Here is a 72,089-nt window from a genome sequence, read left to right on the forward strand (position 1 = left end):
ATGTACCAAGACTACATACATCTTCTTCCTCTACAAGTTGAAGTTGCCTTCGCCATCAAATCTCTTTATATCAATTTTGGTTTGACCCATTACTATATGTTGACAAATCTTTTTAATCTTTCACAAACAAAATCATCAATACCAACAAAGAACACAGATAATAAGAAAGGGTTACAAATCACATACATAGATTAAGAACAAAATATTATGTACAAACCCTAATTAACTCTGATACCACTTCTTATTGTTCAAGACCTTGCTATACTGAATATTTACCAAAGATTCAAATTATATATCCACCAAGATTAATCAAGATAAGTGCATAAAGGCAAAATCAAAGAAAGAGAACAATAGAGAATTACTTGGTTGGGTTTTCAAAATCCAAAACCTTACATCCAAGGTGAAGATAAGACTCTAATTGAATTTATTATAAATCATATGAAAAATACAACTCATAGTACAAAACTTCTGATTGAATCATATAGATGACAATATGCCTTGAAATCAAGTTTAATACACAAGCCTAATATGCAGACTCACAAACTCACACACTTGATCAAAGAAATCCAAAAAATTTCCTTCTAATTAAATAAACACTAGCAGAGACTCTTTTAAATAGAGGCGTAGTCAAAAGAGAGAAGCTAGGATTCTAATGAATCACACAAACCTTAGGTTTTTATACCTAGGTTAAATAGTGTCTGAAATGATCGAATAACCCTTAGATGTTAAAAGACACTAATAGCCCTCTTTAGTTCATACCGTTACAAAGTTGCCCTCATAGGTTTTATGCCACAAATAAACAAGACTTTTTATAGGTTTTGATACTCCATAAATTTGATAGGCAAGGAGGGTGTTTTGAGCACTGAGGAGTCCGATTAAGCTATAAGCTGGAGTGTATGTTCAAAGGCAAACACATATAGCCATAAGTTGCAAGTATGGTACTGATAGTGCAATTTTGACCAAGGAAGAGCAAAACATTCTCCCTCATTATTATTCATTTGGGTTTGGAGCAGAAGGATGACTTTTCATCTCAAGCAAATGAGAGGAAGCCAAGGAAGAGAGGGAGAAAGCCTAGGAATGGGAGAAAAGAACCATTGAATCACGTAGAAGCTGAGTGGTAGAGATGTGAGAAGCTTAACCAACATATTTGATTTTGATTTGGAAAGGCATTAGATTTGGTCAGTAAGTTGGTATAAGATTTGATTTTGATTGGGCTTTAGAAATAATAAAGTAAAACTTTAAATTTTGCAAACTAGAGAGATTTGTATTATAATAATATATATCAAAAATTAGATTTTTTTATTGCAATATAAACGGTTTATTTGACCCTCATTTTTGACATAAATTATTAAGTCTTTTGGCCTATAATTAAAAGTTAACCTTGAAGTTTAACCTGGCAAAACCGAATAGAGATAAGAATGATAAGCCAAGCCATTTGCATTTATTAGGCCATTAATTTCTAAATAATAATGATATATGTATTTATTATGAGTATTAATTTGAATGTTAATAATAATATATTATTATATGATTATATATCACTTTAATCTAAATTTAAAATTATTAGTCACACACAGTATCATTAATATATAAATTAATACTCTTGTTGTGGATAGAGTATATTTCAAATATTGAGATTTGATTGTCTATTTGATTAGTTGTTTGTCTATTTGATTAGTTGTTGATAAGTAAATAGTGATCATAAAAAAGTTCATCCTTGTAAATTAACAATCTTTTTTTATTTTAAATTGGTATCACAACTGCTTTCCTTTGAAATGTTATAGGCAAAATTTTCAAAGACAAAAAAGGTATGTATAATTCAATCCAAACAATAAAATCAGATCAAATTACTAAAAAATTATGATTTGAGTGATTTTTAATTTGAATCAAATCGCAAACTCTATATTATATATATATATGACATAATTTTTCAATAACCAAATAGTTGTACAACTTATTTTTTTATATTTATTTTATCATTATATATATATTTTTATATTTAATTTAGATATTTATATTATCTTTTTAAAATTATAATTTTATTAAATTTTATATATATATATATATATATATATATATATATATATATATATATATATATATATATATATATATATATATATATATATAAGTGAATAATTTTAATAAATTTAAATTATAATTCAAGCCATTTTTTCAATTTGGTTTAAAATATTAAGTGGTTTGGTTGGGTTTGAATATTACCTTTTTTTTTTTTTTTTAGTTTGATTTAAAAGAACTAGTAAATCACATTAAACCGGACCGTACATACCTCCACACAAAATAAACTTTGTCATTATTTAATTTGAAAATGTTGTACAATAAAATTATATATATACATTTTTTAGTATATAATTTAATATATAAAAATGTATTATCATATGATTGAATATTTTTTAATTAAATAAAATGAAAATTCTTCACTAGAAAGGACTTAAATAGGTTGGTGAATCTGCTCAAACAAAATGAGGAAGAAGCTAGTGCCGAAAAGGAAGAAGAAGATTAGCTAAGGGAAGGCCTTAAAGAGGTTGAAGCTGAGGTGATTTATCTGCAGGAAGCTCTTGGGCAAGCTAAGGCCGAGAGCATGAAACTGAAGAAGAGTTTCTTGGACAAAGAAACCGAGTTGCAGAGTGTCATTCAAGAAAACGAGGAACTCCGAGCTACAGAAGCTGCGTCTCTTAAGAAGGCTGAGGAATTGTCTAAGTAGCTTGATGAAGAAGCATTGACCAAAAAGCAAACTGAGCTAAATGGTCAGCTTACAGAAAGTGAGAAAGACTATGATTTCCTTCCAGAGGTTGTTGAGTTCTCTGAAGAGAATGGACATGCTAGTGAAGACAAGTCTAAAATGGACCTTCCGCCACATCCAATCAAGGAAGAGAAAAAAGAAGATCCTAAAGAAAAAAATAATGGCTTCAATGATGAGAACGTTGCCAAAGTTGAGAATGCCAATGGAAAACCAAAAGAAGATGAGAGCAAAGAGAAAGAAGATGATTCAGTCGAAGTTGAGTTCAAGATGTGGGAGAGCTGCAAAATTGAAAAGGAGTTATCTCCCGACTGAGAACTGGAGAATGAGGGGGAAGTGAATTCAAAGCTGGATGGCAGTGAAATCGATCAGATAAATGGACTATCGTCCACAGAACAGGTTGAGGATTGCGCAACCTTACCAACAAAGCAGCTACAGCAGAAGAAGAAGAAACCTTTTTATGAGGAAGTTTGGAAGCGTACTCAAGAAGAAGCCGACTGGCAACCAGAAGTAGAGGAAGTAACCACTTAGCCTGACTTGCAGGCACGTATATTGAGTACTATCTTGCACTTAATTGTGTTTGCTTTATTGTTCTTGTGTCTAATTTTCAGATAGTTTAAAAATGAAAAGGCTTGTATTTCCTTTCTCTTACCAAATTTGTTTCTCCTTCCTCTTCTCCTTTTCCTCTTTTTCTCCTTTTTTCTCTTTTTCTACTCTTTTCTTCTCTCTCCTCCTCCTCTTTCTCTTCCTTGTCTTTCCTTCTCATTCTCCCGCTCTATGCGCCACCTTTTGATGGCTCAATTCAGCCAAGTGGTAACTACATCATTGTTGCCCAATCCAGCCAAGCAGTGGCCTGATTGTGATTGACCAATTTGTAGTAATTGGGGTTCAAACTGATTGTTTTCCTTGATTGATGGTTAATATGTTTTTTCCGCCATTATGTTATTGAGGAATTGAGTTACGGTGGTGTGGCCGAAGAAAGGTGTATTCTACAATAAAATTGCATTTAAAAATGTGCACTTTGATTGAATTTAGAAAATATCGCACCTATGTTGGTGTGAAAGATCACATCTTTTCAACGTGTTTCTATTGTCAGATTTAACTAGACCATTGAATGCCCTTTTTAGTTATAATGCAATATTTTTATAGAAGGCCAAATATCTTTTGTCTACCCAAGATTTAGTTCATTTTCAAACTCATATTTACGAAAATTCAAAAACTCAAACACCCACTCGTATTTTAATTTTTGTTTAACTTTTGTGTTAGTTATAAGAGTAATTGTTATTTTATCAGTAACATTAAAATAAAAAAAATTTATCTCATTTCCCTACATTCCCCTTATTCTAAGTTTTAAAAAGTTACATTTTTCTCTTAAGGTTTATTTTTCAAAACCCAACTTTTCCAACCACCGAAACCACTTCTAGCCATGTCCTTCAACCCACCAGACTCTCCCTCTCGATGCGCTCTCACTCTGAGTAGAGCCCACCTGGTGTGGCTTTGTTGTGCATGAAAATGAAGAATCGATTTATCTTGGTGGACGATTCATCATCAATTTGTCCCAAATTCTTACCAATTCTAGTTGACTCTTCGTGTGTCATTGGCTCACAATGATAGATCAAAGATGAAGAGTTGTCATTTTGTCAATTCTAAATGATAAAGATGAATCAATGCCTTTGTTGATTCCTCTTCGTTTAAACAAAGACTCGTCTTCTCTTGTGAAGACATGTCTGAAAGAAGGGAGAGAGAGGGCCGGAGGATATCAGTTGTTGAAGAGAGAGAGATTTTGCCAGAAAATTGAAATCCTAGGAGGAAAATGTAACTTTTCAAAACTTAATCCTATGAGAAAATTATTAGTTTTTCAAACCAAGGAGAGAAATGAGATAAATTTTTATATACTTTTAATATCATTAGTTAAATGACTTTTTTACCTCTTATAACTAATGAATTTTGTTAAGTTTAACAACCTATAGGTGGAAGTTTGAGTTTTTAAAACTCTCCAAATATGTGTTTCGAAATAGACTAAACTTTGGGTGGGAATAAGTCTTTTGCCCTTTATAAAATAAAATAGTCAAGAGTGATAAGATAATTTACTTTACCTTTATGACACTGTCTTATTTTTTTCGTTCATGATGTTAGGTTTTGGATAAAACTATGCTAGATTTCCATTCGATGGGTGGAAACATGTGACCTCCTAGAACCTACAGTATGAACATGTATTTTACTCATTATATAATTACTACTTAGAAGAAGTTGCCAATTTAAAAAAAAAAAAAATCATTGGAAGGCCATTGGATCATTTTCATAGATGGATAAGTTTACTTTTTCATTTACTTTTTTAACCAAACCTTCCCAGTAGAATTTCTTTCTTTTTTTAACTACTATTTATGGCTATTTATGTATGTTAATTTATATTTGTGGCATTTCTTTTTTCCATCCCTTAAAAAATATAAAACACGTTTTTTTTTAAAATCTAAAATCTGATTTCGTTAATGAAAAGTGGGCTCTAATATAAATACAAAGATTAAATTTATTATACTATCCTTATTTATTTGATTTGTGTTATTGATTATTTAAAAACATATAAAATGATTAAAATATCACTATTAATTAATCATTTTTTGATTTTATCTCTAAATCATTTGATAAATAAGAAGGGAAAAGATGGTTTGAAAGGGAGAAGAAACTGAGAATTTGTTTTTTAAACTAATAACAATACATAGAAATTAGGACAAATGGGTGTCTTTGATAAAGTTTCTAAACTTTCAATATCCATAAGGTAAAATAGTTATATGTGATACATTTTTCAAACTTTAGGAGACAACTTTATTATTTTTTAATGTGAAATTGTCAGTTCCCTATTATATTTGGAAACTTTAAAGATATGTTTAATAATAAAATATTATCTCTTATATTATTTATCATATCATTATTCGTAATAAAATGTTATTATAATTTTTTATTATCTATCAATCAAACAAAAAAATCTTAGTAATATAAAATAGATTATCAAAATAATTTATCTTTCCATTTAACCTTTAACCAATAGCAACTAAGGATAATCTATCAAAGAATCCCACTTTTCCTTTTTTGTGTGTGGGTTGATAAATACTTAGTGAGTTGAAGATGAATAATGCTAAATTGGAGATCTCTTGAAACTCATGAAATTGACACTACACGAAACTATTAAAGGCATTCTCTATTGTTATTTTGGAATTAAATTTAAAAAAAAAACATATATTTTCATTTAGAACAATATCATGCGTATTAATTTTGAATATATAAATATATATATTTAAAATCATATGATTGAGTATTATTTTATATTTAATTTAAAATCAGATAATCATATGATAATTCATGTAAATATATATATATATATATATATATATATATTTATTTATTTATATACCCAATATATATATATATATATATATATATATATATATATATATATATATATATAATTTTATTGTTTCAATAAATTGAATAACATAAATTTCTCATTGTAATATTTCATTTATGAATATAGATAACTATAATATATATTAATTATTCCTACTTTAATACTAATTAAATAACTAATTTTGAAATAATATAATTAAAACAACATTCAATGTTAAAAAGTCAAAAAACGTGTAGTTTGAAAATTAAACTCAAGCGTAGGCCCAATAGCCAATACCTAACCTTTAACTCCATTTCTGTTTTTGGCACAATGCCCTGTTGCTCATTAAAATTCATTCTAATGTAAATCTAACGAGTCACAAATTGTATATTATATAAAATGTTTGAACCTATATCTTATTTGATATATTATATTTTACATTAAACAATATTATACGTATCTATTTTAAGTATATAAATATATACATATTTTTATATGTTATTATATGATTGAATATTATTTTATCTTTAATTCAAAATCATTCAAATATTTAATAATTACATTAAATATATATTTATTTATATACTTAAAATGAATATATATAATTATATTTGACAAATTTTTATTTTCTCTTTGGGGGCTTTTTTCTATGCTACACCTCTAACCCTTCCCCTACTAACAAATAATTTTTTTTTTTTTAAGAAAATTAGATTAATCTTTTGGATGGAAAACACCCTTATACATTTAAAGTCAAATAAATTCATTTATTCGCTTAAAAAGGAAAAAATTAATAATTTAAACAAATATTTTTAGCTAAATTTTTTCCCCTGTGTGTGTGGATACTTACTCTATCAATTAATATTTTGTATAAAAATTATTTAATTTTGTAAGTTTTTCTTAATTCAAATATTATCTTCTTTGTTTTTTATTTGGTGTTTGAAGTTTTATTTGGGAGAATGATATTTTTAACTTGAACCTGTAATAAATTTTAAGAATTTTAGGATTTATTAATAAAATAATATAAATAAGATCTTGAATTTTTTAAATTTTACTAATATAATTTTGAAATTACATCAAAACTTGAGTGGGAAATGACCCTTTGGCCATAGAAAATTCATATTAAACCAACCAAAAAGTGGATGACACATGAAATGAAAGTAATAGTCAGTCTACTTCACTCGATTGACACATGAAAGAATTTTGAAACTACATAAATTTTCCGGGAAAATTCACTACCTTTCATTTTCGGGAAACCAAACATAGCCGATTCCGGCCACCATGTGGGTGCAGATTCTTTGCGGTCTCCTAATTTACAAACCGTTCAAGCGAATCTTCGACGGCGACGACGTTTTGGACATCGAAACCTCCGATTCTAATGCGATTTTTTCAGTTGCAAATAGGTTAAATTTTTTACTTCTTTTTTTAGTATTTTCTTAAAAATTCTACTAATTTAAGCTTAATTATGTTAATATTTTGGCTTGTGTGGTATCTTATTAGAAAGCTAATTTTTTATTTATTAATTTTACTAAATTTGTAGATTAGTAAGGCACTCGTGGGGCTCTGAATTCCGGATCCGGATACGGGTTCGTGACAGAATATAGATACTGTTCTTGTTACTAAAGGGTAAAGTTTTCATTTTTATCATTTATATTGTTGTGTAATTCATTTTTATATGTAGAATTACTAAATTTTTAATGCTAAAACTTATAGTGAGATCTCAGGTGGGGACCTAAAATCTTGCACTTTAATATCCATTACTTTGGCACATTAATGCTTGAATTAATTTGGTGTCATAAGTTAACGAAGGGCACAGAATTTACTGTCAACTGAATTTTCTGTAAGAAAAGATTTCGTGAACTCCATAATTCCATGCCACTTTTTAAAACTTATGTACTTATATGAGTTGATTTGGAAAATAAAAATGCAGATGTCCAGAGGAATTGAGTGTTTAGCAAAATAGACTTGAAAATGTCTAGTTTGACATTTCACGTAATGAAATTGCACGTATATGTTACCCCTGTTATGGTAGCATACTCCTAGTTTTATTCTTTATTTCTTTTATCAACATTCATGGCAATATAATTAATGCTTTCTTTCAGGGAGGCCGGGGTGGTTTCTGTGAAGAATTTTTCAGGATTTGTATCAATCAATGGAGATGGCAGCTGGGCTTGTGAAGGCTAGCATGGGCACAGATGACAGCATTACCTGTAAGTCATAGTTATATATGTCTGTTCTATAGTGACTTAATTAGGCATGCTTATTGTATTGATGGTGCAACCTGGCTATTCTTAAAAATCAATCACTGTTATCTATGATGAATTTAAGACTATAAATTTTTTTAATCCTTTCTTGTTGCAGTTGCTGTGTCTGTATTAACTGCATAGCATTCTATATCTTAATCATTTCTGAACTTCATATTTTGTGGGAACTCTAATTTGTAACAACATTGTAATTATGTGAATGATCTAAAGTATTGCGATGGTGTATTTCTTTATTTAAAACTCGTTGCCTTATATTGTGAGTTTAGTAGTATTTCATTGTGTACAGCTCCTTTATGGAACACTTGTTCTCCATTATTTCAGAAGATGTTTTGATTAGATTTTGAAATATTTCTTTTCATTTGGTTTTCTTCACCAGTCCTTAAGTATCTGATATCTATAGCTTCACAGAGGAAAATACACTACACATATATTTTTATTAATAATTTATTTTTTCTTTTGTAATTTCTATGTCTCAGGTGGAGGAAGTTAAAAAACAAGCTGCAGTTCTTCAATCATATCTTGAACAAAGGGGAGTTGCCCTGTCAGAAGGATATTTCTTGTACAAAGTTGTACTTCCTAATCCAAAATTTTGGTATGTGTTTAAATCTCCATAATGGTTTGCCCAGGATTGCAGTTTAGTATATTCTGCTGTAACTGGGGAGCTTTGATTTACTTTTCAGTTGCTTTAACTGATGAATGCATATCGCATTATGACAGAATTACTGATTTTATATTGTCCTGTATCCATTACTGTAATTTTGATGAAATTTCTTAAACAATAAATTTATGCCTGTGCTATTGGTGATAAATGTAATGTGTCATCTGTATGTTTGAAGCAGCCGAAGACAGACTAATTTTTGGGTGGAAAAATTTCTTAGCTATGAACTTGACCTAGTTGATTATAGTGCTGAAACTCAACATAAATATTTTGAGTCACAGAGCTTTTTATTGCTCATAAATAGTAGTTGCACTTGGAGAAAGATGAATGATTTTGATTATGACATTGAAAATATTTCAGAAAAGGAAGTTGCATAATTTGGATTCCATTTCGGTAGTTATGCCCTTAACTTTGTTTATATTCTGAGTGTGAAGTACTGATTGTGTTACACTTGGTTGTTAAAATATTTTAGGATTATCAGTGATTAACTTATGAAATTTGGTTTTATATTTCTAGCTCCATTTATTCAAACAATTTTCCACCCGAGGTTATCACCTTTGAGCAGTGGACACTATTGAAACCAGAACAAAAAAATATGCTGTCTGGCTGGCTTAAGGGTGCCTTTAGTGGTGGAAAAAAAAGAGACGCAGGAATCTATTAATCAGCAACTCAATTTTATTCTCAGCACAGCTCCAATCTGGGACCGGTTTTGCTTTTTTTGCTTTTGATTTTTCTGTACCTTAATATTCTGTGTTTTTTTTTTTTTTTTGCATATTGTCGTATGGAATTTATGTCAATCAACTGTTTGGTAGATAATATAGATACCAATCAAGAAAATCCTAGTTCATAGATAGTAAAACCTGCAATCCAATCTTCTGCATCATATGTATGTTACTCTTGTATTTAAAGATGATCCTGAATTGTAGAGACTAAAGCACTTACAAAAATAGTGATGAAAACATGTTTACATATTAGTCATATGTATGTTACTCTTGTATGTAAAGATGACCCTGAACAGTAGAGATTAAAGCACTTATGTAAACAGTGACGAAAACAAGTTTGTTGTGACTACTTGTTAAAGTTATGACGTTTAATTTTTTTTCCAAGGATTTCTGGTCCATCTCCCTGAATTTCCTGATTGCTGTAAAATTAAAACAAAACTAGCAATAATTAACTGTTTTACATGGACCTATCATCCTTGCTTCAGTTCTCATAGTGGAAAAAGATTGTGATCTGATAAAATGGCCATAGTTTATGGTATAAAATGGTGCTTAGCTGGTGCTAGATATTATCTCATAGATATCCAGACTGATGATTTAGTCTAAGTTTTTGGGTTGTAGATTTATGGTCCATCTTTTTCCAAAGAATATGAAAAATCGATGTTTGTACCGAAATTGCATGCTAGCACATAGCTTTCGCATGGTAGGCTGCCACCAGCTGATTTTAGGTTTTTAAAATGCATAACTTGTTTATAATTCAATTTATATTAGGATTCAAATTCAATGGATAAATTTAATTCTGAGTTGTTCTCTGAAAATATCTGCTTAGAGTCTTTCACTCTTGCTTGACTTAGGCAAGATCCTGTTTGGCATTGATACCCTGAGCAACATTAGAATCTAGAACATTGAGGGTGCCCTTAACCCTTAATTATTTTTGTTCATTGACTCTAATTTAAGTATATATTTGTTGGTTTGAATAGCCTTAGAATTAGGTTTGACTTGTGTCAAACATGTTGCATCCCACCAAGTTTATGGAACAGATAGTATAATGTTCTCATATGTTAGGTTATTCTTTGATTGAATTTTTTTCCATCATAAATTTGATATGTTTTGTACATTGTAGCCACTTGAGGGAAAATGATAAAAACCTCTCTATTTATTGGCAGGTTGGAAGTTAAAGGTAATAAATATGACCTAGGGGAATTTCTCAAATTTAAAGGGAAGCAAGAAGATACATAGATTTTGAGATCTATCAAAAGATCTAAAGTGAGTTGTCTAGTCATCCAAAAGACGAGTATGTTTGGATTAGGTATTCTCTCAAGTATTTATGACTCTTTTCTTTTTTCTAGTACTTATTGTATAAGAAATATGAACTTATACACTATATTGTAGACTAGAGAGGGTTGGGTACTTTAAACCTTAGGTTTCATCCATCAACCACTAGTACTTTGACTTGGTATAGAATTATTACTTCTATTAATGTTTTTCGATGTAATTTAATCCAGTTCTTTTTATGCAAACTAAAATAAATTTCCTATTTGTTGATGAGATCAAAATTTGTTCGGTGTCTAGGGACAAAATTAGGTAAGTCACATGATCTTAGAATGCAAATTGCAAGTCATACCGTTGCTGCAGACAAAAGCCTAATATGATTAACATTTTGAATACCAATCAAGTATAAATGGATTGAAGCTAGATCATTGTTTTTTTCCTTGACATGTAAGATCAGAGGAAAAATGGTGATATTTATCATGTAAGGTTACCATATTAGTTGCATTGCTCATAGAAGGCTTTAGGAAATGATATAATGGCAACAAATGTCAATGCCATTAACTATTGATGATCCAATTATTGTGCTTGAAAATGGACGAGGTATGAGCATTATAAGTTTGTGGTGACGCCCTTCGGATTGACTAATGCACCTACAGTCTTCATGGATTTAATGCACAGAGTGTTCCAAGACTGCCTTAATAAATTTATTGTGGTGTTTATTGATGATATCTTGGTAAACTCTAAGACTCGTGAGGAGTGCGAGTAGCATCTAAGGTTTGTATTATAGAGACTACGTGAGAAGTAGTTATATGTCAAGTTCTCGGCATATGAGTTCTGGTGGGACCACATGACTTTTCTAGGACATGTGGTATCTGTTGATGATATCTCTATAGATCTGAGTAAGATTGAAGCTATGTTAGAGTGGTAGATACCCAAGATAGCTAAGGAGGTGCATAGTTTTCTGGGATTGACAAGTTATTATAAACGGTTCGTAGAGGGCTTTGCTAAGTTAGCTTGACCATTGATTGAGTTGACCTAAACCAATGTTCCTTTCAAATGGTCAGATGCTTGTAAGAGGAGCTTCTTGGAATTAAAGGAAAGATTGACTTCGACACTGGTTTTGGCATTGTCAACTGAGGGTAAGAAGTATGATTTGTATACAAATATCTCTCACTAGAGTTTGGGAGTTGTGTTGATGTAAGAAGGGAAAGTGATTGCTTATGCTTCCTGACAGTTCAAGGATTATTAGATTTGATACCCAACCTACGATTTGGAATTAGTTGCAGTTGTCTTTGCATTAAAAATTTGTCGGTATTAGTTGTATAGGTTTAAGTGTAACATCTACACGAATCACAAGAGTCTAGTATTTCTTCACTTAGAAAGAGTTAAATATGAGATAGGGGAGGTAGTTAGAACTGATAAAAGATTATGAGTGCTTTGGTGATTGAGTTATGAATGTGATGGGGATTCATTGAGTTTGGATTGTATTTAAATATGATTGAATAAGTTTACAGGTGAATAGGGTAACATTTAGCTTATTACATTAATTTTTAGGCAAGATAGGGCTGTAACTATAGACTTTATACGCGAACAAGGTAAATTCCTTAAGTGAAAAATCAAATTGGGATGTAAGTGAAAACTTTATGCTATAAAGGGGGTTAACAAAATTTTATCCTGATAGTTTTATGAAAAATTCACTATTTAAATCTCATATGATATATTTGAGTTGCTGTTAATACTTGAATTATTTGCATTGGTCTATTGTTATATAGCCAAGACACTATATGGTGATGATGATGATGAAGAAGATGCTCTGCAAAAGAACACTAACATTGATGAGCCAAAATTAATTGGTCTTCATCCAGTTTCAAATGAAAAGGTTTGCTTCAAATTTTACTCTTCCTTGTCTATGGGACTGGTGACTTGTTATCTCGCTTTGAATGAGTTGCATAATTTAATGAACTGAAGATGGAAATAATTTCTTTCAGGTTCTTTTGAAGGAGGGTCCTTACAGCTTGGTGAAGATAGGACGGGTTATTTGCCCAAAAGGGCCACCGCTTCCCATGTAAGGCTGTTTCTTTTAGTACTGCAAATACTTGTATTGCCACTTTGTTGATTGTAATTCATTAAACAAACGTAAAACTGGATGGGATATATCTTGTTTTTAGATTAAGGATGTGGACTCTATTACACTTGAAGACGCGCTGGAGCTGCTGCGTTACCCTTTGACATTAGTAAGTTCATCCCTGTGCGATTGTTTCTGTTGTCTTTATTAGTAATATTCTTTTTGTTTCCAATAAAAAAAAAAAAACTGGTATCGGTTGTTAATCTCTATATTGATTAATGTTTATGTATGTGTTATCATTTGTTAGGGAAACCATCCAAAGGATGGACATCCAGTTATATTAAAGCATGCAAAGGCTGGATTTTCTGTTAGACATCGACGCACCATAGCTTCTGTTCCAAAGGTACAGAATTGAAAATAAAAAAGTTACCTTTATGATTCTCTGTAACTACCCAAACCTTCACCTTCACGTTCACCTTCATCAATTTTGGAATGTGTTGTTCAAAGCATTGCTACCAAATTATAATGTGATTAATGGAAAAAAAAACTGATGGATTTTCCCTTCAATAATTTTGGTGTCTTTTTTTTTTCATTTTTGAATTATGAGTGCAGAATATGAAAGCGAAGGACATCACTCTAGAGAGGGCATTGGAACTTTTGTCGAGTAAAGATGTAAGAGTGTTTAAAAATTCACAAATTAATCTCTAAAAAGTTTCAAACTCCTATATATTTTAAAATTACTATATGGCCTTAGCAACTGTAATATGATATTTATGTTTATAATTTGTTATATTGTGTTCAACTTTTGGAGGGTGTAATGTAACTGTCATTTTTTAAACTATATGGATAGGAAAATATTTTAAAATTTTCTAAAAGATCCCAAACTTTTTTGAGTTACTAATAAGTCCTTAAAAGTTTTCAAAAAGACCTCAAACTACTATATGACCTCAAACATTTGAAAAAATTACATTTTACTCCCATGATATAAAATTTTATGACAAAGATACTCATATTTATAGGAAGAGAGGAAGACAAAGTGAGAGTGTAAAGAAATAGAGATAAGAGGTTTGCTATATAATTTGAATATTTAAAAGTTATTTTTAATTTTTGTTTATTTAGTGTTAGATAATAATTTTGAAAAATGAGATAATAGAGATAAAATGGTAATTTCACTTTATAATATTACTATTTCATTAACAGAATTTAATTTTGGGTGGGAGATGTTCAATATGCTTGATTTTGGGTGGAAAAGTGTTATTTATGCCAACTTGGGGTGAAAAAGTGTTTCAAGACCAAACCTTGGGTGGGACAATGAAAATTTCTCTAAAAAGTGTCTTTTCTATTTATTTTAAATAAATTTTCTGGGTGGAAGAACAATGCTTACATCAAGTCAACAATCAATCCTTGAGTTGAGTATTTGCAACTTTGCAACAACTGAATGCATCTGTGCTTGTATTTATTGGATCTAATAAACAACTCAATAAAATTATGTATATATTTATTTTGAATATATAAATAAGTATACATTTTATATGCGTAATTATATGATTGGTTGATTACTTATCGCGTGATAATAAACATAAGTGTGTATTCATTTATATATTTAAAATAGATATACATAATTTTATCATAAACAAATAGGGATAATTTTTTATTATTAAGACATTTGAGGTGTAGCATTTGTGTTTTGACTCTGTGGGCTTGTTAAAAGCCATTTCATGGAACATGTTTGATGGAATTCACACAAGCATATAATTGAATCTATTTACTGTAAATTTCAACAACTTTGATTACTTACATACAGAATGTGATTTGAAGGGTCAATCCACCATTTACAAAGTATTGTCATTGGTTATATTAATTTGATAATAAATACAAATTAATATAATTTAATAATTAATTAAAAATTAATTTATTAAAAAAATTGAGCACAAAATACAATTGAAAAAAATAAAATATTAAACAAATAGAAACTAAATTATTAGATAAAATTAAATTTTAATTGAGATTTGAAACAGTTTGAGAATGAAATTGAATTAAAAAAAAATGTAAAGAGATTAAAAAATTATGTTTTGAATGTGGTTTGGAGAGTGGAGGGGAGGGCGGCTTTCATTGACAATAACAAAAAATTAAAAAACAAAATCCAAGCCAACAACTACTGCCTTGGAGCCCAACCGTTATTGGTTTGGCTTGGCTTGGCTTGGCCTGGCCTGGCCTATGAGGGTGCAGAGGCATCCATTTTATTTAAAAATATTTTTATATTTTAAATGGACTGTTAAAGTAGCAGGTCACACTCCCACCGAAAGGACAGAGAATAAGGGGACCCCCAATTATGTCTAATCTTAAACAGTAACTAAGGTGTTATCTAACAAAAGTATTATCGTTTTAATGAAAATAAAAAAAATATATAAAAAATTATTTAAAAATAATAATCTGTCATCAATGACATCATTTTATATGATCAATTATACCGAATTAATTCAAGGGTTTGACATTGTGATGTATATTGTATAGTTATAATAATATTAATATTATTTTATTTTTAATTTAAAATTATATAATTATACAGTAATATATAATTTATATAATCAATTATGTATTCAAAATTATATACATATAATTTAATTGATATTTATTTATCCATTAAAAAATTCTATTAAATTCCTAAATATAACAGTGGAATAAAACTGTATTATTGAATTTTATTTGGTCGTTTTATTTTACATATATTGGAATTTGAATAATTTGATAATAATTAGTAACTTGTCAGCAAATTATTTGTTCTCACATTTTAATTTTAAGTTAAAAAGATTAATGTTAACATTATTTTATTATTACTTGAGAAAGTTTAAGGACTTGTTTCATATAGATTTTCTTCTTTTTTTTTATTTTTCTTTTCTATTAAAAGAAAAAAAGAAATCACTTTTGTTGCCATTTTTAAAAATTAGGATTTAAAAAAAAATTAGAAACAATTTATTTGCCCCTACTATTTTCCTCTATAATCATCCACATATGTTTTAAATAAGTAAATATTCACAGTCAAATGACTATTCTCCATCCAAAATTTTGAAAACTAAACTTTAACCCTTCATTTGCTTTTGATAGTAAATTCTATTTAGTTTTTATAAAAATGATAATTTTACTTATAAAATTTTTATTAATATTTAATATAAATATCAAAATAATAAAATATTTTTATCAATTAAAAAATTTATCAAGAATTTTAAAGCTTTAACTAATTTTAAAATATCGCATTTTATTAAATTTTTTAAGGATATAATAGTTATTTTTAAACAATCAAAAAATATTTAAAAAGATTTAAAAAATTTTTAAAACACCCTTAATTTTTTTAAAATTTCAAAAACACTCTAAAATTTTATTAATACTCCTAACCTTTGTTCAAAAATGATAGTTCACTTTTAAATATTCCTCATTTTGAAAAAAGAAAACTGAATAAAAAATATATAAAATGACATTTTTGCCTTTTCACTCAACAAAATTTACTAATAGAATTAGATATTGATAAAAATCTGATTTTTAATAACTTAATAGCAATAAATTTATCGTTTCAACAAACTTTGGGTGAGAATATTTTAGTTTATAATTAGGACAAAAAGTTTTATTAAATAAATTAGAATTACCCATTATTCTAATACTTAATCATCCAATTAAGATAATATGACAATTGATATTTATAGTAAGATGCAAAGAGATTCAAAGGAAAGAAACATGAAACAAGCGAGCAATTTCTTTGACTAACTTTTAAAGAGTTTTGATAAATGGTCAAAAGCCAAGGATTTGTTACAAATTAACAACAAATTTATTAAAGCTCCCTTTTAAACTAGTGATTTTTCTATCAATTTATTTTTATTTTTTTAGTATGAATGAAGAAGAATACTCTTTTTTATATTCAACAAAACAGTTTCATCCTCACTAAAAAATTTAAAGTTGGGTTATAGAGAAATACTGAGAGATACAAATCATTTTCCATTATTCTTGGGTAAAGACCAGAATGTGCAACAAGTAAACTAAATTTATAAAACTGTATAAAACACAAAGCTACAACAAACAAGTACAAATACAAAAATTACCAAAATATTTGGTTACAGATTTTTGAATGCACAATCAAATGGCTCTTGTAGATATATATACATGAATAGAAAAGAATTTCAAGAAATCCAGCAGTATTCCCAAGAAGAAACTTGGATTATAAATTTATAATCAGTATATACAACAGTAACAACAAACAAGAAGAAACAAGCATAATTGCTGCACCTGGAAAAAAAAACTAGAACTGCAAGGATGAGGTGACCAATGCTGCTATTCCTGGGCAGCTTGGGCATTGGCAGGATTTCACCCAAATGGCTGCAATGCTGCACAATCCGGAAAGGCAAAGTAGCAGGCAGACTGGTGGTGCCTGCTTCTTCCAAGAACTGCACAGACAGCTTTCTTGTGGAGACTTCAGCTTCAGTAAAAAACGGCTCAAGAGGAACACAGCAAAAATAAATCCCCATAGTAGAACCCAGCAAGCAGTAGAAGGAAGCCAGTAGAAGAATAAATTCAGTCAAACAGACTGTAGCACTGGAGAAGAATAAAATCTGGACCAGACCGCATTAGAAGGAAGGCAGGATTCTATTGCAGTGAAAACCAGGAAGCAGAAACGTCGAGCTGCTACAGTCGACCAGAGAAAGCAGGAGAGTAGGACAGAAAATCTGGGGCAGAGAAGTACAGAAAATCTGGGTTTGGATCCTGCAGAAGAAACCTACAGCAGCCGTAATCCCATAACAAGCACAGCAGGTAAGCAATTGCAGAGGTTGGTTCTGGAAAGACAGGACAATACAGGGAACGAAGGAAGCAGAGGATCTACAATCTATTCTGGAGCAGAACACCTGGAACCAGAAGCTGCACAAGAAAAACAAAAATATCAATTGAAATTGATTTAGAACTTGGCTCTGTTATTTGACCTTGGGCAGAAATGCCTTTGCAAGTTCCAATAAATCAACGCAAGGAAACTTGCTGTATTTTTGCAGGAGAGAGCTTTGCGACAGAAAGGATGATTCCAGAATTGCTTCATAAATAAAACAAAAGCAAGAAATAAATTCGATACCAGATATATGTTACCAATTTTTGAAGAAGAACAATCAAAAGACTTAAAGAGGACCCAAGATTCAACAAGGTGATCTCAGGCTCTTTTGTACCCATTACCACACCCTTCTAAATCTGAGAGTGGGACAGAAAATCTGGGCAGAGAAGTAGAGAAAATCTGGGATCAAGATCCTGCAGAAGAAACTTACAGCAGCACTAATCCCATGACAAGCACAGTAGGTAAGCAATTGCAGAGGTTGGTTCCCGAAAGACAGGACGATACAGGGAACCAAGGAAGCAGAGGATCCACAATCTATTCTGGAGCAGAACACCTGGAACCAGAAGCTGGACAAGATAAACAAAAATATCAATTGAAATTGATTTAGAACTTGGCTCTGATATTTGACCTTGGACTGAAATGCCTTTGCAAGTTCCAATAAATCAACGCAAGGAAACCTGCACTATGCAAGCATGAACTTCCCATTTTGATAGCTTGCCAAGAAACGAAAAGCTGCGTGGCCAGGAGAGAGCTTTGCGACAAAGGATGATTCCAGAATTGCTTCATAAATAAAACAAAAGCAAGAAATAAGTTCAATACCAGATATATGTTACCAATTTTTGCAGAAGAACAATCACTTAAAGAGAACCCAAGATTCAACAAGGTGAACTCAGGCTCTTTTGTACCCATTACCACACCCTTCTAAATCTGAGCTTGCAATAGGGAAAGGTTTTATGAAACAAGTTGAAGTTTACATCTAGTCTGTTGTTAACAACTATGACAAAGACAATATCACCAAATAGAATCATCATACACCAAAAATTCATTAAATATAGACATTCATTCATGTAGACAAATAATTCATATTACATTATAAATGCAAGAACCACAATAGGCAAAACGAAAAAGCAGAAGCAGAACAATAAAGATGGAAACAAAAGGCCTCCCGTCTCTGACCTCAACACAGGAAACTTGGGCCGCAATAATGCCTCACAAACCACAAACAAAAGAGCTCTATTCCAGAGATTTCATTGAAGTTTGCTCTGTATCCTTCCAGAACTCCGAATATTCTGTAAAAATATAGCACAACACAATGATAGTGAACAAACGAAGTGCAGGGAAATGTCATTTTACATTTTAAAATGATGATCTATAGTTTGGTAAAGAGAAAAAAATGTGATGATAAAAAAACAAAAATACGTGTCCATAATCATGATGTTTTATGGTTGTACTAGTATTAGTGTATATATATATATATATGTATATCAAGGTTGCAGGTTGCAGGTTGCCTCGAATGACCTTCAGGCTACTATTAAATTCAATAATTTTTTTTGTATCTTTTGTCTACAGAGTTATTGACTACTTCCAAGATAATGTTAATATAAAGGAAAATTAATAATAAGGTCATGAGGACGCAAGATCTTATCCTTAAGAAACAATGGTTAGAAGTAAGGGGAATGAGATAACACAAAGATAAGTAACTGTTAAATGAATATGTACCACTTTTTGCTGTGTAGAAATTGAATAGTAGTATTAAGGTCACCCTCCCAGCATCCTAAGTCGTCATCCTCTTCTTGTTTTACTCTTCGTAAACTTGGTACACTTATGACTCCTTCAAAGAAAGTCTTCATATTGTGGCATTCACAAACTATCAATTCTTCCAAAGCTGGAAATTTGAAGACATAATTACCAGCACAGAAGCTTGTGAGATTTTTTAAATTATCAAATGCCAACAGCTTTAATTTGTCAAAAACAATTTCCTCGGTTTTTGTACCCCCCTCACTTGATACTACTTCTGCCATCATTTTACATTGTGACAATATCATTTGTTCGAGTCGCACCAAACTTTTGGCTGTTGAAGATGATACTAAGTTTATCAATCCATCACAATACCATACTTCTAGAGTAATGAGATTTTCAAAAATTGCTGAAGACGGCACTATACTAATCAAATTGTGGCAAAAATTTACATCTAACATTTCAAGATTTTGAAGAATTGAGCCCAGATGAGATTTTTCTTTCCACGTGTACTCCAAATTGAAAAGCCCCCATAGCTCTAGTTCCTTTATTTGTGCAAGCATGCTTACATGTTTCTCATCTTTTTCACATGAGAATATCTCTTCATATGAACTCGATATTAGTACAAGTTTTTTGAGATTGTTAAATCTTTGAAGGATTCCAATTGGAATGTTAGATGATTCATCTTTAATGATCTCAAGAATTTTCACTTTGGAAAACTGATGTTCTGGAAGCTGGTCTTGCCATAAAAGTGTGACGTCTTTTCCACTTAGTGTCAATTCCATTGACTTAGAGTTAACCTGATGATTGATCAAATAAATTATAAAAAAGTTAATGTTTTTTCCAACATTTCTAGCATTACCTTTTTTAACAAAAAGTAAGGAGAAAAAATTTTGAATTTAGACAACTAATATGTCATCCTAATATCAGTTGAATTATTTAGCTTTAATTTGTATGTTGAATATAAAAGAGAATCTATTTTTAGTGTGTGTAAAATTAAAATTTTGTAACTTAATATTTTTTCTATAAAAAAAAAAATTTAATTAATTTGTACGCCAAGAATTCAAAGAAAAACAATCTTAAATTAAATGCATACCTCTTTTTCATACAGTTGCTGTATGGTTGTATTTAGGTGACCATTCCAACTCCATTTGCCTTTATCCCGCCAATGTTGTTGAACTTTCTGTAAACTTGGTGTGTTTAAGTTTCCTGCAGAGAAAGTCTTCATCTTAGGACAACCAACCACAACCAATTCTTCCAAAGACGGGAATTTCAACGCAAAATTCCCAGAGCAGAAGCATGTGAGACTATCCAAGAATTCAAGTGACAACAACTTCAGTTTGCCAAAAACAATTTCATCTTCTGCTGCTACATCTTCTGTCTTATTTGATACTATTTCTGTCATCATTTTGCAAAATTCAATTTTCATTTCTCTCAACTGCACCAAATTTTTTGCTATTGAAGGTGTGAGTAAGTTCATCAATCCATCACACGAATGTACATTCAAAACTGTTAGATTCTCAAAAGATGCTGAGGATGGCAGAACATTTATCATTCTATAACAATATCTTACTTCTAGAACTTCAAGATTTTGAAGAAGAGAGTCTAGTTTGGAGCTTTTTCCCCAAAGGTACTTCGCATCATAAAGATTACTCAACTCCAAACTTTTTATGCGTATCAATGTCTGTGTATGTTTCTCATCCTCTCCACATGCAAATATCTCCTCATATGAGCAGTCACTGAGAATGAGTTTTTCCAGCTTAACCGATCTCTGAAGGATGCCAACCGAAATATTGGCAGATTTATCCTGTTCGATCTCAATTGTACATCTACAAAAGTTTTCTGGAAACTGATGCAGCAATGTTATCATGTCATCCACTCTGCTTAGGGTTAATTTCTCCAAATTGAGGTTAATCTGCAAACAAATTAGACAAAATAAAGCTAAAGTTGAAGTTCTCAAACAATTTGACACAAAAATATTGTATTTTATTTAAGCAGAAATGGAATATGAAAATATTTTGAATCAATGCACAGGTAAAGTGACCCGTACTTAAAAGCAAACAACATTGGCAATTAATGTTCAAACTTGAAAACAAAAAATAATAAGTTAAATTAGCAATTTGATCAGAGGACAAACCCCGTTACACATAATGTATTTTAAGGGGAAAAAGGTAATTTTTTAAATTTTTGAGAGAAGAAAATTATTAAAATTTTAAATTAAGTAAAAAATATGATAAATTTTTTATTTTTTAAAAAATTTTATTTAAATGACGGTTAGGCAAAGATGCACGTGGATATCAAGATATCATCTCAACAAAGTCTATAACAAAAAAAACTCGTACCTCATATTCTGAAGTAAATATGTCTAGTTTGCTACAATCACGTATCTCCAACTCCTTTAACATTGGCCAATTTGAGTTGTATTTTCCATGGTGTAAAGTTGTAAGCTTTGGCAATTTTTCCAGTTTCAAAAACGCTAACCTTGGAAAGATAAATGTAGTAATACCCTCTATTTCTTCTTTGGCAACAATCTCCTTTAATTCCTTGCAAAAACTTATCTCAAGGTGTTGAAGCTGCTCAAAGCTTTTGATTATAGATGATGGAAATACAAATTTTAGTTTTTGACAGCCATCCACAATCAATTTTTTCAAATTCTGATAGCGACAAGAGGTTGTTGGAAGTTTGTTGTCCCAAATCTTCTCAAAATTAGTTGCTCGAAGCTTTAATTCTTCCAAACAAGGAAAAACAGCCTGCCCAAAATTTAATGCCATTAAAAAAAAAAAAGCATAAAACCTAAAATGATGTCCATTTAGAGATATTCAAATCTAAAAATATAGTAAATTAGGATAAGACTATCATAAATTAAACCTTTTGGTTAAAAAATGGTATGACAGTATCAATTTTCTCATCCTCCGAATTGAAATCACTGGACTCCAAATAAAGCTAAAGTTGAAGTTCTCAAACAATTTGACACAAAAATATTGTATTTTATTTAAGCAGAAATAGAATATGAAAATATTTTGAATCAATGCACAAGTAAATATTTTTCATGTTACTTTTATTTTTTGAAAAGTAAAAGTAAAAATGAAAAGCACTTACATTTTCGGCCAAGAAGAGGGATTGTTTCTCCCAAATATCATGTTGACCCTCATTATTATCATGGAAGCTCATATATTCTGAAGTGAATATTTTTATTTTGTCACAATTACACAACTCCAACTCCTTTAACACTGGCCATTTAGAAGTGTGTACTCCAGGATAGAAAGTTGCAAGTTCGGGCAAATTCTCCAATTTTAGAGAGGTTACTCGTGGAAATACAAATGTCTTGTTTGCTTCCACTCCTTTTGAAATAATCTCCTTCAAAACACTACAATTGCGTATCTCAATGTGTTCAAGCCGCTCAAAGCTTTTCACCATGGATGATAAAAATACATATTGGAGTTTTCCACAACCATTCAGGATCAAGCTTGTCAAGTTTTGATAGCAAGAAGAAGTTGCCACAAGTTGACTATCCCAGAGTATTTCACAATTGGATGAACGTAGTTTTAAGACCTCCAAATTGGGGACAACAACCTGCACTCAGATTTTTTTTGTTGTAAAATATTAGTAAAAACATTCAAGAATCTTAGAAATACCAAGTTTTTTATTTTATTCATTTTCAAAAAGAAATTCAAATAGTTTATCTAATAGATTTTAATTTTCTTGGACTAGGTATTATATATCTCTCTTAGATATATAATGTTATAAAACTCTCAGAATTAATTGTTGTCTGAAATCTTCTCAGAATTAATTACTCCAAGCTTTAAGGCTTCCAAACTAGAGAAAACATCCTGCCCAGAATTTAATGTTATTTCAATGTTTTCTTAGATTAAGTAGAGAAACAAAAGCTGTATTTCATTCATTTATATATTATGACATGCCATACTAAATGTTATATTAATGTTATAAAACTCTCTCTTGCCACAACGCTTATAAATATATTCTTAGGTATCTTTCTCCCTATCTAACAAACATATGCAAAATTTATAGTACCTGTCCATGTACTAAAATTCTAATTTCAAACCATTTTTAAACCCAAGAGGAAATGCAAAAGATAGGAAAAATTGTTAATTTTTAAATATAAAAAAAATGATGAATTTATAATTTTTTTAAATATTTTTATTAAATAATAATTTTATCCTAATAATAATAATAAAATTTAATATACAAATAATTATTTAAGTTTTAAAAAATTAGTGAATATGAATTTGAATTTATACTAAACTTTGTGTGGAAATAAGTTTTTTGATTTAAAAAAAAACCAAAAAACTTGTTTCCACCCAATATTTAATGAATTCTTAAACTTTTATTTGTAAAATTTTAAAAACCTAAATTCTATTAAATTTCTATGTTAGTATTTAAGCATAACAGCTGTTTAAATAAAAATATTAAAAAAATTTTCTCGACTTGGTAGCACCGGAATCCATCCGCCGGCCACTCCTGTCAGGTTCTGGACGCCCGCCGCCAGCCACCGGCGATCCTGTTCAGTCCATCTCTTTGCCGCCCTTCACCACCGTTTTCAAGCTTTTCATCTTAAAGTTTCCACTGTCTTTGCATATTTTTGAAACCAGATTTCGCCTCAAGCCACTGCCACCTCATCATCCGCCACTGCCGGCGCTCCAGCCCTCCTCCATCATCACCGCCCGCCACCGTCAATCATCCACCACTGGTCTATTCATCCCGTCACGTCAACATCTTCCCTCTGTGCAATTGGGTTTCCTTTCCTTATTGTGGTGACTAATTTGGTTTAACTTAAGGCTTTAATTGTGTTAATTTTGGTGTTGTGAATTAATTATTGAAGTTGGGAATTTGCATTGTGGAGTTTGTTGTGATTTGGAAGTTGCCCTAGTGATTTTTTGGGTCCATACTAGTTGGTGCCCAGTAGGTGTTTGACAAAAGGCCACTGTTCGTAACCCTATTTAGTTTTCGTTCTCTCAATTTTCTAATTCATATTCTTGTTGATTTTGATTTTTCTAATGATTTTACTGATATATCATTCAATGGAAGAACACGTCCTTCTTGTGATTTGGGGAGATTGTGTGTTATTGGTATGAATTACTTCATTTTGGTTGGTTTCATAATTTGTTCTGTTAAGTTGTTGAAAGATTGGTTTTTGGTGCCATCTGCTTCATTTGCTTAATGCTTTAGGAAATTAATCAATAAAAAATTCAATAAAGAGGACCATTAATGTTCAAACTTGAAAACAAAAAATAATAAGTTAAATTAGCAATTTGATGAGAGGACAAACCCCATTACAAATAATGTATTTTAAGGGGGAAAAAGGTAATTTTTTAAATTTTTGAGTGAAGAAAATTATTAAAATTTTAAATTAGGAAAAAAGTAAGATAAAATTTTTATTTTTTAAAAAATTTTATTTAAATAGTAGTTCGGTAAATACACACATGGATATCAAGATGTTGTCTCAATAAACTCTATAACAAAAAAGAAAAAAGACTCGTACCTTATTTTCTGAAGTAAATATGTCTACTTTGCTACAATCACGCATCTCCAACTCCTTTAACATTGGCCAATTTAAGTTGTATTTTCCATTGTATAAAGTTGTAAGCTCTGGCAATTCTTTGAATTTCAGAAAAGTTACCCTTGGAAAGATAAATGTAGTAGTACCCTCTGTTTCTTCTCTGACAATAATCTCCTTTAATTCCTTGCAACAACTTATCTCAAGGTGTTGAAGCTGCTCAAAGCTTTTGATTATAGATGATGGAAATACAAATTTTAGTTTTTGATAGCCATCCACAATCAATTTTTTCAAATTCTGATAGCAATAAGAGGTTGTTGGAAGTTTGTTGTCCCAAATCTTCTTAGAATTACTTGCTCCAAGCGTTAATTCTTCCAAACAAGGAAAAACAACCTGTCCAAAATTTAATGCCATTAAAAAAGAAGGCATAAAACTTAAAATAAAGTCCATTTAGAGATATTCAAATATAGAAATATAGTAAATTAGGATAAGACTATCATAAATCAAACCTTTTGGTTAAAAAATGGTATGACAGTATCAATTTTCTCATCCTCCGAATTGATATCACTGGACTCCAAATTAATTGTCAATTCTTTCTGTGTCTTTTGCGATGTTGAAACTGTATTTGCATTTGAGTAGAAGCTCGCAATCCTTGGAAGATTAATCAAAGTCAAGAAGCGTAATTGACAAAATTCAATCTTATCAATTACCTCATTCTTGTTTGCTTTATTTTTACTTTCAACAGCAAAAATCTCAGTCAAATTCTTGCAATCTTCCACCTTAATTAATTGAAGTTGTGGAAGGCTTTTGCTAGCATTGGAGAATGAGAAGATATTTTCCAACTTATCACAACTTTTCACTTCTATAAATTTGAGGTGGAAGAAAGACTTTGTTGAGGGTAGACCATAACATATCTTTTCCAAGTTCGTCAAGTTGAAAAAAACCAAAGACTCCAAGTGTGGAAAGGCATCATGAGATTTGCACTTTGTTGAGTCAACAATGCATAAGATGTTGGGATTATTATGGACATGAAGATATTTTAATTGAGAAAAACCCTTCTTGTCTAATTCAGAGAGATCATTCTTCATACCCTGCAATTTCTCTAAGCATAAGAATTCAACATTCAGTAACAACTGCAATTCCCCGTGCCAAATGAAAGAATTAAGATTCAGTTTCAGTGTTGTTAAAGTAGGCTTATTAAACCAACAACTTTCAACATTCATGAACTTCCCATCACCAAGATGTATGGAGGACCCACCAAACTTAGTAGCCGCATTTCCAATTGATATTTTGTACCTTTCCAACTTTTTGGAGAAGAAGTCTTTTGGTAAAATTTGATCATCTGAAATATCTATTTCCAAAGTTGTCAATTTGGATAAATGCCTCAACTTCTCAAGTATTTCAACCTTCCACAAAATAGAGCATCCGCTCATATACAATTCTTCCAATTGAGATAAGCTTGATATAACATTCGGTACTATAACTTTCAGTTTCCAACAATTACTTAAATCTAATAACCTCAATTGAGTCAATTTACTTATTTCTTCAGCCAACTGTTCAATCTTACAATGTCGCAAGCTAAGAATCTTTAGTTTTCTCAACTCTCCAATGAATGTTATATCTGAAAATGTGCCATAATCCAAACATAACGTTTGAAGATTTGTGAGGAGACCAAGAGATGTTGGCAAGGACAATTCATCTAGGTGAAAGAAACTTAGAACCTTGAGGTTTTCCATCCCCACAAAAAAATCTTCAGGGATTTCAGAAGAACCTTTCATCCTTGTATTGAAAAATTCAAGTTTTGGACAATCCAAACCTTGAGCACCAATCTCACTAATCATATGACAATCAGCTAGTGAGATTACAGTGCATTTTTTCAATTGTTCTTCATTTGACAATTCCCTCTTAATGTCATTTCACTCTGTAAATACATCATGATCTTTATATGCAATTATTATGACAACTGAACGAACAACATCATGCATGGAAAACTGTTCACTGGTTGAACCATCAAGCAACAAACAAGAATCCTTGAGTTCATAGACAAGACTTGCCAGCCTATTTCGTGCTTGTTTCATAGAAAGGTTACCTCTTTCTAATATATCTAAACCCGTAATGAGTTTGAGCAAGTCTGAAATGGTAGTATTATTTTTCATTAGGCTACAAATTAGCAAAGTTTTCTTGAGCTCGTTGCCTTTTAGATAATTGTAACTCAACGCAATCCTTAAATATTCTTTTTCTAGCTTACCTGCAAACTTTGTTGGAAAAGGCTTTCTTAGTTCTAGCAGGGCATCTTCCCATTCAGGGACATGTCTCCTGTGACTTAATGCTCTCGCTATGGCAGTAATGACAACTGGCAAACCATGACATTCATTGCATACTTCATTCGGCAGAGAACCCAGCTTATTTGTTTGATCAACAATATCACCTGCAAGGAGACCCTAGATTGTAGATCAAGAGACAGAGATATGTATTCTATATGCTTCAAATATAATAAAATGGATCCCATTTGAACATCGGAATTTTATGAAGTATATATTGAACATCTTAAGAACTAAAAAAGAGATGTTTAATTAATTTACTAGCACACGAAATTCGTATTCAATTCTTAAAATTTATTTTTAAAACTGATATATAACAAGAGAAATTGAAGTTTGAAGTTTAATTAGCACAATTATTACAATTATTTTTTAATTTCTCAGAGTAAATTTGCTTTTTATTATTTCACGTAAATAGAAATTCATCTAAATGAATATAAATATTTTTCATAGATATGCAGAAGAAAAGACTATAATATGAAACAATTCTCTGATTACCTGCCATCTTCTTAAACAATCTCCAAGCTTCTTCTTCCTTTAAGACACCCATCGAGAAATCTTTCTTACAATCCATACTCCATAATACATTACGATATCTTGCTGTCAGCAATAATTTACATTCCCCACGGTCATCTCCACAAGGAATACCGAGAGCCTCCAAATCTAATCGTTCCCATATATTGTCTAAAATTACAAGCACTTTTTTACCATTCTTCAGTCTCGCATTCAACTTGCTCACTCGTTCAGCGTCCGTATCAAATTTCACGCCTAACTGAGTCGCAAGTTCATCTTGAATCTTTTGAGTATCTGGTTTATCAGATACCTCTACGAAAACCACCTCATCCAACTTCTTGTTTTTCTTGGCTTGATGACCAACTTCTTTGACCAGTGTGGTTTTACCAATTCCACCCATTCCATAAACCCCAATAATTCCAACCTCAGGATCATCTAATGACTTCAGCACATCGTTGAAAACTGACCTTCTTGATTCAAATTCCTCATAATCTTTGTTAGTGAGCCGAATGACTTCGTGAGTGGTAGGAAGAGAAACCTCAGCAAATGTTACTTTTTCCTGAAGAAGTTCAGTTATAGCGTTCAGCTTTTTCCATGCTTTCCTGCCATTTTTGTAGTAAGTGATCAAGTTGAAACAACTGCTGTTTGATTTCTCTTGAATCAGCTTCTTTGTTTCTTCGATGATGGAATCCACACCACTCTGCCAGTTCTTAACAGCCCGTCTGATCTCTTTCACATCATTTTTAGCAGCAACAACCTCAGCCTCCACCTCATCTCTTGCATCTTCCAGCCTTGCAGCTTCTTTTTCAAGATTGTGAAAGTTGGTTTTGTAGTTGTACAAGTACATAAACTGACGGCCAATCGGAGCACTTAAGCACTTTCCAACTTCTATAACAGCATTCCCAGCAGCTTCTTCCATTCTCAAGCACAAAGAAAGATTTGGTATCAGACAGAGTAGAAGGAAAAAACGGAAAGAAAAAGGAACTCACAGATCAAAACGACAGGGTCAAAGAGATACAGGACATTTGTATGTAGTATTGATTGGCGATTTTAATTAAATTATTCTTCTAAATGAGATAAAGATGAAAGACTAAAATGTTTGGTTAGTCAACAAGAAGACACAAAGAAAGCAACATGCCAACAACTTTATGCATTATTCAGCAGACATTATAATCTATAATATTTACAGTTATGAAAAGAAATTCAATTTAGGAGTAAATTTTACTTTTCTTCCTGATAGCAGGAAATAATTTCCACATCCTAATTTCTAATTAATTTATGTAAGTCTTTAACATACTTTATAGCAAAGGGGGAAACTTGAACATGCATTATTCACCATGGCAGTGCAGTGATTATAGATTTTAGTCATAGAGATTTTTAAATTTATGATTGATAATACTATAGATCAAATATTTAATATTGGAATGTATTATTGCTTCAATTTTTCTTTTTCAAAAGGAAAAAAGAGTTGGTAAATATCAAAAATTTAATCCACTTAACTTAAAAAACAAAACATTGAAGGCATTAAACTATTATCATAAACATTATGAAAAGAAAAAAGATGAAGAAGTTAATTCCACAATTAAAAAGAAAAAATGGGCTTGTCCAATTTCTTTAATAATCAATTAAAGTGGTACTCTTGTATTATATGATCAATAATTGTGGTAAGCAAATTTTCTAAGATGCTCACTTTTTCTGTATACAAATAAAAAAATATATATGAAAAATAAGTGTGAATTTATGTATTAATTATATTATATTATTATATAATTAAATATTATTTTATTTTAATATTAAATTATTTAATTATATAATTATTAATAGACAAATTAGTTGTGCATAATTTAATTGTATATGTTGGTAGAGTACAATTAGATTCTGGAGGAGAAGCATGACAATAATTTAGAGTGAGACAAACCTATCTATGTCCAAATAACCTTAATATCTTTTTCTTTATCAATTCCTTCATAATTCCAGCGTCTTCTTGTACCATTCTTCCTCAGGTAAACTCCCTACAGTTTTAGCAACAATGTTAATAACCACGGTTCAAGAAATCGGATCAAATTAAAAATTAATTTTAAATTCAAGCTAATTAGTATTAAAAGAAAATTTATTTATTAGTTTGATTAAATTTAATAAATCAAACAAAATTAACAAAATTAAATTTGATCAAAATTTAAAATATTTTTAAAAAATTTAATTATTTTTAAATAATTTGATTATTTTAAATTATACTGAATAAATTTTTAGAAATATATAAAAAAATATAAGTTAAAAATAAAATAAAAAAAGTATCTCATCATCATAAAATATTTTATATAAATAATAATTTATAAAATTATATTTTTTTTATAAAATAATAATTTTTTAATCTAATTATTTTTTTAAATCAGATAAATAATCATTATTTTAAAATAATTAATAATTTTAAATTAAAAATAAAATAATATTTAATTATAAATTAATAAATATTAAATATTTATTTATTTATCAATTTAAATACATAAACATAATATTTTTAATTCGCTTCAATTTTACATTAAAGTTGAGGAGGACAACTATGAAAAAATCAAAAATAAAGTAACTTTGAAAAATAATTTCATGATTAAAACTAGATTATGAAAGAGATGCAGTCTGCAGTGAAATAATTTAGAATGAGAAATAGCTACCTAGGTCCACCAATTTATATTTAAAATTGGGTAAGACGACAATGAGCAAAAACAAAATTAAAGTAATCACAAAAAAAATGTACGATTTCAGCTAGATTCTGAAAGCGATACAGCCTGTGTCAAGACAATAATTCAGAGGCCAAAAAAACCTAAATTTTCATCAGTGATTATTAAAAATCTAAATTTTATTAATAAATTATTAAAAATAATAATTCTAAAAATAAAATTATTATTTAATTAATAATAATTTCAAATAATAAAATATTTTTATTTTATTTTTAATTTTAAAAATTAATTTTGTTTTTCGTAATTAAACTTCCAAATCTAAATTGGCTCTAGATAGCTCTTTCTCATTCTAAATTATTGTTCTAAATTGGTGGACCTAGATAGCTATTTCTCACTCTAAATTATTGTGCTGCAGACTGCATGTCTTATCACTTTAACTCACAGTCGTTGGCTCCACGCTTCAGTGTCCGGCGTGATTGTCACGCCTCTTTTCACTCATCCACAAAAACTTCGTTAACTAGCGCCCACTCCCTGCTAAAATACGCCGCATCATCCCTTAGCTCTACTCCACGCCGTTGTTAAAACAGCCGAGTTCCAACACACCGACAACACCTCCAATTCAGTAAAAATAAAATAAATTAATAAATAAATAAAATTACCAAAAAAAATGGATGAAAATTTGTTTGAGGCTGCAGACATGTTAACATGAATACTCCGGAGACATTATAATATCACTAAATCTATAGTAATAACAGTAATGTAAAGAAATTCATCATAAAATATTTCAACGGTTCAATTTAGGAGTAAGGGTTTCTTTTAACTTTAGTGTTGGACATGAATCAAGTTGGTCCATACTTAAAAATTAACTTAATTTAGTTAAAATTCATTTAGTTTGAATTTAAATCGAGTTTAAGTAAAAAAGTTCAATTCGTTTTTTAAACTAAACCAAATTTGAGATAGATATAGTTTGACTCGTAAGTTAAAAATCTGACTCAATTCAGTTTGAATTTGACTTATGACTTAATTCAAATATATTAAATACTATCATTTTGTGAATAAGTAATGAATTTGAATCATGAATAAGAGCTACATACATATTCAAGTCATAAATTTAAATTATAAATTTAAATCAAAATTGAATCAAATTCAAACTACCTTTAATGTTGACTTGATAAACTCAAATTAAATTATTTTTATTTTGAATTAAACTTAAATTAGAGAATGTTTAAATTCAATTTGATTCATATCTACTCTAATTCATGATGGTAGAAATATTTTTCACATCCCACTTTCTAATTATTACATATAAGATGGTTTAGCAATAAATGTAAGGGTGGGTAATTGAATGTGAACACAAAACAAGGTGGGTCAAGAATCTCAGACAATTGACTTTGAAGGAAGAATTTATTTCCTTGCAGGAAAATTTGTCTATGTGTAAAGAAGCTCCACCACCCACCTATTCATGGTCGTTGGAAATAATTTCCACGACCCACTTTCCAACCGCTTCGTATAAGATGATTTTTCACCAAATAGGAAAGCAATAAATATAAGGGTGGATAATTGAATGTGAACACATTTAAACAAGGTGGGCTAAGAATCTTGGAAAATTGACTTTGGAGGAAACATTCATTGTCTTGCAGGAAAATTTGACTATTATTTTGTAACCAAAAGTTACAAAATTATGAATATGGATTTGAAATAGTAAATATCATTAAAAATTTATTTATATTATAACAATAGTATTTGATTTTTAACCTAAATTTTATAAAATTATGAGAATATATATAGGTTTAAAGTCTCAAATTTCATCAAAATATTTATTTTTTTATTAACTATATTACATTTATAACTTGAAGTTTACATAAATTGTAAAAAATATGAACTCGAAGTTAGAAATGCAATCATAATTAAAGTTTTACATACTATAATATTTTGAATATTAATTACAAACTCATAAGTTTGGTAAATATGAAATAATATCTTAACCTAAAGTTTCAAAAATTAATCCTAATATATCTTCTACAAAACTAGTTGTTTTGTAAATATGAGATGAGATTTGAACATAAATTTTTAAAGATTAATTCTAATATATTTTCTACAAAACCAGAAGTTTTGTGAATATGACAATATTTGAACTTGAAATTTCTAAAATTAGATGGATAATATTAATGAGTTTTTACACTATTCTCTGCCTAGAATTTATGAGTCTTGAGAAAGTGATTAAATAAAATACCCAATAAAAATAAATCCAAGACTACTATTTTTCTGGCATCACATCCCCAAAGATTGTAAGTCGAATATTTAAATATAATAATATATCTATTAAATTCGTGAAGAAATTTGACAAATAAAATTTGAATAGCAAATTCAATAATACTCGCAGTGGCTTTTTAATTTAGTACAATTATGCAATTTTCAGAAATTTTCCTTGATTGAGATAATGTGGAAGGGAAAATATTTTCCACCCTTCATTTTTTTAACAATAAAACTATGTGTATTTATTTTTGGTATACAATTTGTATACACAGATGAGGTGGCATCATGTGATTGGATTTTTTTTATCATATGATGACATATGTTTTAAAATCACCTAATTACATGATGACATATCTTTGTGTATATGAATTATGTACAAAAAATAGGTACAAATAACATTGCTCTTTTTTTAATATGCTCTAGTACTACCAATTTTGGGAAAAAATTATAAATTAATATTTTTGCGTTAATGAAGAACTATCAAACTAGCCCACAAACATTACATCGTTCCCTGAAATGAACACAACTACTAGTAGTAGTTATCATGGGTATGAGTAAGGTCATTGATGAAATAATTTTTGATCTAAAGATAATTATAATAGAAAATCTTAATCATACCACTATAAGTGAACTAAGATTTGACAATTAAAAAATAATGCAAAGTAAACCACAAAACAATATATGTGATTGTAAATGTCATTAGTTGTATACTCGTAGACTATATATTAGGTGAATCTATATTAAACATCCATAAAAATTAAATTTATTAATGATTTAGATCTTGTTAATATAATTGAAGGATCAAATGGCCTAAGAGGGGGGGTGAATTAGGGAATTTAAAACAATCTTTACCTAACTATAGAATTCGAACAATTTATTCAAATCAAATAATATTGCCTATTCTTAATCCAATTTGTGAGAATAACTAAAAATATTTCAAATAACCAACACAATCAAAATAGCATAACATAAAGTATGAGTTTAAGGGAAGAGAAAAACAAACACGCAATGTATAGTGGTTCGGCTCAACCCGGCCTACGTCCACTCCTCCAAGCTTTCTCCCTTGGAGTATTCCACTAATCCTTGGTTGACCAAAACCTCAACCAAGCTTTTCTTCACAACCAAAATAGCTTCCAAGGTGCTATTAACCTTTACAAATGGTAATATTCAATTTCTCTCACAAGAAATTTTGTAATCTCTCCAAGAGTGAACCTCACTCTTTTGTAGCACGAATTTTAGTATGAAATTGAAATATAACCTCTCTCAACAGTGTATATGAAAGTTAGAGCTTAGTACAACCCAATACAAATGAAATTACAAAGTGTATGAGCAAGGGTTTTGATTAGAGAGAAGAATTTGCAAGTCAAATAGCTCAAAACTAATTTGCTCTCAAATATATGAAAGTTTTTGGTGGCAAAAGTTTTTTTCGAACGAAATTCATTGGGTTTATATAGGGGAAAATGAGGAAAGTTACCGTTGTGCACAAAGATAGCCATTTTAGTTTTCCAGAAAATGCACAATTCGGTCGATCGGATGGAATTCGGTCAACCGGATGTGACGTGGCACTTCCGTGGAGCTTACGTGGCACTAGCTGTTAGAAAAATTTAAACCAAAATTCGGTCGACCGAATTTAATTCGGTTGACCGAATTTCTGAAGCCAAAATTCATGGCTTCTGGACAATTCGGAAGCTGATTCAATCGGTCAAATTCAGTCGACCGAATTTTATTACATTTTACCCCCTAAATTTTCAAAAATCACAATTTGACCCCTAAAACTTTGAAAAGTGACAATTTAACCCATTTTTGAAAATTCTTTCAAAACCAACTTTAAGATATGAAAATGTAGTTCACAAAACTTCATCATTTTAAAAGAATTAATAAACTTTGGTGAAAGAATTGACTTAACCTAATAAGTTTGAAAAACGACATTTTAACCCAAAATGTGAAAGATATGAAAATGAGTTTTCAAGTGAGCTATCTCATGCAAATAAATATTCTAATCAAAACGAATGCTCTAAATTACAAATATATCTACCTAACACTTGAGTTTTTCTTCAAATCTTCAATTATTCTTCAATTGACTCTTCTCTTTCATTTCCATCTTGAAACTCCTTCAAGTGCATTAGATAAATCCTTGCAATCTAAACTTACACTCAAGTAAAATCATTAGTCAATATATTTAGGGATATATTAGTTTGTTATCATCAAAATAAGAGTATAAAGACTCATTGAGTCAACAATCTCTCCCTTTTTGATGATGACAAACACATATGCACTTCAAGGAATTATATAAAATATATCAATGGATATATTTCCTTGAAGTTAAGAAACACTTGATTTTTAAAAAAAATTTTGCAAGAGTTCGCCTTAAAAAATCAAGTTTCCTCCCCCTGAATATATGCAAATAATAATATGTTCAACATTAATCTCATCAATCGCATATATCCTCATCAAATTATCCACAACATATATTTTTATCAAAATATCCACAATATCAAAGAAATGAAAGTATCAATCATCAATCAAGCTTTTCTCCCCCTTTGTCATTATCAAAAAGAATAAGACAATGTGTAAAATGACATAATCAAGGAGACAAAATGATGTAAAAGCAAATGCCCACCAAGATGGCCCAAAAATAATCAGCAAGATAATCTCTAAATATGTATGAGCATCAAAATAAGAGCATTAACAATTCAAACAAGATAAAACATCAAAGCATGTGGAAAATCCATAAACATTAAATATCACATCCATAATCATAATCAAATGTATCCGTAATCAAATATAGAATATAACATGTATAACTTCTCCCCCTTTGTCATTATAAAAAGGAAAATAAGCAAGATATATATCCACAAGGCAAAGAAAGACTAAAATACTTTAACACATACATAGAAGATATGATTATGAAGGCTAAACCAATAAAAAAAAATTCAAACAATCATAATCATCCAAGTAAGAGTACTAATGCTTAGACAATGTAAAGTGTAAGTTCATGTAAAATACACGAATATATCACATAAACTAACAAGTGCTTAACTATGCACAAACTAATCACATAAGTATCAACTTAAATAAAATGAAGCACAAGAGTAAGTTTTCAAATGGAAAATAGAGAAGAAGTATAAATGCCATATTGAGTGCAATAAAAAGAGATGAAATGCACCATGGCTTCAAATGTATGTACAAGGGCAAAAATGTAAATGAACATTCACACATTTGAAATTTGAATACACACCCAAGTTAAAAATGGTGAGAGAAATCCAATGGTATAGTTGAAATCCAAAAAGAATAACAAAAAAAAAAGGTATTTTAAGACAAAAACCGAATTTTGGATGAATTGGAGCAAAATTCAAATTTTGATGGTCTAAAACTTTAGAGATTTTATTGAAAATTTACGTGAACTATGATGTTTTTGAAAGATAATTTTGTTTAGAAAGTGTAGAAAAAATGTTGGGAACCAATTTGATAAAAAAAAATTGAAGAAACATGATGTAAAAAGGTGGAGAAACATTTTGCCCTTATACATTGCAGAATCACTGTAGCAAACGGTCGACTGAATTTTCCAATTCGTCAACCGAATTCTGCAAAATTCTGGTGTATATTTTATGCACTTTGTTGTCCCATATTGAGTATAAACAACCCAAAATGATCCAACTATGCAATTTTGACTCAATAACATAAAATACAACGAAATTTGATGCTAAATATGAGGAAAAATTAAATCAAACACATCAAAAATCAATACAAGAATAATTGGTACAAGGAAACTATCAAATACGGTCAAACATGAAATGATACACAAGGCATATTTGACACTTTCAATTCAACCAAAACACCACAACCACAATGATATTTAAGTGTAAATGCTAATGTGGTGATTCCATGATCCCAAGTTCACCTCTAATTTTGTAAAAACGTTCTTCTCCAAGAGGTTTTGTAAAAATGTCCGCAAGTTGATTTTCGGTGGATACAAAGTCAAGACAAATATCACCCTTTTGAACATGGTCTCGAATAAAATGATATCTAATTTCTATATGCTTGGTTCGAGAGTGTTAAATGAGATGTTTGGATAAGCTAATAGCACTTGTGTTATCACACAAGATTGGAGTTTTAGATAGGCTAACTCCATAATCCCTAAGGGTTTGTTGCATCCACAAGGCTTGAGCACAACAACTACCGGCGGCAATATATTCCGCTTCCGCGGTTGATAAAGCTACGGAGTTTTGTTTCCTTGAAAACCATGAAACTAATGCATGACCTAGAAAATGACAAGTACCACTAGTACTTTTTCTATCGACTTGGCTTCCGGCAAAGTCGGCATCCGAATAACTCACTAGGTCAAAAAACGTTTCTCTAGGATACCACAACCCTAAAAATCTAGTACCATGTAAATATTTGAAGATTCTTTTAAGGGCTTTTAAATGAGATTCCTTGGGACATGATTGGAATCGAGCACATAAGCACACACTAAACATAATATCGGGTCTACTAGCGGTTAAATATAAAAGAGAGCCAATCATACCTCTATACATTTTAACATCAACATTTGGCCCACTCTCATCTTTGGTGAGCTTGATAGTTGAACTCATTGGTGTGCTTGAAGCTTTTAGTCCTTCCATGCCAAACTTCTTTAATAAGTCCTTGATGTATGAAGATTGGTTGATGAAGATACCCTCTTTGTTTTGCTTGATATTAAGTCCGAGAAAATACTTGAGTTCTCCCATCATGCTCATTTCAAATTCTTTGCTCATGAGGTTAGAAAATTCTTCACACAAGGAGACATTAGTAGATCCAAAAATGATATCATCAACATAAATTTGAACTAAAAGAATATCATTTTCTTTTCTCTTAATAAACAATGTAGTATCTACTTTTCTAATGCAAAAGTCTTTTTCAAGCAAGAATTTACTCAAACGTTCATACCATGCTCGAGGTGCTTGTTTTAAACCATAAAGAGCTTTTTGAAGTTTAAAAACATGGTTTGGGAAATCATGACTTTCAAACCCGGGAGGTTGTTCAACATAAACTTCTTCCATGATAAATTCATTCAAGAAAGCACTTTTGACATCCATTTGATATAAAATAAAATTTTTAGAACTTGCAAATGCCAAAAGCATCCTAATGGATTCTACCCTAGCTACCGGTGCAAAAGTTTATTCAAAATCTATTCCCTCTTCTTGATTGTAGCCTTGAGCCACTAATCTAGCTTTATTTCTAACAACCACTCCGGACTCATCCATTTTGTTTCTAAAAACCCATTTTGTGCCAATAATCGATTGATGGTCTGGACGAGGGACTAGTTCCCAAACATTATTTCTTTCAAATTGATTTAGTTCCTCTTGCATGGCTAAAATCCAAAATTCATCATTTAATGCATCATGAAATGTTTTTGGTTCAAATTGTGAAAGAAATGCTAAATTATTACAAAGATTAAAAGATGATCTAGTTTTAACACCTTGATTTTTCTCACCAATAATTAATTCTTTAGGATGAGCATTTGCATACCTCCAAGCCTTAGGAAGATCTTTATCTTTATCTTCTTCGTGTTTTAGCTCTTGGTTTGCTTCATCCTTATCGTCATGTGGTGAATCATGAATTTTCGTTTGGTCTCCATTTTTAACTTGATCATCATCAATATCAACTTGCACACTAGTTAAAGGATTAGATTCATCAAAAATAACATGCATGGATTCCTCGACTACTAGTGTCCTTTTGTTAAACACTCTATATGCCTTGCTAGATGATGAATATCCAAGAAAAATGCCAATGTCCAATTTTGAATTAAATTTTCCTAAGTTTTCTTTTGTGTTCAAGATAAAACATTTACATCCAAAAACTTTAAAATAACCAATATTTGGTTTTTTGTTTTTCCAAAGTTCATATGGAGTTAAATCTAAAGATGGTCTTATTAAAACACGATTTAAAACATAGCATGCGGTGTTTACGGCTTCTACCCAAAAATATTGAGGTAAAGTTTTTTCATTTAACATGGTTCTAGCCATCTCTTGAATTGTCCTATTCTTTCTTTCAACAACACCATTTTGTTGGGGAGTTCTAGGACAAGAGAATTGATGTTCAATACCATGCTCATCACAAAAGTTTTCAAATAAATGATTTTCAAATTCTCCCCCATGATCACTTCTTATGCAAGAAATATGCATTTCTTTTTCTTTTTGTATTTTCTTGACAAATTTTGAAAATGCATGGAGAGCTTCATCTTTTGATGCAAGAAAAAGTACCCAAGTGAATCTTGAAAAATCATCAACAATAACAAAAGCATAATGTTTTCCACTTAGGCTTGCGGTTTTTGAAGGACCAAAAAGATCAATATGAAGAAGTTGTAAAGGTCTAGATGTAGAAATATGAGTTTTATTTTTAAAAAAATTTTTTGTTTGTTTACCAAATTGACATGCATCACAAATTTTATCTTTACTAAAATCTATTTTCGGAAGACCTTTTACAAGCTCCTTCTTGGAGATTTTTGAAATCAAGTCCATGCTAGCATGACCTAATCTTCTATGCCACAACCAACTATTTTCATGCAATGCGGAGAAACATATATTTTCATGAGATGCAATTTCTACATCTATAGTGTAAACATTTCCATCTCTATTTCCTACACAACTTGTTTTTCCATCATTCATATTTTCTATAGTGCAACTATTTGGCTCAAAAATGACTTTAAATCCTTTATCACATAGTTGACTAATGCTAAGAAGATTATGCTTAAGACTATCTACCAAAAGAACATTTTCAATGATAATATGAGAGTTGTTACCAATATCTCCAATGCCAATAATTTTACCCTTCGCATTGTCTCGAAAGGTGACATGACCTTCGTCTTTCTTGCTTATTGTCGAGAAAAGTGAGATATCTCTGGTCATGTGTCTTGAGCAAGCACTATCAAGGAACCATTTGCTTTTCTTCCTTTTATTTTTCGGTTCCTAAACACAATGGAAGATTCAAGAATTTGACTTAGGTACCCAAATCATGTTGGGTCCTTGGTGGTTAGTTTTTGTTCCCTTAGGAACCCACACTTTCTTAGTGCCCATATGATGTTTCTTTTGAATTGGGCAAGATGGTGAGATATGACCTTTATTTCCACAATAATTGCAAGTTATATTTGATTCACTTGAAGTTGAAGCTTTAACAAAATAATTTTTCAAGTATTTTGCTTTAATAAAAGGTTTATAACCAAGTCCTCTTTTGTTTAAGACTCCCCTTTGTACACTAAGCATTTTATCAAGAATGTCTTTTCCATTTTTAAATTTTAAAACTATTTCACTTAAATCCTTTGCTCCCCTTTTTAAAACTTCAATTTCATTTTCTATAATTTCTTTTTCCCTTTTAGCTATGCAAAGATCATTTTCAAACTTTTGTTTTTCTTTTTCAAAAACGGAATACTTGTTTTCTTCATTTTCTTTTCCTTTAAGCTTAAGGATTTTTTGGTTAAGATTTTCATTTTCTTTCTTTAAGGACTCATTTTCCTTTTCCAAGTTAAAATTTTTTTTTTTAAGGGTTGCATTTTTAGACATGCAAAGAGCAAGTTTTTCATTCATCTCTTCAAGTGTATCATATAACTCTTCATATGAGGGGTTTTCATCTATCTCATCATCTATGTCATCTAAATCATCAAAAGTATTAGATGAGTTAGAGTTAGTTACCTCATTATTTGTAGTTGCCATGAAACACATGTTGGCCACTTCATTATCCTCCTTTTCGGATTCACTTTCATCGTTATCGTCCCACGTAGCTTTCATTGCTTTCTTTATCGATCTACCAATTTTGAGGAGAAGGCAATCATATTTGATATGTCCCGGCTTCTTGCATTCATAGCACACAATTTGTTCTCTCCTTTGTCTTTCTCCCCTTTCACCTTTAGAGGCATCCCTTTTTATGAAGTTTCCATTTCTTCATAGCTTTCTATTCCTTAGAAGCTTTCCAATCTTTCTACTCAAGAGTGCAATGTCTTCATCTTCATCATTTGATGTCTCCTCTTCCTTTTCTAGAAACTTTTCATTTTCTTTGATGGATGATTTGAAGGCGATACTCTTTTTCTTCTTCTCCACTTCTTCAATTTGTCGTTGCTTCAAAGTGAGTTCATGAGTGAGAAGTGAACCTAAAAGTTCTTCAAGAGGTAGAGTCTTGACATCTTTTGCTTCTTCAATTGCCGTCACTTTGGGATCCCAAGAGGGAGGCAAACATCTAAGAAGTTTCTTGACATTTTCTTGGTTAGTATAAACTTTACTAAGAGTTTTCAATTCATTCACAATGGTAATAAATCTATCAAACATGTCACTAATAGTTTCATTTTCATTCATCCTAAACAACTCGTATGAGTGTGTGAGCATGCTAATTTTAGTCTCCTTAACTTGTGACGTCCCCTCATTTGACACCATCAATAATTCCCAAATTTCTTTAGCCGAGGTACAAGCTTGTACCTTGTTAAAGTTATATTCATTTAAAGCACAATATAACACATTCATAGCTCTAGCATTAATGGCAATATTTTTCTTATCTTGAGGGGTCATTTCTTCCCTAGTTTTGGGCACTTGTTTTCCATCTACTTCTTTCATAGGAACAAAAGGTCCATCTTGCACTACATCCCACAATTCATAATCACTTTGAAGGAAAATCGACATACGATTTTTCCAATGGGCATATCCGGTGCCATCAAACAATGGCGGTCTATTAGGGGCAAGCCCTTCACTAACGGTATGGGATTTTCCTAGGTTCATGGCCATTGCTCTAAACGGCTAAGTTTATGAGAATGAGCAACCAAGCTTTGATACCAATTAAAGGATCGAATGGCCTAAGAGCGGGGGTGAATTAGGGAATTTAAAACAATCTTTACCTAACTATAGAATTCGAACAATTTATTCAAATCAAATAATATTGCCTATTCTTAATCCAATTTGTGAGAATAACTAAAAATATTTCAAATAACCAACACAATCAAAATAGCATAACATAAAGTATGAGTTTAAGGGAAGAGAAAAACAAACACGCGATGTATAGTGGTTCGGCTCAACCCGGCCTACGTCCACTCCTCCAAGCTTTCTCCCTTGGAGTATTCCACTAATCCTTGGTTGACCAAAACCTCAACCAAGCTTTTCTTCACAACCAAAATAGCTTCTAAGGTGCTATTAACCTTTACAAATGGTAATATTCAATTTCTCTCACAAGAAATTTTGTAATCTCTCCAAGAGTGAACCTCACTCTTTTATAGCACGAATTTTAGTATGAAATTGAAATATAACCTCTCTCAACAGTGTATATGAAAGTTGAAGCTTAGTACAACCCAATGCAAATGAAATTACAAAGTGTATGAGCAAGGGTTTTGATTAGAGAGAAGAATTTGCAAGTTAAATAGCTCAAAACTAATTTGCTCTCAAATATATGAAAGTTTTTGGTGGCAAAAGTTCTTTTCGAACGAAATTCATTGGGTTTATATAGGGGAAAATGAGGAAAGTTACCGTTGTGCACAAAGATAGTCGTTTTAGTTTTTCAGAAAATGCACAATTCGGTCGATCGGATGGAATTCGATCAACCGAATGTGACGTGGCACTTCCGTGGAGCTTACGTGGCACTAGCCGTTGGAAAAATTTAAACCAAAATTCGGTCGACCGAATTTAATTCGGTTGACCGAATTTCTGAAGCCAAAATTCATGGCTTCTGGACAATTCGGAAGCTGATTCGATCGGTCAAATTCGGTCGACCGAATTTTATTACGTTTTACCCCCTAAATTTTCAAAAATCACAATTTGACCCCTAAAACTTTGAAAAGTGACAATTTAACCCATTTTTGAAAATTCTTTCAAAACCAACTTTAAGATATGAAAATGTAGTTCACAAAACTTCATCATTTTAAAAGAATTAATAAACTTTGGTGAAAGAATTGACTTAACCTAATAAGTTTGAAAAACGACATTTTAACCCAAAATGTGAAAGATATGAAAATGAGTTTTCAAGTGAGCTATCTCATGCAAATAAATATTCTAATCAAAACGAATGCTCTAAATTACAAATATATCTACCTAACACTTGAGTTTTTCTTCAAATCTTCAATTATTCTTCAATTGACTCTTCTCTTTCATTTCCATCTTGAAACTCCTTCAAGTGCATTAGATAAATCCTTGCAATCTAAACTTACACTCAAGTAAAATCATTAGTCAATATGTTTAGGGATATATTAGTTTGTTATCATCAAAATAAGAGTATAAAGACTCATTGAGTCAACAATAATGAATCTTGATGTTTCAAGACTTATTTCAAGAATAAAATATGAGTCACTTGATTAATAATGTGAATGCTCAAGATTTTTGTAATTAGAATTCATCATATATAATTATTTTGGAGTCACAAATGTTATTTGTGTTTTATCATATTTTCCCTCCTTTCACTATTATGTGTTTGTTATGAGTAATGTAAGTTTTAAATGAAAGGACATGGACTTACAAATTGAAGCCTTGACTTCAAAGACTGATGATGAAAACATGTATTTAGTGGATAGTACAACAACGCATACAATTTTTAAGAAAAACGAAAAATTTTCTTAACTTTAGCACCAATTGAAATGAAAGTAAATACTATATCAAGATCAATAAATCTAATTGAAGGCTTCGAACGAGTCACAATTTTTTTGAAAAACAGGATCAAATTAAACATCAATTATGTATTATATTCAAATAGATCTATAAAAAATCTACTTTGTTTTAAAGCTATAAAAAATAATGATTATCACATTGAAACCATGAGTGAAAATGGTATATAATTTATTTGTATAATTGGTAATACCTTCGAAACAAAGTTAATACTAAAAAAAGTATCCACTTTATCATTTAAATTGTATTATATAATCATAAAGGGAATTGAAACCTATGTAGTATTGAACTAGAAGTTCTCTTATCTAAAAGTCTTTATGTTTTGGCATGATCGTTTAGGTCACTCAAGATCTACAATGATGCGTAGAATTGTTAAAATTCATATGGACATGCATTAAATCACAAGAGTATATTGTGCAGTGAAAAATTTTTCACCGCCTGTTCTTAAAGAAAATTAGTAATAAGACCATCTCTTTCCAAAATTGGAGGTGAATTCTCATTATTCCTACAAAAGATTTAAAGGGACATATATGGACCATTCATCTACCAAGTAGGTCATTTCGCTATTTTATGACCTTAATTGATGCATCTACACGATGGTCTCATATTTTTTTATTGTCAGCTCGAAATATTATATTTACTAAATTGTTAACACAAATTATCAAATTGAAGATACATTTCACAGATTATTCGATCAAGTCAATACGACTAGATAACACTGGTGAATTTGCATTCAAGACATTTGATAATTATTGCATGTCTATGGGGATTGATGTTAAATGTCTAGTCTTGTGTATTCACACTTAGAATAGATTAGTTGAGTCTCTTATTAAACTACTCTAGGTAATTGCACGTATTTTATTATTAAGAACTTAATTATTAACTTTTATGTGGGGATATGTCATATTACATGTTACAATGTTAATTCACTTGTGACCTTTTTCTTATCATCATTATCTTCCCTTACAATTAGTTCTTAGTCACCAACCTAATATATCTCATTTAAGAATATTTAATTGTGTTGTATAAGTCTCTATTGCGTCTCTTCAACGTACAAAAATAGGATGCCAACATCATTTGAGAATTTATATTAGATATAATTCACTATCCATTATCAGGTATCTGAAACTATTAACAATTGATCTTTTCATTACATAATTTACAGATTATCACTTTGATGAGACAACATTTCCACCTTTAGGGGAAACGAAAATGCCTCTTAAAGTTAGACATAAGCGTAATTGGTACATACCTACCATATCTCATCTAGATCTTCACACATCATAAAGTGAAACTGAAGTGCAGATAATAGTGCATTTACAAATTATTGTCAATCAAATACCTGATGCATTTATAGATATGACAAAAGTGATAAATTCACATGTATCGGTTGTTATTACACTAGTAAGAATTAATGTGACTGTTGAATAGTCTATTTGAACCATGATTGATCAATCTACTACATGTTAAAAGGGTGGTAGACTTGTTGGATCGATGGACATTGTTCCTCAAAAAAGAAAGACAAATAATTAAATAGATATCAATTATGATGATCCTAAAATGAATTAAAAATTCACACTCTTTAATATTCCTCTTGAAGAGGTTATAGTTCTTAAAGAAACTCAAGCCCTTGAAGTGGCACAAATCTCTAAAGTGATACAAATTCCTAAAAAAAGGAAAATGAAAAAGGTGAAATATCTTTAAATTATATTTATACTCGAGAGATGTGGAATTATAAAACGGTTAACATTGATGATGTATTCTCATTTGCAGTAGTTATTGAAATTATGAATGATGATAATTTTGAACCATATATTATGAATGAGTGTCGACAAAGACATTATTACCCTAAATGGGAAAAAGCAATTCAAGTAGAATTAGCTTCTCTAGCAAAAAATTAAGTGTTTAGGCCTATAGTTCCAACCCCTAAGAATATACAATCTGTTTGACATAAATGAGTATTTGTGAGAAAAAGAAATGAGAAAAATGAGATTGCTAGATATAAAGTCAGACTTGTAGCACAAAGCTTTTCCCAAAAGCCAAGTATAGACTTTGATGAAACATATACACATGTGATGGATATAATCACATTCAAATATTTAATCAGTTTAGCAGTCTCTGTTGGATATGTGTCTAATAGACATAATTACTACTTATTTATATGGAAACTTGGACACTAAAATTTATGTGAAACTCCATGAAAGATTTAAATAACCTAAAGCAAACAGGATTAATTCAAGAGACATATATTCAATTAAATTATGAAGGCATTGTATAAGTTAAAATAATATGGAAGAATGTGGTATAATCGCCGCCGTGAATATTTGAAAAAAGAAAGTCATGTGAATGACCTTATATGCCCATGTGTCTTTATCAAAAGGTCAGAATTGAGATTTGACATTATAATAGTTTATATTGATGACATAAATTTAATTGAGACTCTTAAAGAGTTCTAAAAAACTGTTGAATATCTAAAAAAAAAATTTGAGATGAAAGATTTGGGAAAAACAAAATATTGTCTCCGCATATAGATTCAACATAATTCAAATAGAATACTTATATATTAATCAACATATATTGAAAAATAATTAAAACACTTTAATATGGATAAAACTTATCCTTTGAGTACTCAAATGGTTGTTCGGTTTCTTGATCCAAAAAAAGACTCATTTCTTCCTAAAGAAGAAGATGAAAAGATACTTGGTCTTAAAGTACTGTATTTTAATGTCATTTGAGGCTTATTATATTTGGTCCAATATACTAGACTAGATATATCTTCTGCAGTCAATTTATTTGTCTAATTTAGCTCTGCACCAACTCGTTACCACTGGAATAGAATCAAACATATACTTTGTTACTTATATGAGACTAGAAATTTAAGATTATTTTATTTGTCAGGTCTCTTAAAAATCTTAGTTTGGTTGAATATACAAACATTAGTTATCTTTCTGACTTCCATAAGACCGTTCACAACATACATTCTATTATATTTGGTCCAATACACTAGACGAGATATGTTTTCACTTTTACTAACACAACAACATCATGATGTTCCACCAAACGGACTTTGGTTACAACATCTTCAAATCATTTAAAAATTCTAGTTTTCATAAAGCCTGTTGAAGATGCATATGATTACGATTTGTTATCCAGAATACATATAGTCTTTCTCCTACAACAGACATTCATTCTATATTATATAAAAACAATGTAATATGTATTGCCCAAATTAGAGGTGAATACATCAAATGAGACAAGACCAATCATATCTTACCAAAGTTCTTTTACACTTATGAGCTCCAACAGAACCAAAAGATTAATGTCAAACAAATATGATTCATGAGAATCTTATAAACTTGTTCACGAAAACATTATTAACGTCAATATTTGAAAATTAGTGTATAACATCAATATACGACAGCTCAGCAAATAGCCAAATTAATTTTACTACAGTCAGAGGGAGCATTCATCAGAAAGAGAATTTATTAAGGGAGCAAAATTTTTGAAGTTTATCACATATTGGACTCATTGTACTATTTTTCCTTTCACTAGGGTTTTTCTCATCAGGTTTTCCTAGTAAGGTTTTTAATAAGACAGTTTAAGCACATCTAATCCCATTTTATAGGACATTAAATAATTACATTTGCTTTGATTTTTATCTCACTAGGTTTTTCCTTAACAAAGTTAATATAATTATCCGTAAGTGATAAAAATCTAAGGAAAAGTGTTACGTATAAGATGACTTTCCACCAAATGGGAAAACAATAAATATAAGGATGGATAATAGAATGCGAACACATTTAAATAAGGTGGGCTAAGAATCTTAGGCAATGGACTTTGAAGAAAACATCCATTGTCTTGTAGGAAAATTGTCAATAATGAAAAACAGAATTATAATTTTGTAAATAATGTGATGCTGTGAAATCATAATTAAAACTATTCTTTGTGGATGGATGGAAAATAAGTAAATAAATAATGTTGAATTGGTCTCAATAGGACAAATTGCAAATCAGATTGATCAACAAATTCTAACTAAAATGTTAACAAGGCGAGTAATTGGGTTCACCACAACTTTTTTATTTTTGATAAATAAAAAAGAAAAAAAACAGAGTCTTACATTATATTATGAAGGAAAAATGACTAATCAACCACACTTACACACTTTCAACTTCTTTAACATGGCCAGTTTGTATTATATTTACAATGGTAGAAAGCTGTAAGCTCGACAATTTTTCCAATTTCAAAAAGGCTATCCTTGAAAAGATAAATGTAGTATCCTCTGTTTATTTCTTTGACTATAATCTCTTTTAATTCTTTACAATAGCTTATTTGAAGGTGCAATAGCTTATTTGAAGGTGTTAAAGTTACTTACAGTTTTTTGTTATAGATAAGGAAAATACAAATTGTAGTTTTTGACAGTTATACACAATCAATTTTTTCAAATTCTGATAATAACAAGAGGCTGGTGAAAGTTTATTGTTCCAAATCTTCTCAGAATTTATTGCTCCAAGTTTGAAGGCTTCCAAACTGGGGAAAACAGCCTGCTCAAAATTTAATGCCATTTATATATATTATGTAAACAAACGTTTTAAGGCTTCCAAGTTTTAGTTTCAATGCTTTTCTTAGACGGAGGAGAGAATCAAAAGTTGTAGTTCATTCATTTGTATTTTATGACACGGCATTAATGTTATACAACTGTCTCCTGTCACCGGCCTTAAAGGTGTATTCTAAATTCTCTTTCTCTTTATCTAACATATGCAAAATTTATTGTACTTGACCATGTATTGAATCTCTAATTTAAAATATAATAAATTTTTAATTTTTTAAATATTTTTATTCTCTATTTTAATAATAAATTTTAATAAATAGGTAAATATTTAAATTTTTTAAAATTAATGAAATGAGAATTTAAAATTTCATTTTGGCCTTTTCAAAAAGGATGAAAGACTTGATAAATTCAAAAGTTTAATCCGCCTAACTAAAAAGACAAAACATTGAAAGCAGTAAGACATTATCATCAACATTATGTTAAAAGATGGAAAAAAAAAAGTTAGTTTCACAATTGAAAAGGAAAAATTGGATTTGCCCATAAATTTTAAAAAATTGGTCCAAGTGCTAATGCTTTTTTCTTTTAAGTAAATAATGTTTTTAAAGTTTTATAAATATAAAAAAAATTAAAATTTAAGACTTTTATTTAAAAATTTTAATATTTTATCGAATTTATCGATCTTTGATTTTTTTTAAAGTAGTAATCATGTCTCTCACTGTGAGCAAATTTTTTAAGATGTTCGCTCTCTTTCAATAAAATAATTTGTAAGAAAAATAGTATTGATTTATATGTTAATAATAATATATTATTATATAAATAAATAATATTTTATTATTTATTTAAAATTATTTAATTATATAATATATAATTATCATAAATAAATTATTTAATTATATAATACAGATAATTTTATTATAAAATTATATATAAACTTACTGCATTTTTGCAATGATACGGTAAAGCACAGTTAGATTCTAAAAGAGACGCTGAGAAAAAGCAACATGTTTACTAATTCCCAGCTTGTTCCTTCAAAATTCCAACATGTTTTTGTATCATTCTACCCAGGGTAAAGTCCTTCCAGTTAAGGGACAATTCAGTTCCGATAAAATTCCCCGTGAAAAAAAAAAAAAAGAAAGCCCATACAGCTTTTGCAGCAATGTTAATGACATTCATGACCAATTTTTTTTAAAATTCATTTAATTTTAAAGTCTTAATCTTGCCTTACATGATCTATAATTGGTAAGGGCAAACTGTTTAAAATGACTAAAAAAATAGTTTCATGTTTACAGCTAGATTCTGAAAGAGATGCAGTTTGCAGGACAATAATTTAGAATGAGAAATAGCTCTCTAGGTCCACCAATTCACATTCAAGGTTGAGTAAGACGACAATGAACAAAACAAAATTAAAGTAACTTAAAAAATAATTTCACGATTACAGCTGGATTCTGAAAGAGATGCAGCCTGTCGGACAATAATTTACAGTGAGAAAAAGCTATCTAGGTCCACCAATTCTAGTATCTTTTAATTCACGGATTCTCAACTTGTTCCTTCAAATTCCCAACTTGCTGTTGTATCACTCTACAGGAGGTAAAGTCCTTGCAGCTTTTACAACAATGAAAACAACATTCAACACCGTCTTCCCCTATGTATTTTAGGTAGTGAAAAGTAAATCTGAAAGAGTATTAACTAAGTGAAAAATGGGTAAATTTGCCTACAGCCTCGAACTTGATCAAATGGAGGCATTTTAGAAACAAATTCGTGAGAATTGAAAACGAAAGAAACTTCTTTTTGTTTCTCGAAATGTCCTGTGAATTTCTTTTAATGTATATGGATGATTTTTCTAAGACATGTTAACATGAACCCTACCGTTCAATTTAGGAGACATTATAATATCCCTAAATTTATGATAATAACAGTAATGCAAAGAAATTTACCAAAAAGTATTTCAACAGTCCAATTTAGGAATAAAGATTTTTTTTTTAAACTATAGAGCTAGCTGGTTCGAGTTTAAAACTGACTTAACTTGATTTAGTTTGATTAAAATTTGTTTAGTTTAAATTTAAACTAAGTTCGAGTTAAGAGATTCAACTCATTTTGAAATCGAATCAAATTCAAGATAGAGAGAGTTCGGTTTGGTTTGATTGGCAAACTAGTTAGAGACTCAATTCGGTTTGAATTTAGTTTATGATTTGATTTGAATTATATTAAGTAATTGTTAAATGTCATCATTTTATCAATAAGTCACAAATTTAAACTATGAATATAAGTCACACATACATATTCGAGTTATGAATTTAAATTATAAATTTGAGTCAAAGTTGAATCGAACTCAAACCATCTTTAATGTTGGTCAATAAACTCGATTCGAATTATTTTTTATTTAAGTCAAACTCGAGCCAAAAGATATTCATACTCGATTCGGTTCATACCCACCTTTATTTATAATAGAAAGAAATAATTTCCACAACCCATTTTCTGACTAATATATCCAAGTCTTTTAAATTCATTATAGTAGAGAGTAAAACTAAAGAAGCTGCATATTTTAGCAACCTCAAGTATGTTTAGGGGTAAATTGGTTTTATGGCACAATCCAAGTTTTTCAAGAGCTTTTGAACTTATTGAATTTTTGGAGTCAACGTAAAAGTCAAACCTATAGGATGCCCTTCCCTATAAACTAGCAATTTCAAATTATGTTTACGCAATTTTCGCAATGCACATCTTTGGGGAAGCTCATCTCATTTGAGGGGACAATCGTCCTAGGTGTGTTTTCCAATGGTTATAAAACCCTTTCATGTGTTTTGTTTAGGGTTATATGTTATTAACCCTATATTCCTGTATCAAAGAGGATTTGAGATTCTTGGAAAGTTATCGGAGCAGTAGATCGTTGTCAAATTCTTGCCACTCGAAGACTAAGCATCATCAGAGGAAAGGAAGGTGAACTTTTTTCCTTCTTTTTGATGTCATACCCTATCAATATTGAATATATAATTTGTTGTAGAATAGCTAAATTTGTAGTGATTGCAATATGTATGTGTATACAAATGCAATTGATCAATATGAGTATGATTATGATAATGGTAGAATGTTAAGATTATGCATGAATTGAATCCTGTTCGTTTCAAGTTGCATTGATTGTTAGGTTTATGGGTGTTGTGGGAAGGTTTTGGTGAATGAAATAGGTTAGAGGGAGTCCTTGTTTAATTCTGGATCATTGGATTGCCTAACCGTCACCAAAACGGTGAGCTATTGAAATTTTTAGAGGCAAGGAACCCTCGTCCCTTTATGAGAGCAATGATTGTCCCATCATGAGATAGGAGACAATGATAGTGGTCATGCATAAGGGTTAATTGGTAATTCCATCATCAACAATATTTGGCAGGTGGGAACGAGGTTAGAAAGGGAACAACCATCCTACCCATTCTAGGATAGTCGTCCGTCATAAAGGTGTTGACTTGAGGAGTCATTATACTCTTATTTTGATGATAACAAACTAATATGTCCCTTAGCATATTGACTAATGATTTTAATTGAGTGTGAACTTAGATTGCAAGGATTTATCTAATGCACTTGAAGGAGTTTCAAGATGGAAATGAAAGAGAAGAGTCAATTGAAGAATTATTGAAGATTTGAAGAAAAACTCAAGTGTTAGGTAAATATATTTGTAATTTAGAGCATTCGTTTTGATTAGAATATTTATTTGCATGAGATAGCTCACTTGAAAACTCATCTTCATACCTTTCACATTTTGGGTTAAAATGTTGTTTTTCAAACTTATTGGTTTAAGCCATTGCTTTCACCAAAGTTTATTAATTCTTTTAAAATGATGAAGTTTTGTGAATTACATTTTCATATCTTAAAGTTGGTTTTGAAAGAATTTTCAAAAATGGGTTAAATTATCACTTTTCAAAGTTTTAGGGGTCAAATTGTGATTTTTTGAAAATTCAGGGGGTAAAATGTAATGAAATTCGGTCGACCGAATCAGCTTCCGAATTATCCAGAAGCCATGTATTTTGGCTTCAGAAATTCGGTCAACCGAATTAAATTCGGTTGACCGAATTTTGGTTTGAATTTTTCCAACGGCTAGTGCCACGTAAGCTCCACGGAAGTGCCACGTCACATCCGGTTGACCGAATTCCATCCGGTCGACCGAATTTTGCTTTTTTTGGAAAATTAAAACGGCTATCTTTGTGCACAACGGTAACTTTCCTTATTTTCCCCTATGTAAACCCAATCAATTTCGTTCGAAAAGAACTTTTTTGCCACCAAAAAACTTTCATATATTTGAGAGCAAATTAGTTTTGAGCTATTGACTTGCAAATTATTCTCTCTAATCAAAACCCTTGCTTTTACACTTTGTAATTTCATTTGCTTTGGGTTGTACTAAACTTTAACTTTCATATACACTTTTGAGAGAGATTATATTTCAATATTCATACTAAAATTCGTGTTATAAAAGAGTGAGATTCACTCTTGGAGAGATTAGAAAATTTCTTGTGAGAGAAATTGTGTTTCAACATTTGTAAAGGTTAATAGCACCTTGGAAGCTATTTTGGTTGTGAAGAAAAGCTTGGTTGAGGTTTAGTCAACCAAGGATTAGTGGAATACTCCAAGGGAGAAAGCTTGGAGGAGTGGACGTAGGCCGGATTGAGCCGAACCACTATACATCGCGTGTTTGATTTTCTCTTCCCTTAAACTTATATTTTATGTTATGTTATTTTGATTGTATTGATTGTTTGAGATATTTTAGTTATTTTCATACACTGGATTAAAAATAGGCAGCATTATTTGATTTGAATAAATTGTTTTAATTCTCAAATTTGGTAAAGATAGTTTTAAAATTGCCTAATTCACCCCCCCTCTTAGGCCATTCGATCCTACAATTGGTATCAGAGCTTGGTTGCTCATTATCATAAACTTAACCGTTTAGAGCAATGGCCATGAACCTAGGAAAATCTCATACCGTTAGTGAAGGGCTTGCCCCTAATAGACCGCCATTGTTTGATGGCACCGGATATGCCCATTGGAAAAATCGCATGTCGATTTTCCTTCAAAGTGATTATGAATTGTGGGATGTAGTGCAAGATGGACCTTTTGTTCCTATGAAAGAAGTGGATGGAAAACAAGTGCCCAAAACTAGGGAAGAAATGACCCCTCAAGATAAGAAGAATATTGCCATTAATACTAGAGCTATGAATGTGTTATATTGTGCATTAAATGAATATAACTTTAACAAGGTACAAGCTTGTACCTCGGCTAAAGAAATTTGGGAATTATTAATGGTGTCAAATGAGGGGACTTCACAAGTCAAAGAGACTAAAATTAGCATGCTCACACACTCATACGAGTTGTTTAGGATGAATGAAAATGAAACCATTAGTGACATGTTTGATAGATTTATTACTATTGTGAATGAATTGAAAAATCTTGGTAAAGTTTATACTAACCAAGAAAATGTCAAGAAACTTCTTAGATGTTTGCCTCCCTCTTGGGATCCCAAAGTGACGGCAATCGAAGAAGTAAAGGATGTCAAGACTCTACCTCTTGAAGAACTTTTAGGTTCACTTCTCACTCATGAGCTTACTATGAAGCAACGACAAATTGAAGAAGTGGAAAAGAAGAAAAAAAGTATTACCTTTAAATCATCAATCAAAGAGAATGAAAAGCTCCTAGAAGAGGAAGATGAGACATCAAATGATGAAGATGAAGACATTGCACTCTTGAGTAGAAAGATTGGAAAGCTTCTAAGGAATAGAAAGCTAAGAAGAAATGGAAACTTCATAAAAATGGATGCTTCTAAAGGTGAAAGGGGAGAAAGACAAAGGAGGGAACAAATTGTGTGCTATGAATGCAAGAAGCCGGGACACATCAAATATGATTGCCCTCTCCTAAAAATTGGTAGATCGAAAAAGAAAGCAATGAAAGCTACGTGGGACGATAGCGATGAAAGTGAATCCGAAAAGGAGGATAATGAAGTGGCCAACATGTGTTTCATGGCAACTACAAATAATGAGGTAACTAACTCTAACTCATCTAATACTTTTGATGATTTAGATAACATAGATGATGAGATAGATGAAAACCCCTCATATGAAGAGTTATATGATACACTTGAAGAGATGAATGAAAAACTTGCTCTTTGCATGTCTAAAAATGCAACCCTTAAAAAGAAAAATTTTAATTTAGAAAAGGAAAATGAATCCTTAAAGAAAGAAAATGAAAATCTTAACCAAAAAATCCTTAAGCTTAAAGGAAAAGAAAATGAAGAAAACAAGTATTCCATTTTTGAAAAAGAAAAACAAAAGTTTGAAAATGATCTTTGCATAGCCAAAAAGGAAAAAGAAATTATAGAAAATGAAATTGAAGTTTTAAAAAGGGGAGCAAAGGATTTAAGTGAAATAGTTTTAAAATTTAAAAATGGAAAAGACATTCTTGATAAAATGCTTGGTGTGCAAAGGGGAGTCTTAAACAAAAGAGGACTTGGTTATAAACCTTTTATCAAGGCAAAATACTTAAAAAATTATTTTGTTAAAGCTTCAACTTCAAGTGAATCAAATATAACTTGTAATTATTGTGGAAATAAAGGTCATATCTCATCATCTTGTCCAATTCAAAAGAAACATCATATGGGCACTAAGAAAGTATGGGTTCCTAAGGGAACAAAAACTAACCACCAAGGACCCAACATGATTTGGGTACCTAAGTCAAATTCTTGAATCTTCCATTGTGTTTAGGAACCTAAAAATAAAAGGAAGAAAAGCAAATGGTTCCTCGATAGTGCTTGCTCAAGACACATGACCGGAGATATCTCACTTTTCTCGACAATAAGCAAGAAAGATGGAGGTCATGTCACCTTTGGAGACAATGCGAAGGGTAAAATTATTGGCATTGGAGATATTGGTAACAATTCTCATATTATCATTGAAAATGTTCTTTTGGTAGATAGTCTTAAACATAATCTCCTTAGCATTAGTCAACTATGTGATAAAGGATTTAAAGTCATTTTTGAGCCAAATAGTTGCACTATAGAAAATATGAATGATGGAAAAACAAGTTGTGTAGGAAATAGAGATGGAAATGTTTACACTATAAATGTAGAAAATGCATCTCATGAAAATCTATGTTTCTCCGCATTGCATGAAAATAGTTGGTTATGGCATAGAAGATTAGGTCATGCTAGCATGGACTTGATTTCAAAAATCTCCAAGAAAGAGCTTGTAAAAGGTCTTCCGAAAATAAATTTTATTAAAGATAAAATTTGTGATGCATGTCAATTTGGTAAACAAACAAAAAATTCTTTTAAAAGTAAAACTCATATTTCTACATCTAGACCTTTACAACTTCTTCATATTGATCTTTTTGGTCCTTCAAGAACCGCAAGCCTAAGTGGAAAACATTATGCTTTTGTTATTGTTGATGATTTTTCAAGATTCACTTGGGTACTTTTTCTTGCATCAAAAGATGAAGCCCTCCATGCATTTTCAAAATTTATCAAGAAAATACAAAAAGAAAAAGAAATGCATATTTCTTGCATTAGAAGTGATCATGGGGGAGAATTTGAAAATCATTTATTCGAAAACTTTTGTGATGAGCATGGTATTGAACATCAATTCTCTTGTCCTAGAACTCCCCAACAAAATGGTGTTGTTGAAAGAAAGAATAGGACAATTCAAGAGATGGCTAGAACCATGTTAAATGAAAAAGCTTTACCTCAATATTTTTGGGCAGAAGCCGTAAACACCGCATGCTATGTTTTAAATTGTGTTTTAATAAGACCATCTTTAGATTTAACTCCATATGAACTTTGGAAAAACAAAAAACCAAATATTGGTTATTTTAAAGTTTTTGGGTGCAAATGCTTTATTTTGAACATAAAAGAAAACTTAGGAAAATTTGATTCAAAATCGGACATTGGCATTTTTCTTGGATATTCATCATCTAGCAAAGCATATAGAGTGTTTAACAAAAGGACGCTAGTAGTTGAGGAATCCATGCATGTTATTTTTGATGAATCTAATCCTTTAACTAGTGTGCAAGTTGATATTGATGATGATCAAGTTAAAAATGGAGACCAAACGGAAATTCATGATTCACCAAATGATGATAAGGATGAAGCAAACCAAGAGCTAAAACATGAAGAAGATAAAGATAAAGATCTTCCTAAGGCTTGGAGGTATGCAAATGATCATCCTAAAGAATTAATTATTGGTGAGGAAAATCAAGGTGTTAAAACTAGATCATCCTTTAATCTTTGTAATAATTTAGCATTTCTTTCACAATTTGAACCAAAAACATTTCATGATGCATTAAATGATGAATTTTGGATTTTAGCCATGCAAGAGGAACTAAATCAATTTGAAAGAAATAATGTTTGGGAACTAGTCCCTCGTCCGGATCATCAATCAGTTATTGGCACAAAATGGGTTTTTAGAAACAAAATGGATGAATCCGGAGTGGTTGTTAGAAATAAAGCTAGATTAGTGGCTCAAGGCTACAACCAAGAGGAGGGAATAGATTTTGAAGAAACTTTTGCACCGGTAGCTAGACTAGAATCCATTAGGATGCTTTTGGCATTTGCATGTTCCAAAAATTTTATTTTATATCAAATGGATGTCAAAAGTGCTTTCTTAAATGGATTTATCATGGAGGAAGTTTATGTTGAACAACCTCCCGGGTTTGAAAGTCATGATTTCCCCAACCATGTTTTTAAACTTCAAAAAGCTCTTTATGGTTTAAAACAAGCACCCCGAGCATGGTATGAACGTTTGAGTAAATTCTTGCTTGAAAAAGACTTTTGCATTGGAAAAGTAGATACTACATTGTTTATTAAGAGAAAAGAAAATGATATTCTTTTGGTTCAAATTTATGTTGATGATATCATCTTTGGATCTACTAATGTCTCTTTGTGTGAAGAATTCTCTAACCTCATGAGCAAAGAATTTGAAATGAGCATGATGGGAGAACTCAAGTATTTTCTCGGACTAAATATCAAGCAAAGCAAAGAGGGTATCTTCATCAACCAATCTTCATACATCAAGGACTTATTGAAGAAGTTTGGCATGGAAGGACTAAAAGCTTCAAGCACACCAATGAGTTCAACTATCAAGCTCACCAAAGATGAGAGTGGGCCAAATGTTGATGTTAAAATGTATAGAGGTATGATTGGCTCTCTTTTATATTTGACGGCTAGTAGACCCGATATTATGTTTAGTGTATGCTTGTGTGCTCGATTCCAATCATGTCCCAAGGAATCTCATTTAAAAGCCCTAAAAAGAATCTTCAAATATTTACATGGCACTAGATTTTTAGGGTTGTGGTATCCTAGAGAAACTTCTTTTGACCTAGTGAGCTATTCGGATGCCGATTTTGCCGGAAGCCAAGTCGATAGAAAAAGTACTAGTGGTACTTGTCATTTTCTAGGTCATGCATTAGTTTCATGGTTTTCAAGGAAACAAAACTCCGTAGCTTTATCAACCGCGGAAGCGGAATATATTGCCGCCGGTAGTTGTTGTGCTCAAGCCTTGTGGATGCAACAAACCCTTAGGGATTATGGAGTTAGCCTATCTAAAACTCCAATCTTGTGTGACAACACAAGTGCTATTAGCTTATCCAAAAATCCCATTCAACACTCTCGAACCAAACATATAGAAATTAGATATCATTTTATTCGAGATCATGTTCAAAAAGGTGATATTTGTCTTGACTTTGTATCCACCGAAAATCAACTTGCGGATATTTTTACAAAACCTCTTGGGGAAGAACGTTTTTGCAAACTTAGAGGTGAGCTTGGGATCATGGAATCACCATATTAGCATCTGCACTTACATATCATTGTGGTTATGGTGTTTTTGCTTGAATTGAAAATGTCAATAGATGCTTTATGTATCATTTTAATGTTTGATCATATTTGATGCTTCTTTTTGTATCAATTATTATTGCATTGATCTTAATATGCTTGATTTAATTTTTCATCATATCTTTGCATCAAATTACATTGATTTTCATGCATGATTGAATCAACAGTGCATAATTGAATCATTTGGACTCATATATGTTCAAATTGAGAAAACAAAATGCATAAAACAAGTTGACCAGAATTTTGCAAATTCGGCTGCTGAATTGCAAAATCCGGTCGACCGAATTTTCTGAAAAATTCGGTCGACCGAATTTTACAGAATTCGGTCGACCGAATTGGCCGAATTCCAGCGTAAAAAGGGCATTTTTCTTCATTTTTCTCGCAAACTGCTACAGCCCCCTTCCGCTTCTCTCAACCTCAATTGCTCCATACTTGTTTAATCCGTTTTAAACTTGAAATTGTTGCATCAAATTAATTCCCCACATCATTTCTACTTGTTTTAAACCAAAATACCCTTCCAAAACACCATATTTTACCCAAAAATTTCCCCAAAATCTCATTAAACCCTAACCCTAGGTTTTTAAAATTTCATCCAAAATCCTCAAATTTTGCTGAGTTTTCATCAAATTGATCACAGAGTCATCACTCCCGGCATCCTTCTTCCAAGTTCCAAGCATCAATTTGTCCACATTAGCTTTCCATCAAAAACCCCCAAATTCCATACCCATTTTCGGATTTGTTTCCGAAAATACCCCTTCCGGTCAACCCTTTTTACTTCCGAATACACCACTGTCATCCTCTCATCCTCTCCTACTGAGGTGTGCAGTTAGTTTTCCAATTCGGGCTTGTTTGTGCGAAATGACTATTCTGCCCTTATACGTACATTTGACGTAGCATTTCTTTTTGTCACATTTCATCGTGTTCTGGTTGGTATTTTCTTTCTTGCTCTCTGTTTTATCCTTTAAAATTTTCAATTTGTACTCTATTAGCATAAACAGTTAGAGTTTGTAGTTATTGTGTATATCCTCGTATTTTGCAATCATGGTTACCACTCGTCGTAGTAGTGCTAGGCGTTCCCCTAGACCATCTAGAAATGTTAGCACTAGCTCTTTAGCACCTATTGATCAAGCCGAGCCTTCTGAGGCTCCGTTTGATGAGACTCGTTTTTGTTCCGCCCAAACTGCTGCGACTTTTGCTGAACGCTATAGTCGTCGTGGTTTGTGTAAAACTCGACGAGTCGATTTTAACTTGCTAGCACAGTTCCACCTTAGGCCTCTTTTTGATAGATTAAGATGGACTCGTTTTGTCACCTTGGGTGGTTTTGTCTATCCTACCCTTGTTCGTGAATTTTATGCGAACATGGTGTTTGATCGGCTTCATAATGAAGCCACCTCCTTCGTCCGAGGCCATGACATTCACTTGTCTCCTGCTAGCCTTCGTGTCACTTTAGGTCTTCCAGCTGTTCGTGGTCCTCTTCTTCCCCCCCGAGGGTGGCATTTTACTGACCCATTATATCTTGATGCCCTTCGAGCTATGACGGGCAATCCTGACCTTGACGTAGTCTCTCGTCCACCCCATAGACATCTTACTCCATCAGCCCGTCTACTTCATAACATTATTGGCTATACTCTTGCACCCAAATCTGGCCATTTCAATGAAGTTAGCACGGTTGACTTTTATCTGCTTTCACATCTCCTCCAGGGGTCTCCTATAGACCTTTGTTATGTCATCTTTGATTTGATGGTCTCTACACTATCTCATCGCACCCATCTTCTCCCTTATGCCCCTATTATTACTTTGATTCTTTCGGAGGTGGGCGTTCCCTTCCTTGAGGAGCCAGATCTCGAGCCAGCTGCTGATCCCTACACTGCTTCAAACCTTCGTGCTATGGGCTTTCGACAGCACAATGATGTTTGGCGTCATATTTTTGAGCTCGTACCTGATGGAGGAGAGGCTGCCGCCGATCTAGGCGCTGATATGGATGCTGAGCCCCAGGCACCTGATGCTCCAGCTAACATTACTGACACTGACGATGAGGCAGATGAGGACCGAGACTCTTTTGAGTTCCATGCACGTACTTCTGGCAAGAGATCTCGGATGGCTACTGGACCTAGTTCATCTGCTGAGCCGACCACCGCCTCAGCTACTGATCGTATATCTCTTTTATCTGCAGAGCTTGTTGAGGTTCGTTCAGATTTTGCTGATTTTCGTGCTGAGGTTCGGTCTGATTTTACTGATGTTCGTGCCAGTATTGCCGATCTTCGAGGAGGCATGGATGAGCTTCGAGGAGGCATCGCTGAGCTTCTTCGTCGTTTTCCTCCATTTTCTTAGTTTATTTATATTTTTCATTATCTTTTTGTTATGTATGGACTTTCATTATATACTCTTATTTTGCTGTTTTAGACATTGTCTTTATGCATTGTTATGGTTCTGGATGAGTATCGATATATTTTGACATTGTCTTGATGATTATTTTTGGACCATTTTGGTGATCATTTGCTTTTCCCTTATCTCTTTGCTTATCTCAATTTATTCATTGCCTTATTCTTTTCGATAATGACAAAGGGGGAGAAAAGTTTGATTGATGATTGATACTTTCATTTCGTTGATATTGTGGTTATTGTGGATATCTTGATAAAGATATATGTTGTGGATATTTTGATGAGGATATATGTGATTGATGAGATTAATGTTAAACATATTATTATTTGCATATATTCAGGGGGAGGAAACTTGATTTTTTAAGGCGAACTCTTGCAAAATTTTTTTTAAAATCAAGTGTTTCTTAACTTCAAGGAAATACATTCATTGATATATTTTACTAAATTCCTTGAAGTGCATATGTGTTTGTCATCATCAAAAAGGGGGAGATTGTTGACTTGAGGAGTCATTATACTCTTATTTTGATGATAACAAACTAATATGTCCCTTAGCATATTGACTAATGATTTTAATTGAGTGTGAACTTAGATTGCAAGGATTTATCTAATGCACTTGAAGGAGTTTCAAGATGGAAATGAAAGAGAAGAGTCAATTGAAGAATTATTGAAGATTTGAAGAAAAACTCAAGTGTTAGGTAAATATATTTGTAATTTAGAGCATTCGTTTTGATTAGAATATTTATTTGCATGAGATAGCTCACTTGAAAACTCATCTTCATACCTTTCACATTTTGGGTTAAAATGTTGTTTTTCAAACTTATTGGTTTAAGCCAATGCTTTCACCAAAGTTTATTAATTCTTTTAAAATGATGAAGTTTTGTGAATTACATTTTCATATCTTAAAGTTGGTTTTGAAAGAATTTTCAAAAATGGGTTAAATTATCACTTTTCAAAGTTTTAGGGGTCAAATTGCGATTTTTTGAAAATTCAGGGGGTAAAATGTAATGAAATTCGGTCGACCGAATTGCACCGACCGAATCAGCTTCCGAATTATCCAAAAGCCATGTATTTTGGCTTCAGAAATTCGGTCAACCGAATTAAATTCGGTCGACCGAATTTTGGTTTGAATTTTTCCAACGGCTAGTGCCACGTAAGCTCCACGGAAGTGCCACGTCACATCCGGTTGACCGAATTCCATCCAGTCGACCGAATTGTGCGTTTTCTGGAAAATTAAAACGGCTATCTTTGTGCACAACGGTAACTTTCCTTATTTTCCCCTATGTAAACCCAATCAATTTCGTTCGAAAAGAACTTTTTTGCCACCAAAAAACTTTCATATATTTGAGAGCAAATTAGTTTTGAGCTATTGACTTGCAAATTATTCTCTCTAATCAAAACCCTTGCTTTTACACTTTGTAATTTCATTTGCTTTGGGTTGTACTAAGCTTTAACTTTCATATACACTTTTGAGAGAGATTATATTTCAATATTCATACTAAAATTCGTGTTATAAAAGAGTGAGATTCACTCTTGGAGAGATTAGAAAATTTCTTGTGAGAGAAATTGTGTTTCAACATTTGTAAAGGTTAATAGCACCTTGGAAGCTATTTTGGTTGTGAAGAAAAGCTTGGTTGAGGTTTAGTCAACCAAGGATTAGTGGAATACTCCAAGGGAGAAAGCTTGGAGGAGTGGACGTAGGCCGGGTTGAGCCGAACCACTATACATCGCGTGTTTGATTTTCTCTTCCTTTAAACTTATATTTTATGTTATGTTATTTTGATTGTATTGATTGTTTGAGATATTTTAGTTATTTTCATACACTGGATTAAAAATAGGCAGCATTATTTGATTTGAATAAATTGTTTTAATTCTCAAATTTGGTAAAGATAGTTTTAAAATTGCCTAATTCACCCCCCCTCTTAGGCCATTCGATCCTACAAAAGGAAGGGACGACCATCCTCTAAAGAGGAATGGTCATCCCTAAAGATAATAGAAAAGAGATATGTCGTACTGAAGGTTAGATAAAGGATGTTTTGCTCTTCGTATGATGCTTAAAGTATGTAAAAGACGTATGGGACATCCATGCCAAGCAAGATAGCTCTAGTTCTGACTTTACCTAGTAATGGCGAAGAGTATGATTTGTATGCATTATATTAAAGACTTAAGACTGTTTTGATGTAAAGAGATAAAGTAATTGCATATACCTCCTGTTAGTTAAAGGATTACAAGATTAGGGATCCGACCCATGATTTGGAATTGGCTACATGGTTGTTGCTCTTAAAATCCGGTGCCACTATTTATATGAAGTGAAGACTAATATGTATACGGACCACAAGAGTTTAAAATATTTCTTTATTCAGTGAGAACTAAATATAAGACATCGTCAGTGGCTAGAATTGGTTAAGGATTATGATGTGGACATCGAGTATCATCCATGTAAAGCTAATATTGTGGTTGATGTGTTGAGTCGAAAAGTAATGTTGTCATAGGTGATTACATTCCCCGAGTTATAACATAACATCTTGCATAAGCAGATTAAGGTACTTTTTGGATTGTTAGTTAGGTTAGACATCAGGTCAACCTTTTTAGACAAGATTCAAGCAAGACAAATCACATATGAGTGGTGTGCTTAGATGATCCAATGAGTTACAGATGAAGTAGAGCCAAATTTGAAGGTATTGGAAGGGGTTTTGACATTCAGAAATAGAGTCTGTGTCCCACAGGATAGTGAGTTAAGGACTCAAATTTTGGCTGAGGGACACAATACACTTTACACTGCTCATCTTGAGAGTGTAAAAATGTATCAGGATCAAAGAAAATCCTTTTGGTTGTTTAGTATGAAAAAAAGTAGTAGTAGGTTGTGTATCAAAATGTGTGGTCTGTCAATAGGTTAAGACGGAGCATTAGTGATCATCAAGATTATTGCAACCTTTGACTATTTCCAAGTGGAAATAGGAAGAAGTCTCAATGGATTTTGTAGTAGGATTGTCAAGAATTAGAGGGGGGTACAATACGTTATGGCTTATAGTTGACTAGTTAACCAAGTTAGCACACTTTGTTTTAGTGAGAGATAATATGGATATAGATCTGTTGGGACAAATTTACGTTAGAGAGGTCGTGAGACTTCATGGGGTGCCGAAGAGGATTGTAGTCAGATAGAGATACTCGATTGGTTTTAACTTTCTCGCAAAGCCTACAGAAGGCTTTAGGTACCTGTCTATCCTTCAATATTACCTATCACCCCTAGATAGATAATCAGATATAAAGAGTTAACAAGATAATTAAAGACAGACATGTTAAGGGCGTGTTACCTAGACCATAAAGTAAATTGAATAAATATTTTACCTCTAATGGAGTTCACGTACAACAATAACTATCAAATGACTATTCAGATGGTTTTATATAAAACACTTTATGGGAGGAGATATTAATCTCTACTACATTGGGATGACATAAGAGAGAGATATGAGTTAACAAGGGCCTTGGGACTTGGGATAACCTAACAAATGATTGATTAGGTCAAACTGATTTGAGAAAGGATGAGATAAACACAAGATCGACAAAAGAGTTATGTTGATAAAAAGATACGCGATTTGGAGTCTGAGGCATGTGACCATGTTTTTTTAAAGATTACCTTATACTGTCATGTGATAAGATTCGATCAGAAAGGCAAGGTAACACCTCATTACATTGGCCCATATGAAATACTGGATAAGATTGACAAAGTAACTTATAGACTTACGTTATTATCGAGCATAGGGAGGATTCCTAATGGGTTCCATGTGTTGTTACTAAGTAAGTGCTTAGGTGACCCATCCAGGTTATTTGCTTCAAGGATGTGGAACTGGAGGATAGTTTGGTTTATGGGGACTACTTCATGCGAATAATGAACAAACAAATTAAAACATTCAAGCATCGACAAATTCTCTTAGTAAAGGTGCAATGGTAAAACCATTAGATCGAAAAGGCTACTAGGAGATTAAGAAAATATGAGACAAAAATACCCTTAATTGTTTAAGTGAATTTTGAGGACGAAAATCTTTTAAAGGGGGAGGAAATTAGCAACCTTAGATATGTTTAGGGGTAAATTGATCTTATAGCACAATCTTGGTTTTTCAGGAGGTTTTGACTGCACTGAATTTTCAAAGTCAATGTAAAATTCAAACTTGTGGGAGGCATGACCTTATATATGAGACACTCGTCCCTATAAGTTAGTAATTTTAAGTTGTGCTTGTGTAATTTTCACGATACACATCTTTGGCTTGTCCTATTTGAGTTGATGACCGTCTTAGACATGTTTTCCCTAGTTATAAAGCTCTTTCATGTGTTTTGTTTAGGGTTATGCATTATTAACCTACCTTTTTGTATGAGAGATGAAAAAGAAATTGAGAGTCTTCTAGAGCTACTAGAACAGTAGATCATCATCAGATTCTTGCCACTCAAAGACTAAGCACCATAAGAAGAAAGGTAGGCGAACTCTTTCTCTTTTTCTTAATATCATGCTCTATCAATCTTGTGTGTATTATTTGTTGTATAATAGTTGGATTTATACTGATTACAAGATATATGTGTAGATGAATGTGATTGATCTATATGAGTATGATTATGATGATGGTAGAATGCTAAGATTATGCATGAATTGAGTCATGTTCATTTTGAGTTACGTTGATCGTTAGGTTTATGGGTGTTATAGGAAGGTTTTGGTGAATAGAGTAGGTTGAGGGGAGTCCTAGTTTAATTATGGATTGTTGGATTGCCAAACTGTTGCCAGAATGTGAGTTATTAAAATATGCAAAGGCAAGGGACGCTCGTCCATTTATGAGAGGAATGACCATCCCATCGCGAGATAAGAGATGATGATAATGGTCATGTATAAGGGTGGATTGGTAATTCCACTATCAACAATATTTGGCACATAGGAATGAGGTTAGAAAGGGAATGACGATCCCTACCAATTCTTGGATGGTCGTCCCTCATAAAGGAGGAGATAACCATCCTCTAAAGAAGAATACTCATTCCTTAAGATAATAGAGAAAAAGGTATGTTGTACCGAGAGTTAGGGAAAAATGTTTTGCCTTCTATACGATGTTTAAGAGATATAAAAGACGTCTAAAATGTCCATTACAGGTAGGTTTAGATAAGAGGTGTCTGAAACGTCTATTGTGATAGTACATAAGTTGTAAAAGACATTCGGGACATCTGTCTCATGGGTATATGAGTTGTAAGAGGTATGTTGGTAATGGCGATCCCTACCAATTCTTGGACGGTCATCCCTCATAAAGGAGGAGATGACCGTCCTCTAAAGAGGAATACTCATCCCTCAAGATAATAGAAAAAAAGGTATGTTGTACTGAGAGTTAGGGAAAAGATGTTTTGCCCTCTATACAGTGTTTAAAAGATATAAAAGAGGTCTAAGATGCCCATTGCAGGTAGGTTCGGATAAGAGGTGTCTGAAACGTCCATTGTGATAGTACATGAGTTGTAAAAGACATTCAGGACATCTGTCTCATAGGTATATGAGTTGTAAAAGGTATGTTGGTAATGATGATTTTTACCAATTCTTGGATGGTTGTCCCTCATAAAGGAGGAGATGATCGTCCTTTAAAGAGGAATACTCATCCCTCAAAATAATAGAAAAAAAGGTATGTTGTACCGAGCATTACGGAAAGATGTTTCACCCTTTATACGGTGTTTAAGAGATATAAAAGACGTCTAAGATGTCCATTGCAAGTAGGCTCAGATAAGAGGTATCTAAAACGTCCATTGTGATAGTACATGACTTGTAAAAGACATTCGACACATATGTCTCATGGGTATATGAGTTGTAAGAAGCATCTAAGACATCTGTCTCATTGATACACAGGTTATAAAAGGCGTTCGAGACATCTACCCCAATTCTTAGTAAGATATAAAAGGCTTCTGGGACATCAACCCCAATTTTTAGTAAGGTATAAGAGGCATCTGAAACGTGTACATGAGATGTGTTTGAGACTTTGGATGATATGAGAAAAGAGACATTCAGGTTATCCAGAGATATTTCAAAAACACTTAGTGATTATATATGCCTACTAGGTGAACTATCACTCATATGTTTTGCTTTGTTTTGTAGGTAGACGTGAGGGCGAGACAGGTGGGGAGGCTAGCGGATCAACTTAGTGACAACATGACCACCACAAGTGCCTTTTCTTTATTTTAGTCTTTTATATTAAACTATTTAGGGACCATAATTTATTATTACATTTTTTGTAAACTATGAATTTCTCATTTTATTTAATAAAGTTATCAAAGTATTCTATAAAATTAATTTGTTATGTATAAACATGAGAATAATTTTTGTATATGTAACACATCATCTTAAAAAATTACCCGTAGAGGTATGACTTGGAGATGAGGTGTTACACATACAAAAAAAAATTAAGGCAAAAATGTTACCTAACATGCTTAAAAAAAACTTAGTAGTAAAAAATACATTAGATTAGATGTTTAATATTAAACTGTGTTTTTGTTTTATTTTTTCTTTTTCAAAAAGAAAGTCGAAACTTGCATAACAAAAGTTTAATTCCTTAACAATATTACGTGCATCTATTTTTTTTTTCAATAATTCATCAATAAAAAAAATAGATTTGCCCGAATATTTTAATAATTCATTAAAGAATAAATCTTTCCTTACATATATAATCAATAATGGTTGAAAGCAAACTTTTTAAGGTGTTCTCTTTATATATTTACAAATACAAATATAATTATACGGATGAATAATGAGTATTAATTTATTTATTAAAATTGATATATAATTATATAATTATTTTTATTATTTATTTAAAAATTATTTAATTATATATTAATATTTTATTAATACATAAATTAATATTCACGAGAGAACAATCAACCCCATCTTTCCCTTAGTTTTTTATGCTATGAAAAGTAAACATGAGAGAACGTAAACTAAGAGAAAATGAAAATAAGATAACAATGAGATAACAGAAAGTAAATTTAGAATTACTTAACAGATAAAAAAAATACTATAAAGGGTAGCATGACAATAATTTAAAATGAGAAAATACTATCTATGTCCAAGCAACCTTAGGGTGCGTTTGGTTAGAGGATTTTATAATTACCTTGGTAATCTATCTTTTATTCCTTTGTTTGGTTTACCAGTAATAAAAGATTACAGTAATCTTCTATTATCAATGCTGACGTGACAGGTAATATAAGTGATAATTTAATTACCTCTTTCACCTTAGATATTTAAAGATTACTGGGATAATCTTGAGTTTATTATAGAAAAATTATTATTTATTTATTTTTTGAGATAAAAATAAATTTATTTTTAATTAATATGATAAATAATATAAAAAATATTTAAAAATAATTATATTTAAGGACATTTAAGTAAAATAATTTACTAGTAATCTTTTATTACCTTTAACCAAACATAATAATTATTTATACCTATCAAATTTTATCAAACATAGTAATTATTTATACCCAATAATCTTCTAAGTAATCTATCTTCAAGATAATCTTTCTATTTTAGTAATCAAACATTACCCAAATCAAACGCCCCCTTAATGTTTTCTTCTTTGCTAATTCCTTCATAATTTCAACATGTTCTTGTATCATTCTACCTCAGATAAACTCTTTAAATAATAAATAATTTTAAATTAAAAATTAACATTCATGGCCATTTTTTAAAATAATGCATATATATATATATATATATATATATATATATATATATATATATATATAAATTATAAGTATATAAATAAATAAATAAATAAATATTCGATATATATTATTAAAAAATTAAAAAATTTAAATTAAAAATAAAATAATATTTAATCATATATTAATAAATATTAAATATATATATATATTTATTGATTAAAATATATAAATAAACATAACATTCTTGGAATATATATATATTTTTCGCTTCAATTTTACATTCAAAATTGAGTAAGACAACAACGAACAAATCAAAATTAAATTAACTTCGAAAAATAATTTCATGATTACAACTAGATTCTGAAGAGATAGAGTCTCCAGGAAAATAATTTAGAATGAGAAATAGCTGTCTAGGTCCACCAATTTACATTTAAAGTTGAGTACGAAGGCAACGAGCAAAATTTATGATTACAGCTAGATTCTGAAGAGATACAGCCTGTCTCAGGACAATAATTTAAAGGCCGGCAGACATACCGATGCAAACCTTATCTTTCAAGAATAACGATTAAAAATCTAAATTCTTATTAATAAATTATTAAAAATAATAACTCTAAAAATAAAAATATTATTTAATTAATAATATATTAAAAATAATAAAATATTTTTTATTTTATTATAATTTAAAAAATTAATTTTTAATTAAACTTTCAAATCTAAATTGCACCTAAATATCTATTTCTCATTCTAAATTATTGCTCTGAATTGGTGGACCTGTAGATAACTATTTCTCAGTCTAAATTATTGTTCTAAATTGGTGGACCCATAGATAACTATTTCTCTTTCAAAATTATTGTCCGGCAGACAGCATGTCTTATCACTTTTAACTCACAGTCGTTGGCTCCACGCTTCTTTATCTGGCGTGACATTCACGCCACTCTTCACTCACTCACAGAAACCTTGCTAACTGGCACCCACTCCCTGTTAAAATACGCCGCATCACCTCTATTTCACCACGACATTGATTAGCTCTACTCCACGCCGTCGTTAAACAACCGAGTTCCAAAACACCGACAGCACCGCTAATTCGGTAAAAATAAAATTACCAAAAAAATGGATGAATTTGTCCACAGCCTCAAGCAAACTTGATCAAATGGAGGCATTTTACAAACGAATTCATGAGAATTGACAAGGAAAGAAACGTCTTTTTGTTTCTTGAAAAGTTTTGTGAATTTTTTTTTCATATATATGAATGAATAAAATCAAACTGAACTGAAATTATTTTTAATATTAATTTAATAAATTTAAATTAAATTATTTTTTATTAAAATTAATTTTAAACTAAAAAATATTTAAACTCAATTTAATTTATAATCACCCGTATTCATGACGCTAGTAAATAATTTCCACAACTCAGTCTCTAATTGCTCCGTATAAGATGGCTTTCCTGCAAATGGGAAACACTAAATGAGCGGATGAATAATTGAATGTGAACACATTTAAATAAAGTGGGCCAAGAATCTTAGACAAATGACTTTGGAGGAAGCGCTTATTGCCTTACAGGGAAATTTGTCCGTAAACTATATCAATTTATTAATGAGTTATTAATCCAAATTATAAATAAATATCATATATATATTTAAGTAATAAAGTTAAATTATAAATTTGAGTTAAAGTTAAATTGAACTCACACTATTTTTAATATTAATTTAATAAATTCAAATTAAATTATTTTTTATTTAAATTAAATTCAAATTAAAAAATATTTAAATTCAATTTGATTTATATATGGTAGGAAATGATTTCCATAACCTACTTTCTAGTTGTTACATATAAGATGACTTTCAACCAAATTGAAAAGTAATAAATATAAGGGTGGACAATTGAATGTGAACACATTTAAGCAAGGTGGGCTAAGAATCCTTGCAGGAAAATTTGTTTATATAAAGAAGCTTGCCGCACCAACCCCGCGGCCCCTGCACCACACCCCCCTCAAAGCAAAATCGTAAATATGGATTTGAAGTCCTAAACATCATTGAAAATTTATTTGTATTATAAATTATACCTAATTTATAATCTAAAGTTTACAAAATCATAAAAATATATATGGACAGAAACTCCCAAATTTCATCAAAATATATATTTGTTTTATATTAATTATGTTACATTTGTAACTTGAAGTAAATTATGAAAAATATGGATGTGAAGTCTAAAATATAATCATAATTAAAGTTTTACATATTATAATATTTTGAATATTAATTACAAAACTAAAAGTGTAGACAAAAACCTAACTTGCCTAAATGGAAAGAAGTAATTCAAATAGAATTAGCTTCTCTAGAAAATGTTAAGTGTTTAGGTTTATAGTTCCAACCACTAAGGATACATAACATGTTAGATATAAATAGATATTTATGAGAAAAAAATAAGAAATATGAGATTGTTAGATATAAAGTCGGGGTTATAGCCCAATGTTTTTCTTAAAGGCTAGAAATAGACTTTGATAAAATATAGATACCTATAATAGATATAATAATATTTAGATATTTAATTAGTTTAACAGTCTCTAAACGACTGTATATGCGTCTGATAGACATAGTTACTACTTATTTGTATAGAAACTTGGATACTAAAATTTATATGAAACTCTAAATTACCTAAAGCAAAAATAGTCAATTCAAGAGACATGTACTAAATTAAATTACAGAGATCATTGTACAAATTAAAATAATTTAGAAGAATGTGGTATAATTACTTCAGTGAATATTTGAAAAAAGAAGGTTATGTGATGCCCTTATATGTCAATGTGTCTTTATCAAAATGTTAGAATTGAGATTTGATATTATAACAGTTTATATTGATCACATGAATTTAAATAAGACTCCTAAAGAGCTGTAACCTATTCTAACCAATAGATGTGTTGCAAAAAAAGGGGTAAGAGTTTCCTTATTTTATAAGGCTCGGAGAATTTTTATTATGCCCTATAACATTCCCAGTTAACAATTCACACAAACTAATCTTATCAATCGACTGGATTTTCATCAATTTAATCATAATTAATGGAATAGATAAATAATAATCACCATCAGAAAAATTACCACCCACAGGAACCTTATAACTAATTCTAACAATTAACAGTACACACACACACACACACACTCAAATATATCCAATAATCAAATATATATATATAAAACCAAAACATATATACATATTCACCAATATCTATATCAAGTGTATATATATACATATATTCACATATACATCCAAAACATATAAATGGACAAAAATATAATACCTTTCTCCCTCAGCCTTATGTCTCGCTAGTGCTCTTCGAGAATCTTGGTTGTAACTCTGTACCTGTAAAATATTAACTTATATGGAGTGAGTGACCACGACTCAGTAAGAAAATCATACTAAATATTCAACGCATTTTATACCAGTATCAATCTTTTTCATACTCAACATGTCGAGACTAGTCACATACAAGATAATTTACACGAAACACGCATTAACTATATATAATAATTTTCTTTATTCATATATTTATTCATTACTTTACTATGTAAGTATGATTCGTAAGTTATGATTTACGCATGTATAAGTGTTATGACTTTTCTATTTTTTGATAATACATATTTTTCAACTATTTATTAGCCACATAGGCTTGCATGTTTTATTCTAATGCAAATGACTTTCACAAACATTTGCTAATTTTTTTTTTTTGTTTACCAAATATTTTCATTGACTAGTTTAGACTACATATGACAGTATTCGCAGTCACTATACTTGGTACAATCCTCTATGTATACTATCAAAAATTTTGTGTAAGGATTGAAGAGTTCATTCATTATTTTTTGAAATTTTGATAAGATATTTTTTAACCCAAATGGCATTGCATTTCATTCATATTGTCCAAATGGTACAGTGAATGCAATTTTGTATCTGTTTTTTTGGTCAATTTTTATTTGCCAGAATCTAGATTTCATGTCAAATTTTGAGAGTATTTTAGAATCGTACAATTTTTGTAATAAG

At 30.9% G+C, this 72,089-nt stretch overlaps 3 protein-coding genes and 1 long non-coding RNA gene across 5 annotated transcripts; 1 reads left to right on the top strand and 3 right to left on the bottom strand.

Moving 5' to 3' along the window:
- The first annotated feature begins 7,295 nt into the window (after positions 1–7,295).
- Positions 7,296–13,908, top strand: LOC123205010. 2 transcript variants are annotated; one of them, XR_006499682.1, is made up of 10 exons: positions 7,296–7,543; positions 7,681–7,766; positions 8,243–8,350; positions 8,881–8,996; positions 9,579–11,090; positions 12,826–12,932; positions 13,042–13,118; positions 13,222–13,287; positions 13,426–13,521; positions 13,731–13,908. It is a non-coding gene; the product is annotated as an uncharacterized LOC123205010 (long non-coding RNA). The 2 variants fall into 2 exon arrangements; XR_006499683.1 differs by lacking the exon at positions 9,579–11,090.
- Positions 13,909–17,085: 3,177 nt separating this feature from the next.
- LOC123205014 lies at positions 17,086–18,762 on the bottom strand. The gene is made up of 2 exons (XM_044621802.1): positions 18,413–18,762; positions 17,086–18,020 (listed from the first exon to the last, which is right to left on the bottom strand). Exons 1-2 carry the CDS (start codon positions 18,427–18,429, stop codon positions 17,732–17,734), a joined length of 306 nt encoding a protein of 101 aa, XP_044477737.1. The 5' UTR covers positions 18,430–18,762; the 3' UTR covers positions 17,086–17,731.
- A 390-nt stretch (positions 18,763–19,152) lies between these two features.
- On the bottom strand, positions 19,153–27,146 carry LOC123205012. Its single transcript, XM_044621800.1, has 7 exons — positions 25,744–27,146; positions 25,220–25,627; positions 22,819–23,292; positions 22,062–22,469; positions 20,816–21,634; positions 19,702–20,519; positions 19,153–19,271 (listed from the first exon to the last, which is right to left on the bottom strand). Coding segments are annotated over exons 1-7 (4,260 nt in total). The 5' UTR covers positions 27,076–27,146; the 3' UTR covers positions 19,153–19,270.
- On the bottom strand, positions 27,146–29,208 carry LOC123205013 (probable disease resistance protein At5g63020). The gene is made up of 2 exons (XM_044621801.1): positions 28,051–29,208; positions 27,146–27,662 (listed from the first exon to the last, which is right to left on the bottom strand). The coding sequence occupies exons 1-2, from the start codon at positions 28,982–28,984 to the stop codon at positions 27,151–27,153; spliced, it is 1,446 nt and encodes a 481-aa protein (XP_044477736.1). The 5' UTR covers positions 28,985–29,208; the 3' UTR covers positions 27,146–27,150.
- Between the last annotated feature and the right edge of the window lie 42,881 nt (positions 29,209–72,089).

The sequence above is a fragment of the Mangifera indica genome, unplaced genomic scaffold (genome assembly GCF_011075055.1).
Source record: "Mangifera indica cultivar Alphonso unplaced genomic scaffold, CATAS_Mindica_2.1 Un_0001, whole genome shotgun sequence".
NCBI lineage: Eukaryota > Viridiplantae > Streptophyta > Magnoliopsida > Sapindales > Anacardiaceae > Mangifera > Mangifera indica.

Excerpts from the sequence above, each read along its gene's own strand:
- LOC123205012 (XM_044621800.1), bottom strand. The coding sequence starts at position 27,075 with ATGATTAGTGAGATTGGTGCTCAAGGTTTGGATTGTCCAAAACTTGAA. Across the intron at positions 23,293-25,219 it reads TATTTACTTCAGAAAATAAG|GTTGTTGTCCCCAATTTGGA; the intron begins GTACGAGTCTTT and ends ATCTGAGTGCAG. Across the intron at positions 21,635-22,061 it reads TATTTACTTCAGAATATGAG|ATTAACCTCAATTTGGAGAA; the intron begins GTACGAGTTTTT and ends ATTTGTTTGCAG.
- LOC123205013 (XM_044621801.1), bottom strand. The coding sequence starts at position 28,984 with ATGGAAGAAGCTGCTGGGAATGCTGTTATAGAAGTTGGAAAGTGCTTA. Across the intron at positions 27,663-28,050 it reads ATTGTTTAAGAAGATGGCAG|GTGATATTGTTGATCAAACA; the intron begins GTAATCAGAGAA and ends GTCTCCTTGCAG.